At 29.8% G+C, this 72089-nt stretch overlaps 6 protein-coding genes and 1 pseudogene across 9 annotated transcripts in view; 5 read left to right on the plus strand and 2 right to left on the minus strand.

Moving 5' to 3' along the window:
* Window positions 1–1268, plus strand: part of LOC114195400 (ABC transporter G family member 31) — an 11271-nt gene extending 10003 nt beyond the window's left edge. Inside the window, exons 21-24 of the mRNA XM_028085856.2 lie at window positions 1–42; window positions 119–206; window positions 492–658; window positions 895–1268. The exon at window positions 1–42 is cut by the window's left edge and continues 130 nt beyond it. Coding sequence (XP_027941657.1) covers window positions 1–42; window positions 119–206; window positions 492–658; window positions 895–1176 — 579 coding nt within the window. The 3' untranslated portion in view covers window positions 1177–1268. The remainder of the gene's footprint in view (window positions 43–118; window positions 207–491; window positions 659–894) is intronic.
* A 2831-nt stretch (window positions 1269–4099) lies between these two features.
* Window positions 4100–7123, minus strand: LOC114194041 (vacuolar cation/proton exchanger 3-like). The gene is made up of 11 exons (XM_028084074.2): window positions 6816–7123; window positions 6295–6362; window positions 6178–6206; window positions 5839–6035; window positions 5542–5757; window positions 5274–5387; window positions 5037–5153; window positions 4897–4950; window positions 4675–4791; window positions 4451–4544; window positions 4100–4362 (listed from the first exon to the last, which is right to left on the minus strand). Exons 1-11 carry the CDS (start codon window positions 7068–7070, stop codon window positions 4304–4306), a joined length of 1320 nt encoding a protein of 439 aa, XP_027939875.2. The 5' UTR covers window positions 7071–7123; the 3' UTR covers window positions 4100–4303.
* Window positions 7124–11437: 4314 nt separating this feature from the next.
* On the plus strand, window positions 11438–15710 carry MIK (pfkB-like carbohydrate kinase family protein). 2 transcript variants are annotated; one of them, XM_028084616.2, is made up of 2 exons: window positions 11438–12840; window positions 12962–14622. In XM_028084616.2, exons 1-2 carry the CDS (start codon window positions 11992–11994, stop codon window positions 13034–13036), a joined length of 924 nt encoding a protein of 307 aa, XP_027940417.1. In that variant the 5' UTR covers window positions 11438–11991; the 3' UTR covers window positions 13037–14622. The 2 variants fall into 2 exon arrangements, with proteins under 2 accessions (XP_027940417.1, XP_027940416.1); XM_028084615.2 differs by lacking the exon at window positions 12962–14622 and adding an exon at window positions 15275–15710 and having other exon boundaries at window positions 11452–12840.
* Window positions 15711–16782: 1072 nt separating this feature from the next.
* Window positions 16783–21518, plus strand: LOC114193212 (elongator complex protein). 2 transcript variants are annotated; one of them, XM_028082932.2, is made up of 9 exons: window positions 16783–17159; window positions 17238–17330; window positions 17476–17642; window positions 17801–17847; window positions 18733–18802; window positions 19005–19228; window positions 19320–19409; window positions 20838–20913; window positions 21000–21518. In XM_028082932.2, exons 1-9 carry the CDS (start codon window positions 16993–16995, stop codon window positions 21182–21184), a joined length of 1119 nt encoding a protein of 372 aa, XP_027938733.1. In that variant the 5' UTR covers window positions 16783–16992; the 3' UTR covers window positions 21185–21518. The 2 variants fall into 2 exon arrangements, with proteins under 2 accessions (XP_027938733.1, XP_027938734.1); XM_028082933.2 differs by having other exon boundaries at window positions 16783–17097.
* A 1608-nt stretch (window positions 21519–23126) lies between these two features.
* Window positions 23127–24570, plus strand: LOC114193255 (uncharacterized). Of its 2 annotated transcripts, XM_028082982.2 has the most exons (3): window positions 23127–23792; window positions 24132–24185; window positions 24254–24570. In XM_028082982.2, the coding sequence occupies exons 1-2, from the start codon at window positions 23341–23343 to the stop codon at window positions 24178–24180; spliced, it is 501 nt and encodes a 166-aa protein (XP_027938783.1). In that variant the 5' UTR covers window positions 23127–23340; the 3' UTR covers window positions 24181–24185; window positions 24254–24570. The 2 variants fall into 2 exon arrangements, with proteins under 2 accessions (XP_027938783.1, XP_027938782.1); XM_028082981.2 differs by having other exon boundaries at window positions 24132–24368.
* Window positions 24571–36725: 12155 nt separating this feature from the next.
* LOC114195066 (pectinesterase pseudogene) lies at window positions 36726–37572 on the minus strand (annotated as a pseudogene).
* Window positions 37573–44652: 7080 nt separating this feature from the next.
* LOC114193964 (phosphoinositide phospholipase C 2-like) lies at window positions 44653–56005 on the plus strand. The gene is made up of 9 exons (XM_028083975.2): window positions 44653–45084; window positions 45300–45496; window positions 51787–51922; window positions 52024–52230; window positions 52643–52830; window positions 53852–53969; window positions 54524–54667; window positions 54765–54851; window positions 55333–56005. Exons 1-9 carry the CDS (start codon window positions 44752–44754, stop codon window positions 55636–55638), a joined length of 1716 nt encoding a protein of 571 aa, XP_027939776.1. The 5' UTR covers window positions 44653–44751; the 3' UTR covers window positions 55639–56005.
* Window positions 56006–72089: the final 16084 nt, after the last annotated feature.

A 72089-nucleotide genomic window follows, 5' to 3' on the forward strand; every position in this document is an offset into this window, starting at 1 on the left:
GCTGCTGGTATGTACTCCCCAATAGCTTATGCAGCAGCCCAGGTAAGTCTTATATACATTGAAAATTAAAGCCTTCTTTAGATGATTGCTCCTACTAATTGCTTAATACCATTGACAGGGGCTAATAGAGGTACCATACATCGCTGTTCAGACGATAGTATTCGGTATAATCACATATTTCATGATCAATTTTGAAAGGACACCTGGTAATATTTCAGCTTTACTTTTGTAGATATTTATTGCTTTATATAACTTGGAATCGACTTGCAATTTACTGACACAAAAAGGAACCACCACCCAAAATCAATTTTAGTGCGCTGAAATTTGTGACTTAATTGTTTACCTTCAAGTCATAATACATAGTTCTTTTGGTATGCTGGTTGGCAATCATAGATTGATTATTGAAAAAAAAAAAATGTTCCATTCATAAATTATGAATAAATGTGAATATGATCTGTCATTAAGTGGATAATTTCTTTTATTTGTTGCAGCAAAGTTTTTTCTCTATCTGGTGTTCATGTTCCTAACGTTCACCTACTTCACCTTTTACGGCATGATGGCCGTTGGTCTTACACCTTCCCAGCATCTAGCAGCTGTTATTTCTTCAGCATTTTACTCCCTGTGGAATCTTCTTTCAGGTTTTCTCATCCCAAAATCGGTGAGTAATTTCATACTTGCAGAACATTTAACTAGTTTCGGTTATATCTGCCCCGGCCCCTCCCAGAATTATGTAGTTGGGTTCTGTTACTGCATTAATTGGTAAATGTTTGTGTATGTATGTTCTGTTCTTGGGAGAAATTGATTTTCAGAAAGAAATAGAGAAATGAATCTCTGGCGTCTCTTTTAATCATGAAAATAAAGTTGTGGTTTATATGTTGGATTGTAATGTCTCAGAGTATTCCCGGGTGGTGGATTTGGTTCTATTATATCTGCCCGATTGCATGGACGTTACGTGGTGTTATAACGTCTCAGCTTGGTGATGTGGAAACCATTATAGTGGGACCTGGATTCCAGGGCAGCGTGAAAGAGTATTTAGCTGTTACTCTTGGATATGACTCTGAAATCAACGGATTTTCAGCGGTGGGCCTTTCAGTGATTGTGCTCCTTGGATTTATCCTTCTCTTCTTTGGTTCTTTCGCTATATCAGTCAAAGTCTTGAATTTCCAAAAGAGATAAGTGTATAGTTAGAAAATATGAGAGAATTTATTAAACAGCTCTTTCATATCACAATAATTCTGACACTGTTTATCAATAAAATGTCGGATGACTTTTCTCTATTTTCTTTTGCTAATTTCCAGATTAATTCCAATTCTGAAGCTATATTTATTTTAAATTTTCAGATGTAGGGTTGTTTCGATAGGAAGAACAGAAGGATGTAAGAAATTAGATTGATAAAACTATAAAAATAAAAAAAAATAAAAAAACATATGCCCGTGTTTATCAAAGTTACGTAACGTCGGATAGATTACAGAAAAAGAAACAGAAGAGAAGACCTTGACAAGATACAGAAAAATTAGACTAAGCGTACATACCAGAAAGAAAAATGGAGGGTTGGTATGAGTAAAGAGATAAAGGTATTATGGAGAGATGATGTTGAAGGCATCGAGAAGTGATAGTCAGGTTCAGGAGAGTTGAATGTCAAATTTTATGAAGATAAAGAAACGATGGTTCATAAAGCGTAAAAACTACAAGGATGGTGTCAATATTTTGCTTTCAAGGTCTGTCCAAGAGTCATCTTATGTTTCCTAAGTCTTATTGGTCATCTTATGTTTTTTTTATGAGATGGATGTCATAATATGGAAATGTAATTTTTGGGAAGCTATTTGAGTTGTCTTTTTTATCGAAAAATCAAGGAAAAAGATAAGTTAAGAATATCTATCGATGACCATCAAGAAGACGAGAAAAAAACATTAATCGACCTGGAAGCTTAATGAATGGTAATTGCTCATCATGTGAACATCAAAGCTGTTAGATATTTGTGGTTAAATTCAAATTTAAATTCAAATCTTGTAACCATTTGGGGAGGGGTTAGAAAATACATAAAGATTTATGATTTATTTTGTATTTTACAATGGTGACAAACTGTGAAACAAATTATATATTTTAAATTAATGTTGACCGTTGCAATTTGAATTACCATTTTCATCTATTTTTCTTATAAATTTCTTTAATTTTTTTAATAATTTATTTTTTGCAAGTTATTTTAATATTTTATTTTGAATTTTGTCATTTTTACTTTCATTTTATTCATTCCATCTTTATCTTAAAAAAATCCAAAAAACAAACAAAAAAAATCGACTGGTTATGCATGAGATTTTGTGAAAGTCCACATAAGCAAATGATTGAATTTATTAAGCGTGTAGATAAAATTGGTGCACAAAATTGATAATTTGTTCATCATATTGGTGTTTTGCATCAATATCGAAACATAAACGATACTCCAATTAAGATTGAAAAACAAAGTGTTCCTGTGACAAAGATCTCACATAAGAGAGATTTAGTTATTGAAAGGAGTAAGAAATCAATAAAACTAAATGCTTTAGAAACAAATGTACAAAAGTATTGTCTTGATGTGAACCACAATTAAATAGGGGATCTTGGGTGCTTTTACTAGTTAAGAATAATTAATACGCATTAAATTTTACAAAAATTCATAGTTATTTGTGATATTAAATAAAATGTGACCTAATATTTATTAATGTTATTTTACTCTATTTAAAGGACAAGAATGTTCATTCGTATTGTACATATTTAATATTTTATTTAATGCACATTAATAAAAAGTTAAAAAATAATAATATACTAGTGTTAAATATATTTTTAGTCATTAAACTTTGATGTGAAATTGAAATTTGTTTGTCTCAAACTTTAAAAATTAAAAAATGAATAGATATAATCATTCTAACCCAATTGCACTTCATTAAAAAGAATTCATTTTTAAAGTTTAAGGACCAAATATTAAATAAATTTTCTTTTAAAGTTTGAAGACCAAATATTAAAATTTGAGATAAAAATGAATTGCAAGTGTAATACTTAGGGACTACAAACATTTATGATCCTTTTATATCCATATTAATATAGGAAGATTTGGTAAATTGTATATTATATAGTAAATTGCATAATATATATATATATATATATATATATATATATAAAATATTTTTTTCAGTTTTTTGTATAATTTTTTATTAATAATATAAAATATAGTGAGTTCTTAATATAGTTTTGTATACATTTTATTTTAACTAATTAAAATTATATTTTATAATAAGACCTCCTTCTAGAAGGTAGGTTGGTGGATGAAAATCAAATTAACTAAAAGAGAAATAGATTTGGGAATTTCCAGATATTTTAAATCCTCATTAGTTAAATTGGATTCTGAATTTTATAAAATTTGGATTGAAAAAAAATCTAAGCCATAGTTCTGTAAGGAACCAGAGCAGTTTCAATGAAACAATTGGATTTTCTTTATCGTTACTAGTTAAAAGAATACTTTGATATATTACTTAAAGAACCAATTAAAATATACTTAAGACAATTAATAATAAATTTATAATAAATACTACAATTACGTTATTCAAAATTAATAGAACTTAGTGTATTTACTAAGAAGTGAATATATTCTAGATGAACTAAAATAAAAATTGTATGGTTGTCTATTTATAAAGTATTATATATGGTAGAAAATAAAAATAATATATATATATATATATATATATATAAACTAAAATAGATCACAATAATGTGTTGGAGGATTGAAATAAATTATTTTAAAAAAGTTGGATTAAAGGTAAAACTTTATTAAACTACAAATAATAAAAGTATTTAATAATAATAATTTATAATTTATTTAATACCGGGACTTTCCTGATTGGAAAATGACACGTGATTCTAAATTTAATTTATCTAAAAAAAAATTAAAAAGATCAGTTTAGAAAATTTTGACATTTTATTACCAAATGCAACTTTAGTAAGAAGTACTTTTACATTGTGTGCAAAAGGAAAAGAAATTGTTATTTACTGGTATATGGAAGATAATGATGATGATGATATTATCTGTAAAGGGTAAGAAGAGAATGCGGAAAATTCAAACAAAGGATTTCAAACCCACAATGTGAATGTGAAGTCTTATTATGAAGAAAGAATTATTGTATAAAGCATTGAAATTAGTCTCTACTTTTATAGTTTACGAAGTTCCTCATCAAAGCCTCAGTTATCAATGAATACAAATATCCACCTTTGCAGTTCATCCCAGACAAGGTTTAGTCAAATTTTTTATCTTAGAATGTTGAAGCAAAATCATTCAACTGTTGATGCCTTCAAACCATGCTTTAGCTCCAAAGTTGCCCATAGAATTTTGGTCTGTAACATATTATTACAACCATGTTAATTCAGGAATCAACTTCATTTTAAACTCTTTAAACATATAAATATATATTTCTACACTTACCTGTTAGAGGAGTTTTGAGAACAAAAAAACATGCAGCAATGACAATGTAACACAGAGTAAGAACCACTCCTTTCATGTAGTGTGAAGTTCCATCCTATGAACACAAATCATATTATTGAAAGAATTGCAAAATATATTTTTAGTCTCCAAACTTACAAAAATTGAAATTCGTCCCTCTCTTAAACTTTAATGTATTTTACTTCTCAAATTTTGAAAATGTATACCTGTAAAGTGAAGGCTGTAACTATGATTGTAAAAGCAAGACATCCAGTTTCAAGAAGACTGAAGTCCAAATCCATTGTTATACCCATTATCCATGCAACAACCACACTTAATGGAACCTGAAATTCATTAGTCATTACATCATCAAATTTTTGTTGGTAATTATGATCTTAGCCTCTGTTCTAAGCATGATCATTATTACCATAATACTTATTCAGCCTTACCACAAACATAGAAATTTGAGTTGCAGATCCCATAGCCACCCCCAAAGATATGTCCTGCATAATATTATTCACCACATACTACCATTCATTCAACTTTAAACTAAACTTAAGTTCATGCCTTATAAATTCACAAACCGTACCAACTTGTTCTTGTAAGCAAATATGATTGAACCAGCATGTTCTGCAGCGTTTCCAACAATTGGTAGCAAAATTATACTAATGAAGCTTACAGAAATCCCCCAAGAATCTGAAGCAGCCTACAGAAAACAAATTATAACCGTTAATCTTACTTATGCTTTGCTCATACCTTAAAAAAATCATGGTTATCAGAACAATTAGACTTAATTATATATATAGATATACAAATAGATACATACCTCGATTGTTCCTACTACATATTCAGAAAGCAAGGATATGACCAATGTCATACCCACCAACCACGTAAATGCACTCCAAAATCCTATCACTGCCTTCTCTTCATCTTCCTCCTCCTGTCCAACAAACAAACCCTTTACCTAAGCATGCTCAAAAGTTCAAAATTTTAAAGAATCTGATAAAATTAACTATATACATTGAATTCACAGAGATGATGTATGAAAATATAAATTGTGTATACATGGTATAAGGCAAATTATAAATAATCACCTCTTGTGCATCAAACAATTTTCTGTGAGTTTTTAACTGGAAGAAGATGTAAGCAAGATATGCTAGAAGCATAACAACACTGCTTGCTCTGGACATCTGAAGAATGTTAGTGGCTATGGAATGATGAGCACCTCCTAAGGAGTATCTGAACAGCAATGGCAGCAAATGACATAGCAACCCCAGCAACAGAACCAGTGAGTTTACATCAGCTTGTTTCTGTTCATCAATACAAATTAGTTAAGAACACAAATTCAGATGAAGAATAAAAACGGTAGATTAAGAAGTGATGAATAATACTCTGTCATATCTTTGCTCTCTCTTGAGATTGGCTAAACCACCACAGAGGAGTGAGCTTCCAAGAACCAAGAGAAGGTTTGAGAGAATGGAACCAAGCAAGGATAACTTCACAACATTTACTTTGTTCTGATGAAGTGCTAATAATGCTATGATCATCTCAGTTGCATTGCCACAGGTTGCATTCAGAAGCCCTCCAACTGAATTAACATCCACCAACCAAAACCAAATTTGTCACTTAATTTCCTTTACCACACAATAATATGCAAAGTAGATATCTCAGTGTGCATATATAGCTAATTTTCTTGTATTTGTAGTACTTAAGAGTTTGAATTATGGTACCTGTTGGACCAGTATAATATGCAATTTGCCTGATAAAAATCAAGAAAAGAAAAGGTTAGAAACTGCATAAAAAAAGTGCAGGGGTACTGTTGAGTTAAAAGTGAAGCTCAAACTTACTCAGTCAGAAAGCTGACACGTTCAGCTAAAGGAGCAAGTCCAAGAAGGCTGAAAGCAAAAATCCAAGGCTACGTGGAAAAAAGGATAATTAGATTTTCTGACGAATAATGCAGATTTAATTATATGGTATCTCATACGATGAACCCTTTTTATAAATTACTTAATTTATAACAGGTAACAACTTAATTTTGTAAATTACAAATTATGGTACACGTGACTTTTGCAAATATTTGAATATTTAAAATATATACTAATTTTATTATTTTAATTATAATTTTTTTTTCGTATTTTTTTTATTAATATAGTCATTGGTATATGCTTTCAGAATTATTTTAAATTTCCTTAATTTAAAGACTAATAAATATGTAAAAAACGACTAGGAGAAATAAGAGATATTTAAACACATTACAAATTTAGTTAAATGAAGATGTATTAGCAGAACTACATATACATATAACTGTGCAAAATGAGTAAAAAATAATAAGAAAAGAAAAATATAGTTTGCATGAATGAGCACTCACCCTTCCAAAGCCATAAAAAGTGGCAACAACAGCCAAAGGAACTGCTGGAAAAAGCACAGCAAGCTTAGTACCAAGAAACACCGCTTGCAAATTGGTCATAAAATTCCTAAGCATTTCTGAACCACCATTGTTATTGCTTCCCACCACCACAACTTCTTCTGACTTCTTTCTCACCATTGCTGTCTTCTCATTGTTCTTCTCCAAATCTTCATCTTCCATGCTTCCTGATGTTGTGCCCTCCGAGTATCTGCTCATGTGCCTAAATTTCACAAATTAAGCTTGTTACACTTATTTTCTCTATTGGGATATGAAGTGTGAGTTAGCTTAAATATGTAGGACAACAAGGTTGTTACTGAATTTAATTGAATGTGTTGTGGAGTACGTACGATGATTCGGTTGTGTTAACTGTAGAGGGAAAATGTTTTGGTGCTTTCATTGTATACACATAACCAAGGTGCAATGGTGTCTTTCCAGTGTCTGTAGCCATGAAGTGCAATGAAGCTTCTCGGAATTTTCGCCACGTATAGATGATGAATGTGTTCAGTTTTGGAATAATTGGTCCAGTCACTCAAATTTAATGTTTAGAGAATAATTTTTTTTTTAACTTTGAAAAGTAAACTTTTTTTTTTTAATTTAAAAGTTTAAAACTAGGTTTATCTTAAGTTTAAAAGAGTAAAGTAAAAAACATATTTAATTCTTACTTTTAAAAACATATAAAAGCGATAGTATAAGATAAAGTGGTGAAAAGAAAGAAAAAGTATCAAAATTATTTACTTTGGAGAGAGGAAAAATGCCTTGTATATAGTTATGAAGCATAGAACATTAATGATGCAACATGAATCTTCCTATGTTTAGTACACAGTATTTCAGTTTTGTTTGTATAGTTTGTCATTTATATTTTGCTATTATATAGTTTGTCATTTTGCATTACATTGCTTAACCTTGCACTGGACAATGGAAAATTCTTAGTGTGAGAAAAGTTGGTTACTTTTTTTTTTTTTATTGGAATCGACTTGTTTTGCGGGAATTCAAATATATATATATATATATATATATATATATATATATATATATATATATATATATATATATGTAACTCTAAAACATTAGCAAAGTAACGATTCTTTTAATATATGAAATTTCTAACAATTTTTTTTATTATTTTTACAACTATGTGTAATTTTAGGTTAATCTCAAGGACATATACAACCTAGGTGTTGTTGATCATATGGTGAACGAAATGGGAAGATGTCATTCTTCTCTTTTACAAATATAGATTTTGAACTAAAATTGAATTGATAGGAATGTTAACCATGCATCTTTTTATCTTCTTATAATTAGATTAAATTGATTTATTAATTATCATCAATTTTATAGTTTTATCTCTTCTAACACTGTTGTTCTTGACTTTGAAGTAAAATGGGTAACTTTCAATTAATTTGAACTAATTATATAAAGTGTTTAAAATGGGGTATTAATGAATAAATCTTTGGCACTTTATTTTTAATTTTTTTTATATCAACTGAAATTTTTTAGAAATATTAATTTTGATGAGTTTGGGCTTTAAGTCAAGAAAGAAGTCCTTAAATAAGGAGTGACATCCAAAAACTTGTAATTGTGAACCTAATTTTAGTTTAGTATATATCTATCTATATATATATATATATATATATATATATATATATATATATATATATATAGGAAAATAAAAGTTAAAATTATATTTTTATGTTGAGCATAATTTTAACTATTTAGTATTCATCATTAAAAATATAATATTGTTTTCCTAAACTATTTTCTCTAAACCTTATATGACTTCACACAAGAATATGGAGTTGATCCTCATCATTTTTTCAACTACATAGCACCAGTGAGAAAGTGAGAGAGTAAAAATCATTTTAATCAATCAAAATTTTTTATATAGTAGGTTCATTTCTCCTTTATATATTTCTTTTATAGTCTTTTCCGAGTTTAGGTTGAAGTTTTTGATTCTCATAAGTTTTGTGAGTTATGAAAATGAAACATTTGATTTTGATTATTTGATTCCAAAAAGCTTGTTTCTGAAAATTTCATTCCAAAATATGCTTGTTTCGGAAATTTTCCGAAATATATAATTCAGAAATTACTTCTACAAAAGGTAATGTGCGAAGAAATTGTGGGAGGGCAGGAAGTAAAAGCCACAGTGGCCAAGACAAAACCGAACCCAATTTAAGTTTGGGCCTCTAAAATGAAACCCAAAAAGGCTTTTGGTAAGTTTATGTGGGCTGATCTGAAATGTATTTTTATTATACCAAGTTAAAATATATTGAATTAAACTAAAATTCTATTATTCGTTAAACATAGTTAGTCTAGTCAGATTTATTTTGTCAAATGTTATATTTTAGTTTTTAAATGAAAAATAAAAATTACAATCATACATACGCACATTTCCTCAAAAGAAAAATATGGAATTAAAATCTCAGAAAAAAAATTAATTTTCGATAAAATAAGAAAAGAACTAAAATGCAATTTAAACCCAAAATTCACCTGCGCACTCTATATTATACTTTAACAGAATTAAAATAAAACAAACAGATAAATATTATTTTATATTAGCGTAGACACAGTCGTAATAGTGCTTGTATATGTATTTTTTAAATATGCGTGATACTATATTAGTGGGTGATGATATTGTAATGTTATTAATTTAATTTATAAAATAAAATTATATTTATTAAAAATAAAGTGAAATATATCAGAAAAGATGAGAAAATAACTATTGATAAATAGAAAAAAGAAAAAAAGCAGAGTAGATTTTATAAAAAGCTTTTAAAATAATGGTCAATTTTTAAAAATTTAAAAAATATTATATTTTAAAATATAAAATTAGAATCTTAAAATGGACACAAAAGAAGAAATTCTCTTTATATATTGCTATAGATTCCTTAAATGAATTAAATTCCTCACAAGCACTCTATATTATATTCTTTAGATAAACTAAATTAAATGAACACACAATTTAATTATATAAATTAAAATTAACTCATTGTAAAATTTACATGAATTGAATTAAAAGTTAATTTATATACCAATAATATTTTCAAGAAAATAGGTTTTGTTAAAGCTTTAAACAAATTAAATAGTATTTAATTAAAATATAATTTAAAAATCATAATATTTTTAAGATAATAGTACACTAATTTAGAAATAGTTAATGTAGTTTTATTTTACTTAAAAAAAGAAAAGTAAGTCTACTTTAATTATAATAGTATATTGATTCGGGTGTAGGGACCAAGAATCTACTAAAAGTCTTTTCGATCTTACTCCTTCTTTCGAAATGTCCTCTCCTCACTACTGCAATAACTTCTTCTCCAAGAAATCTACTCCTTTGCTCGATCAGCTGGACTGACGATCGGGGTACCTGTCTAAAAGGCTTCGATGTTTAAGTCAGTGAAAAGACCGATCGGTGTATCAGTGTAACTGCCGTAATAAATGCGAATTAAAAATTCTCACCAACCTACCTTTGGGCCTTATTTATAGTTTTCGGTGTGGGCCTGTGATTAGGGTTCCTTAATCACGGCCAAATGATCCTCTAATCAAGATTACTGACTTGTTTAACGTTAATTAATCCGATTGACTGGTGTTGTTTGGCCGTGTGACCGGTGGCCGCTTGACTGGGCTGGTTATATCCTGATTTTAACAAGTGAATAATTCGTTTATAACTGATCGACCGATGATCATATATAAAACGCTACGCGAATCTTAGGAGATTGACCGACCGATCGACCCGGTGACTGGTTAAATGATTGTCCTTTATTAAGTTAAGGCGCTGTTCATGTAGGACCGAATGACCGATGTTCCGTTGTGGAATAAAGCGTGATTAATATGCAGGCCGATCGATCGGTTGGTCTCTGAGAATGTTACTCGTTTGTGATATCGATGGACCGATGACCCTTAACATGGTTCGTTTGTGAGACGGATCGACCGATGGTTCCTTACGATGTAATACGTGATTCATTTGTGAAACCGATTGACCGATGGTCCTATACAGTTTATCCGTGAGGCCGTTCGACCGGTGGATGACCGATGCTCCTTTATAGTTCATCCGCGTGACCGTTCGCCCGGTGGATAAGTTTTATACACAAACCTTCCCAACCTTATTCGATGGACTGGGCATGGCCGATGGACCGATAAGACATACGGTACATATATCTATCCTTTAAAATAGAATATTATAAGTTATTGCAGAAGATAAATTTCCTTTATTTTAAAATGGGTAATGTCTTAACAAAACAAAATTACATTAAGTGACATGCCAGATTTCAATGAAAACTCAGTTTCTTATTCCAATCTCTCTTAGAAAACAATTAATATTTTTTCAATAACTAGTAGAAAAGCACATAATTTGATTAAAAAAAAATCCGCAATCATTAAATCTTTATTTTATTCCTTAATCTATGGGAAAAAAACTTAAATTTAACTTTTTTGAAATAGAGAAAGAACATGTGCACACACGTCAACATCAATTGGTCACACACATGTGGACTCTGGTTGAACTTTGTTTATGGAACTTAGTTGTTATCATTACCAATTTGTATTGGTTCTTTTTCTATGGTTGTCAAATACTTTAGAAAGTGGTGCATTCCCATTCGTTTTTGGTCTAAAATGACATTTGCTTTCATTAGCATTAGGATGATCAACTTCTGGTTTTCGTAACTAAAAGGTGGAAGGGTTGGTCCAATTGGTGCTTATCTTCATAGCCATGTCTATGGAGGTTTGTTACAGTATTCATAAAACGTAAATGCAGTGTTTTTATTTTGGTTTTTTTCTCATTCGATGAAGAAAACAACATAAAACCGTGTCTGCTTAGGTTTTAGCCAAGAACATAGTTCCCAAAATTGACGTGGAATTCAAATTTTGAAACAGTCCAAAAAGAGAAAGAAAAACCGAACAATTACAATATCCATTGAGAATGATTTGGTGCTTGGTGTCGGCGGTGGAGTCACCATAGCGTGACACCAAAATCTGATTTTGGCGCGCGCCCACCACTTCCTTTCGCATCTCCACTGTTCATAACAAAACTTTTCATCATCATCTTCTTCTTTCTTCTGATTGCTGTGGAATTGGCATGAACGATCACAACCCATAAAAAAAAACCCCTTCATTTCCGTCCCATGATCGACCTCCAACATTCCTCATGGTCACGGACTCCAAAGCCACTCCCCGCCGCGGCCTCCTCGTCGGCAACTACTGCCACGACGTCCTCCACCGCGACGGCCGCGTCTCCGCCGAGACCCTGGGCGGGGCTGCCTCCTTCATCTCCGTCATCCTCGACGCCCTCTCTCTCCCCTTCCACACCGTTTCAAAGGTGGGCCCGGAATTTGCCTACGCCGCCGCTACATCCTTGCACCCACCATTAACGATCCCCACATCGCGAACCACCCTCTTCCACGCCCACTTCGGTTCGGGAAACCCGGACCGTCTCCTGAACCGCGTAATTTCCTGCGACCCCATCCGACCGGACGACCTCCCGGTCCAGATCCGGTTCGCGTTCGGCCTGGCAGTCGGGGTCGGCGGGGAGATTCTGCCGGAGACTCTTGAGAAGATGCTCGAGATCTGCGACATCGTGTTCGTCGACATTCAGGGTTTGATTCGCAGGTTCGGTCCCTCCGACGGTCGCGTTAGCCACGTGACGCTCAGCGAGAGCGGGTTCCTCCACCTCTTGCCGCGCGTTGCGTTTCTCAAGGCCTCCGCCGACGAGGCCTCGTTCATCGACGTGGAGGAGGCGAGAAGGTGCTGCTGCGTTGTCGTCACGCACGGGAAGGATGGGTGCGAGGTTTTTTCTGAAAAAGATGCGATTCGGGCCGCGCCGTTCAAGGCTTATCAGGTTGATCCCACCGGCGCCGGCGATTGTTTTCTCGGTGGCTTTGCTGCTGGGATTGTGAGGGGATTGAGCGTGCCTGATGCAGCCCTGTTGGGGAACTTCTTTGGGTCTTTGGCCGTGGCCCAAGTGGGACCCCTTAAGCTTGACTCCACCTTGGTACAGGTTTGTTTCTCACAATTTTTTGTCATCAATTGGTTTAGTGGCTAGTTTAGTAGAATTGATTAAGAAATACAGAAAGGCAATGGGTTAATGAAAATGTTAACCTTTCTTAATTTGGCCCCAGTTGAAGGCACAACCTTGCAAGGCAACTTTCAAGGAGATGAACATAGATTTGAAAGGTCAGAGTGTGGGTTTCTGAATTGGACATGAATTGACAGGAGGTGTGTTGGAAGTGAGAATGTAGTTGATTAGTTTGAGATTTCTGTTGAGCTTTACCTTGTATCAGATCCAGACCTTTCCAAACCCCAAATCGCTAGTTTCTTGTCTAGAATAGAATAGAATAGATATTTAGATTTATATTTGTGGCTCTGAGAAAATTTTAGGAGTGCTATGATATAGAATTTAGGTTGGAAAGATGAAAGAAACAGAAAGGAACAGCAAGGGAAAGAGGAGGGGAAGAGAGAACAAAACAGACTTGGGAGGTTTAAGGGAGAGAGGAGAGAACTGAGAGGTCAAAGAATATGTGCACTGCACTTCTATCATTAACATTCACTAACATCCTCGTCTTATTAATATTTACATATCATGGTAGATGTTTTTTATGAACAAAATAGATAGTTAGATTTATATTTGAGGCCTGATAAAACTTTAGGAGTGCTACATGTTATTTTTCTGTGTACACCTTGTTACTCATGATTTGTATGGAAGCTGGCTATTCTTATCAGTGGAATTTCCATTTAAAAATATTGTCAGTTTGTTTCATGGCAATCTATATATAGTTGTCAATGTTACTTCAACATGCAGACTGTTACAGTTTGTAGGAAACTTTGGATGTGCTTTCTGTTTACTTATTATAGAATGATTTTGCTCGCTATGCCATGTCAGAGTTGCCTACTTATCAGTGTTGCCTTTTGTTTTCCTTGGTATTATTCTACAAGGAATGAAACATTTTGTTCATCATGGGCAATTTATAATTAGACAAAGGCTATTTGATTATCAGAATGTTTGGATCCCTGTTACTCACAAACATACGTGCATCCATTCTAAAGCATTGTATGGTTGCTTCTATGTCTTTCAAATAATATGGCATGTAAACGTAAATATGCATATGTTGGAGATGTTCTTCCTAACACGTGATGTGTATAATTCTAATGCACACGTAGAGCCAAAAAGGTAATACTAGAAAGAGGGCCGAGTCCAAACTCCAAAATGCTAAGTCATTTCTGGATGGACAGGTCAAGCTAAGCCCACTAGCATACACTCCTTCACTCTTGGATATGGTCAAAAATTTAATATGGTGTAAAGCAAACTAAAAAAGAGTCGATTGGCTAAAAAAGGTTAGGCCAAACATAAAACAGGTTAAAAAATAATAGATAAATGAAATCAATTCAATCAGTTTACATATTCTAAACATGGTCCTGCGAATGACTAAAAAAGACGAGCAATTTGAGGCTTTTGAGTTTGCATACAAGGTAAAAAGAAAGTCCTCTAATCCTCCGTGATTATGCCATTTTTGTGTTTCAAATTTTGATGATTACAATTTTATGTTGTGTGTTTTCTAAAGGTATTACATTCAAGTATGGCAGGTCTGATATCTCGTTATCCTTTATTACAGAAAAATATTTCAGATAGTATCCTCGGGAGACAAAAATGTTTTGGGAGTGTTTATGATCCTTTTTATTAAAACTGGAAACCAAAACACCTAATAAAACTCATCCTGCTGCTTGGAAAGGTTAGACATGTGTAAGTAATTCATGTGCTCCAATTTCCATTATGGCACAAGAATGATCTATGGAAGACCATATTCACTTAAGAACTTAATTGCTATTTTGTTGTCTGTCTGTTTACTCTCTAGTGGTTGAATTCCTTTAATTGTAAGCACCTGTTTGAGTTATTTCTTTTCTATGGATACCATTGTCTTAGTCGACCCTAAGAAAGAAAACACAAATCAAATCTAGTGAATATCATAGAAGAACTGAATGGAGATTGGGAAAAATGACTTAATGACTTGGCAAGATCAAAGAAAGTGTCTGCAATCTGCAGCAATAAGAATAAACCCTCAAGTTGGTATATTTTACCAATGTCCAGGGAATAATTTGATAGATTTTTAATTACTTATCACGATTTAATACTTGGAGAATTACTTAAATCTCTTACTTTAGGAACCGTTTAGGAGAGACAATAATATTTCAAGGGTGGAATTAAGAGTCTATTGACAGCAGTAAATAGAAGTTAATGATCATAAGCATATGCCTGAGAACATTTGGTTTGTAGCAGGTTACTTGTATTTGCCCCTCAATTAGTGTTGTATTATTGTTCTTCTGTATTGTGAGGAGTGGATGGATACTTGAAACTTGAGGGTGTTTTGTTTATTTATTCATCAGCTAATGTTAGCAATGTAAAAAACAAAGGTAATGGTGTATAATACAAATTTCAGATGATTAAGGATGAGATGCAAAAAAGGAAGGTGCAGGATATTCCCTGCTTAGAAAGTAGAGATGCTTGGAAGGAGCATGAGCAAGACCAGTTCCATGCATCTCTTGTTGCTGTCAAAGACATAATTATGTGTCAGAGTGAAGAATCTGGACAAGTTCTACTAACCTCTCATAAAGTGTTGGAGCAAACTAATGTGAAGGCTGTTGATGGAAAACCTTAATATGGTATGAATGGAGTTCCATATCTCAATTCAATTCTCCACTTCCCTTCATTCTGTCTCTCAAATAGCTTAGAGATAGCTTCTCTTCCAGAAATCTTTCATTTTATGGTGCCTTTTGTACACCAAGTCTCACCTACAACCTAATTTGTAGTTTTATTTATACTAAATTTTACTAATAAATTATTCTTATAAAAGCAAGAAATTTAAATTCCATTGATATTTGTGCCCTTTTCTTCTTATATGTTTCTCTTCCATGGAAAGAGAGAATAAAGTGACACTGTGATTTGTGTCTGAACTATGATCTGTAGTATAAAGTGACACTATGTTCAGAATATTTCACAAATTTTATTCAACACATCCTTATCCTCAGTGCTGTGTTTGATTGGGGTGTTGGGAGAGTAGACTTGCGTTGATTTGCAGGTAAATATGAAGTTGTTTGACTGATCTTACATTGTTTGACATTGTCACCTCCATGTTGTTTATATTGAAACTCTGAAACGGGAAATTCCAACAACACTAGGACCTTTCTTTTATTAAACAAGTGGTTGATTTTCTTTGAAAATCATAAAAAAATTGTTGAATTTACAAATTATTTAATGCCTCTCTTGTGCTGTTTATGAATTTTGAAACTTAGTCAACAATGCATCTAACTAAAACGATGATTAAAAGAAAAATTAGAGTAAGATGACTTTAATTTGAGTAATATGACCGTTACGAAGTCTTAAAACCTACTTATCTTTATAAAAAATGACATCATTTTATTTTATAAATTAAATATTAAAACAAAAATTAAATCAACTGTATGAAAACACAGGTAAAAATAATTCATGTTTTATAAATATTATTCAAGTTGATATTGTTTTGGTAGAGACTGCAAAATCAAACAACTAAATTATTACATTAGAAATTCAATTAAAAAAATATAAATATTTGAAATTTTTAATAAAAGAAAAGTATTTGAAAGTAAATAAATTAAATATATAATTAAGTTTTCATTTTTACTTTTATGTGAAGACACACATACACAATGATATTGTAAAACAAGTGTTTCATCTCCTTAATTAAAGATAGAATATAATGATAGAGTCTCGTTTGAAAGTATAATTTACAAAGTTTAAGAGAAACTTAATTTAGAATATTCAAATTTACTACATTTCAAATTAATTAAACCTAGTAATAAATTTACAAGATGTAATTCTGCATTTATAGTGTGAAAAATTATAATTAAACTTAATTTTAATAAAATTAATTCAACCACATTCTAAAAGAGAATACCAAAACAGCGTCCAGTTTTAACGCCTTCCGCATCCCGTTTAACAAGCAAAGGAAAATCAATCGGGACAGGTGGAACCCTTTGCGTTTTTCTTTTCCCGTTATTTTCTAAATCTGTTCACAGCGGTTGCGCCGCCGTGCCGCCTCTCACTGTGAACTATACATATTCCGTCTCACAGTTGTTTCTGCCGCGCCGCCGTGAGTAACAGTTGTTCCGTACCACAGAGATGGCAGATTCGATTTGTAGAACACTGAGGGATGGAGCGTTAGAGGGAGAGCTTGCACCCACACTCACAATCAAAGACTCTCTCGCTTCGCCTTTTGGCTTCCATGTATTCTCTCACATTCTCCTTCAACTCTCGTCACACGTCATCGCTAAAAAATCCCAGTCACAGTCAGTTTACTATCCCCAATTTTTCTTTATCTCGTACTTCGTATTTTTAACCTCAAAGCTTGGTATTCTCTTGTATAGGGGCATAGTAATTGTTGCACTTTCTCGGAGTCCATCGTCTTACGCTGCTTTGTTAAATATGAATGGAGTGGATGTTGCTTCTTCTAACAAATGGTAAATGTTTTGAACTTAATGTTTAAAATCTCTCTTTGTTGTTTTAACTGCATTTCTTGCGTCTTACCATATTTATTTTTTAATTTCATTTCAATCATGTATAAATTTCGATTTGTTGAATTCAAAATGAAATGTTGTTTTGCAGGATTCACATTTTGGATTGTTATACAGACCCTCTTGGTTGGAAGGATAAGACAAGGAAATCTGTAAATGCTACAGATTGTTCTCCCCAAATTTCGGTTGCTACTAGTTCTTTTAAAACCGTGAAGGCTGTGGACAAGTTGTTTTCGGTAATCACTGAACTGGGTAGAGGTATTGAAGATAAATTGTTATGTAGCTAAAGTTAGCTTATATTTGTCTTGTTTAATTTTCTAAGTAAACGTTTGTGTATCAGTTGATGGATTTCATGCTTACTGTTTTTCAAAAAGTTATTTTTCTTTTGAATATTTTTTTGAATCATATACCTGCAGGATTGGTTGGAGAAAATAAAGCTCGCTTCTGTGTTGCCATAGATTCGGTACGTATTCATTATGTGAATGTCAAAATAAGATAAAAGATATACAAAGCTAATACCATGCCACAACTTTAAATGAAGTTGAATTTAGTTTTTATGGTGGGAATGACTATTCTTTGTGCCTCAAGGTTGGACATTTTACATGAATAAGTACCAAAATACTGTATGATTGAAACTTAGTAGAATTCTTTTCTGTTTTCATTTTCCCACTAATGGAAATAAATAACCCTGGATCAAGCACACCTATACTAATGGCCATAAGAACATTTTATCTATGATTACTATACCAATTTGAATAATAGGTTTTCTCATTTCACTGAATGGAGTCTGTGGGCTTACGTTCTAAGATTTGTACTGCTTCAATAATTATTAATTCAGCTAATAGGGACTTGTTAACTTTGGCCACATCAAAGGGTGACACAGACTTCAGAGCTCTTGGATATTTTAATATTCTATGCAGTTCATTTGCATGGTAATCTTAACTACCAGATGATTTGAATTGTAAAGTTCACAGGAAAGATAAAAGGGCTTGCGGAAAACAGGAAAATCATGGATGGAATGGATCAATTTATCTTGTTTAACCTTTTAATTTTTCTTGGAAATAATTGTACTGTTAAGCAGTTATAAAGCTATTGTGTTACAACTTTTTTTCCCAGTAGTCTGTATCTAATTATCTAACCTGTTTGTATATGTAAGTTTCTTGTGCAATAAGATTTTACAATGACTTCCAATTAAACTTTAATATGACAATATGAAAAAGAGAAAGTACTTCCTGCTCAAGGATTCTATGTGGAATATTCTATTTAAGACTTTGTGGTTTGTTGCTTTCTGTTGTATTATTAGTTTGTGTACTTGTAATCCTAATGAATTCTTGATTGATATAATCAGTTAAGTGAACTGTTGAGGCATGCATCTTTGCAGTCAGTTGCAGGACTTCTTAGCGATCTGCGTAGCCATGGTATTCCATCTTGAACTATTTTAGTGAAGTTCCTTTGATTGTATTGTGTAATGAGGTGTTATTTAATTGAGTAAATTATTAAGAGTATCTGAACAAGTGGGATAATTTGATTATTTCATCAACTAAAATTTATGGCGTGGATTGACTTGATAGATACATCAATGATTTCTTCCTTGCATTGGTTTCTGTTCTATTGTTGCAGATCAAATTTCGAATATTTTTGGATTATTGCATTCTGACCTTCATGAGGAGAGGGCTGTGGCTGTTCTCGAGTACATGTCCTCCATGGTGGCCAGTGTGGACCCATATCATCATTCTGCAGATGGTCAGAAAGGATGTTTAAGCGATTCCTTTTCTCAGCAAAACTTTACCAAGGGAAAGTTTAATGTCAGGTCCAAACGTAGAAATGGACGAGTTAGAGTAACGGTGATCTCTTTCTTCCTATTTGTAAGCTTATCTGGAATGACAAATCTAAAGGTTTGATGCACTGATATAATATCTCTCTAATTTTATACAGTGTGAAGAATTTAAAGTTGAGTCTGGAGGAATCGGCTTTGCGTCTGTTTCATCAGTAGATGGAACTGCCGTCGCAGGCCTACTGCCAAAGGTTAGTCTATTGTTTCCTGTAGATGGAAGTGGTACTGTTATGTTATGTCCATGTCACTAGAAGCAAAAGCCAAAGTACTAACTACTTGTTTGTAATTAGGTATTTTAACGTTGAAAGCGAATAATCTATAAAAGAGATCTTTCGTTTTTTTGAATTCCTTCTTCACCCAAGGTTTTTCTGCTTCTGTTGAATGGAGTGCATAGCATTCACAAGGCCTTTCCTGAACATAATCGTAGTTAAATTAGGTGTAAATGTCCAAATTCATTTCTAAAAGTGTATGATGGTGTCAGTTTAGTTAATGACTACTACTATTATATAGTCATTCATAAATTAGTTTACTAGTTATTTGATCAAATACATACATATACAGATTTTTTTAGTTACATGCACAATTTGCAACTTTAAAATCTGCTATAAGATTTTTAAATTTGAACTTTAGTTGAACAAAATATAGTCATTTTATAAGCATAGCAAAAAATGTGTCATTACTTCATATATTTATTTGATTAATGGAATCAAAATAACGACAATGTGAAAGAATAGCTCAAACTAAAGCATTAAGCCTTGAAACTAGGACTCAACACATTTTGAGGTTAGTATTAAATTTGAAATGATGTACTTGATATAAAGACAGATGAGGGTAAGTCAACGTGGACCATAAATTGTGCGAAAACAAGGTAAAAGAAAATATCAGTAATAAGAAGTGAAAACGGTCGAGGATGGTGATATTTGTGCTTGTCATTTATGCGTAACATAGGACTTAATTAAAATTTTGAGAATACTTTTCAGGGATAAAATGAAATTTAGTGGTTAAGTTCAAGGACTGAATTGAAAATGACGTCATATTCTTGAAAAATTAAAAAGTTAAAAACAACTTTCAATTTGTACTATCTTGTGTCATCTTTTTGTATAATTTCAATTATCAAGTAAACAGACACGTGTCACAGGCATAGACGTTAACTTTAATGGAAGGACTAAATTGAGAGTCTTTTATCACATTCGGAACTTTTTGATAATTATGCTGCTTTTAGGAATGAATTTAGTAAGCAACCCTAAAATTTAGATGCTATGAGAGATGAATCAAGCATAGTGTCCAAGTTCTAATTACTTCCCAATGTGCTGAGTCGGTTCTCCACTTAGGGCTTCTAACGTTACATGTTATGAAAGTGTTTTATATTTAATTTGCAATGGGCACAAACTGTCTTTGGAAACATCTCATGTGCTGAAGAAATGCATATACATGCTAAGGACTTAGTTTGTACACCTACTCAAAACAGAGGATATTGGCATATACATAACTAAAATCGGGACAAACCTATTTGGAAAATACCAGAACAGACAAAGTGACAAGTGCGTTGTGATATGAAGTTGCTTCCTTTTTGTTGACAATAAATAAATAATAACAAGAATCTTGATGTGTTTTAATAGGTACAATTCAATCTCCAGCTGTCAGAGAAGGAGCGAGTTGATAGGTCAAATGTTGTGCTTCCTTTTGAACACCAGGGTATGAAATTGATCTGTATTTGTTAATTTTTATACATGGTTTCGGTTATACATAAATTCTTATACTTAAGCTCTTTATTATTGAAGGAAACGGTAAACCAATACAAATTTATGATGGTAGAAGATCCCTTGAAGAGAGCAACAGTGAGGCAAATCCCATTTCAAGTGGTAAAAAGGAGGATTCTGCCATGGGTGAGATTATATATTTTCGTGATTCAGATGACGAGATGCCAGATTCTGATGAGGACCCGGATGATGACCTAGATATATAAATACACTCTTTCGGTAACTTGTGTATCTCCCTAGTTGACTTGAAGGATAGATTAGGTCTTGAAGGATAGATTAGGTTTGATGACAACAAAATCTAAAGGAAATGCCAATACTGTTTAGTTGAAGAGAATTAAATGCTAAGTGTATTATGTGCCAACGTGTTGTACAGCCAACTGGAACTTGACCAAGAACCTTTTGGATATAACTTAATTAGTGTTTTTCAGAACTTCTCTCCTGCAAGTGTTGTTGAGCTTTTCTCAGCAGAGAAGTTCTTAAAGAAACTTTTCTGGCTTTGTATCTATCCAAAGAGACTCTTAGTGTTGATGATTTTGGAAACTTTTCTGCCTATCGCCTTTGCCCCGTCTTTACAAACCTCATTCTTGCTTCAACTGGCAATGAAAAGTCATCCTCTATAAATTCACCATAGTAATTGGAACCATTGCCTGAACTACATACTTAAAATAGGTTTTTCAGACCTTTCAGGTTTTGTCCAAATATACTGAAAGCATATTTAATTTATTTTTATTTTCCTTTCCTCTCTTGCCTTCTGGTTGAGATTTACATTAACTATGTGTTTGATGAGACCAATAAGTGCTAATAGTCTATTTGAATAATTTGTAGATAAATTATTCTTTATAAAAGGTTAGTTAGTTGGATTGAAAAATATACATTAGTATTAATTAAAGTATTTTTTTTATGCACTTTAAATTAAAAGAGATTTAACATTACCTGTGAATAAGCCGATAAATTAGTGGAGAAAAAGAAATACGAACGATTTTTTTTTCACTGCTTCCACTTCTTTTTACATATATTGTTTAAAATGGTTACAGGATATATATATATATATATATATATATATATATATTATAATTTTTTTAAATTATTATTTGATTTTTATTATACTTTTCATTTATTATTAATGATTTTTTCTGTCATTTTTTATTATTGTTTATTTTTCTCTTAATTTCATGATAAATATGTAAAATAACTAAAATTTATATGTAGGATTTTCTTAACAAAATAATAATTAATTTTAAACTTTAAATCGATAAATAAAATACGTTTTTATCTGATATCACTTAAAAAAAGATGTAGGCAATTTATGATTAGACAAGTATATTAAAATACAACAAAGCAGCTTGATTTATCTTACCATCAAATTTCATGTGTAAGAACCAATTATAGGTATGCAAACAACTCTACGAGAAATCATTTCTAAAAAAGGATAAAAGATTTTGATTGATACTCTTTACTAGCATCCCTGTAACATACTTAGATTTTTTTATACTTGAATCTTAAAAAAATATCAATTAACTCAAAATATTAAAAAGAAAGTGTAAAACTATTTTAGAAAAATAAATCTTATAAAATGAAGTTTTAGTAAATAAATAGTCAAACTCTATCTCATTTAAAACACTTATCCTCTTATACCAAATTACTCAATACCTACACATTACATTTTGTATCGATAAAAGAATTCAAAACCGTGCCTCAAAATAGAAAAAAAAGAAGAGGATATTGTTCCAAAACTACATTATTTACTTAATTTTAATAGTTAAAGTAATAAAACGAAACTTCGTTCTTTGAAAACTAGAAAACAAAATATATTAAAAAAAATCCTAGAAACATATTTTAACCTATATTTTAATTGCATATAAAAAACTATTCCAATAATTACATATACCTAAAGGCTAAAGTCCTCTTACTATTCTCAAAAAAAAGTCCAGTAACTACGCTTTTACACTTTCTGGTGCCGTCAGCTCCAAGATATTTATTTTTCTGCATATTTTATTAATATTCACAACGCGGGAGGATATTTCCTTATTCATTTATTTATCATCGTATTCAAAACCCAATAAGATATTTATCTGCTTTCATCACCGTCTGTCATCTTATTCGCTCACAGACTTCAATTGTCACTTGCCAGCTCCCCAACAGCGCCAAATCACCCGACTCTCATTAGACTGTCACAATCAAATATCACCTACACAATTCACAAGGCTAACCGCCATAGTTGGGTCAATGCCCCGTGCCTCCAACTTCTCGCTGCCGCAAGAAACGTCATAACAATCTTCATTCCAACACTTTTCTCGAAAACTGGGACTCTCGTGCGAACAACGAAATGTTCGATCGTACTTGAAATTAGGATACGGCGGAGATGGACGAAACCGCCGAGACGACGAAGCCTGATTGGCTCAACAACCGAGCGAAGGTTGCCGGAGAGAGAACCGATGACTTCGGCGACGAGGATGAGGACGAGGAATGCGACGGCGATGACGAGGCTTGGAACATGCTCACTCGGAGCTTCCGGCAGGCGCAGACGGTGCTGGACGAAAACCGTGCGTTGATCAAGGAGGTGAACAGCAACCACGAGTCGAAGATTCCTGACAACATGGTGAAGAATGTTAGCCTCATGACTCAGATCCACGGCAACATCTCCAAGGTTCGCTCTATCTACTCCGATTTATCTGTGAATTTCTCCAACATTGTTCGACAGCGCCGCGTCGCCGCCGTGAACCACAGCAATCGAGATGGCGACCGCGAAGAGGATGGAGATGAGGCGGAGAACTCGGAGGATGATTCAGCGGAGCACGTGACAGAGAAATCGGAGTAATTCTTTGTTACCTTATATATGTTATATGATTGTTTTCGCATTGTGCAATGAGTCCTAGGGTAGGGTGATGCTATATGATTGTTATTGAGCTACTAGCTCACTGTCTCGAGTCTTTGTTATCATGTGAGGTAGTTTGTGAAATTTGAAATGGAGTGATTCGGTTAGTGTTAGTATGAGTTTTACAGTGATTCTATTTGGAGAAAAGAAAATGGGCCGAGTTTGATCTTTTTCTAGGTTTGTTTGTGGAGGAGGTGGTGGTGACTTGAATGTTGAGAAATCTATGTGTGTGCTCATTCCTGGTTGTGTCTTTCTTTGTTGGTTTTCTTTGTTGTAAGGATGCTTGATGGATCAATGGATAGAATAGAACTTCATCCACCCGCATAAATGAGGTATTTATGTCAATGTTTGATTTTGCTTTTTCCATGGCTGCTTTGATTTTTTATTCTTTTGTTTCAAGGAGGCCCTACGGAATTGAGTAGCAGGGAAGGGGAAAGGGGACAGGATTGAACATGTGTTTCACCATGATAAAGATTACAACGGCCAGTAATGTCAGCTACTAGCTCATTGTTTCATCTCTTTGTTATTGTTATTATTATTCTTTATTATGTTGATGATGCATAGATAGCTCTTGAGGTTACTGGTTGGTTATATCGATGAGTTCAGGAATTCGCCATCAAATACGAAAGAAGAGCTTCAATGCGAGCAAAAGTAGTTGTTTATGGGGATTTCTGTGAACTGAATAGTGGCCTTTGATTTAAATTATCTGTTTCTGAACTATAACTCTAAAACACTTTCTTACTTTCACACTTAACCATCGTGAACACTTATTTTCCTCTTAAAAAAATTCATATTTTTTACTAATTTTATTTAATTTTTTTTAAATTATTATAAATATTATAAAAGAATTTAAAAAAATTTCTGTCAATATTTTTAAAAAAAATATTATATAAAACACTTTTCAAAATAAATTTTATAAAAAATACTTATAAATTTCTTTTAAATTTTTTCTTTTAAAAGTAAAAGTTTTTTCAATAACTAAATTATATATATATATATATATATATATATATATGTAAATTATATGTGGAGACACTTTTTTAGTGTTCAGGAATACTTTTTCAAATATATTCCTAATAATTTTTTTGTTTCTCGCGTAATTCTCATGTCGATTTTTTTAGAGAAATGATAGGTTGATACCTATATTTGATCATTTTTTTTATTATCTTAAAATTAATTTGTAACTCAAGACAAATTAACTTGTAACATATGAAAATGATAAAAAAAGTAGTCAAATGTAGGTGTAAATCTGTCATTTCTCATTTTTCTACCTTTAGCTGTTACACATGTTTTTTTTCCAATGGATATAGATGCTGCTAAGTTTGACACAAATACTTCTATGATATTCAAATAAATTAATATTTTATTTAAATAATAATATTTTGTTAAGAAAAGCTAATGTGAAATGATAGTTATTTGTAAACATAGGTGTCAAACTAAATTTTCCCACAATTACAAGAAAGATAATTGTTTTGAAAAGAATATTATTATGAAAATAATACAACTATAACAAATTTTCATTATCATTCTTTCAATATAACTAATATAAGCAAATTACAATAAATGGTTTATATTAATTAAACCATTAATTTGATGAATGGTTTATAGAGTCCGTTTTAGTGCTGCGTCTTAGTACCAAGTGGTATTTGTATCTACCTTTCATCAAGTTTAAATAATATTTGAAATTTAATTGTAACGATCTAATCATACTGTTATAAATATCAATAATAGGTAGTTATATAATTATATCTTCATAACATAATGTAAAGTAATTTAAATATATTGTAAACATCATTATGAGTAAACCTGATAATCTTTGGGGATAAGTCCTCTTTTACTGCCTGATTTTTATAAAATAGAATACCTCATAAGAAAATGGTTAAACCTTTTTATAAGTTGTGTAGATGTTATCAACCTAATATTAAATATCTAAGAGTGTGGGGGGTGTCTAGCTAAAGTAATATTAAAGTAATATTACCTGATCCTAAAAAGGAAAATAAGCTCTAAAATTTCTGAGTGTATGTTCTTAGGCTATGTTGAACATAGTGTTTGTTGTATATATGTTTCTTGTTCTTAAAAGTGATGTGATTGAACATAATACTATTGTGGAGACAAAATGTTGAGTTTTTTGAACATGTATTTCCTTGAAAGGTTAGTGATACATCTGAACATCCTATAAATAATAATAATGATGCTATGTGTGAGGGTTTAAGAAGAAGTAAAAGACAGAGGAAAGAAACTTCTTTTGGAAATGACTTCTATACCTATCTAGTTGAAAATGATCCAACAAGTTTTTTAGAGACTATTAGTGCTCCTTATGCAAAACAATGGGATAAGGCTATTAGAACTGAAATTGAATCAATTGAGAAAAATAATAGTTGGACCTTAGTAAATTTGCCTAAAGAAGCAAAACTGAATGGTTGTAAGTGGATCTTTAAGAAAAAGTATCACCCTGATAGATCCATAAATAAATATAAGGCAAGATTAGTAGCAAAAGGTTTTACTCAGAAATCCAACATAGATTACTTTGATACATTTGTCCCTGTGATTAGGATTTTCTTTATTCGAGTTTTGTTAGCTCTAGCACCTACCCATAAGCTTGTGATACACCAATTGGATGTTAAGACTACTCTTCTGAATAGTGAATTAGAGGAGGAAATATATATGACTCAATGTGAAGGATGTGTTGTCCCTGGTCAAGAAAATAGGTGTGCAAACTTTTAAAATTTTTGTATGGGTTAAAACAAGCACCAAAACAGTGGCATAAAAAATTTGATAATGTGTTACTTTGTGATGATTTTTCACCTAATGATGCTGATAAATATGTGTACTCTAAATTTGAAAATTGATATATATATATATTCTAAATATTTGAAGATATAAATTAACATAATAATTTTGTATTTTTATCGTGAAGTTTTAGTTACTTTTTTTAAAATCAAATAAAGAATATATTAAAATTATAGTTTTCTCCACTAAAATTAAATATTAATTTATTAACTATTTTGTAATTTTAATTTATTTTATTAGGAATGAAATGTTACTTTGTTTTATTGTTTTTTAATTATTCAATATTTTAGATTTAATTATAATTAATACAAAAAAATAACATTAGTGATCAGATTGTCAATTTGAATCTTGTAACTGAAATTTTGTCAATCCTACACAATATAATTCATAATTTTAAAAAACTTATTAAATTTATTTTATTTTTTTAAATTAATAAATTATTTGATGAAGTTATATACAATCATTGATTTATATTTAGCAAAATGTTAAGGAAATCCAGTCCAATTTATATATTCACTCTTGATTAGGAATGACAAATTGGGTATAGGGATGACAACCGGGGGATCCGTGATAGATTTCTTTATTCCATATCCATTACTAACATAAAAATTCATTTTCATCTCCTAATAAAAAAATCATTGTCATCCTCATGTCAAAAATAATAGGTATCAAACTTTTGTCTTGTTATCATCTTATTAAATAACGGATGTATACTCATACATACATGTTTTTTTACTATTTCAATATTAATTAATAAATTTATATAAATTAATAAAAATTATACGAAGAAAACATAATGTTATAAAATATTTAATTTAAAAAGAGATATTCTTCTTTCTTCAACAATAAATATTTAGAAAAATATTATATATACATTTCATAATAGAGTACCAAATAAAGTTTTATGAGAATTAGAACATTTATTTAACTTGCAAACATTGATTAATTTAAAAAGTAATTTTAAAGAAATTATAAAAGAAAAATATATATTCAAATTAAAAGATATTATTTCCATTTTTTAAAATTCTAATGAAATCTCTTCTTTTACACACTAATCAAAATTGTAATACACCACTTAAACAAAATCAAATAAATAAAAAAATTAAAATAATAATAATTTAATATATTTTAGATGGTGATAAAAAAATCATGACAACCACATTAAATTATTATATTATAATAAATAAATTTTTTTTATATAATTGTAGTGATAAAATTACACATATGATAAAATTACACATATAATACTGAGTTAGAAAATAAAAATAAATATATAGAAAATATCAAAAAAGATTTATATATGATAAAAATAAACAACAAAAAGAAATAGTAAGAAAGAGACGAATTCGGACAATACTCACAAAAACGAGTTTGTTTGTCTTTCCTAACTTTATATGGTGTGAAAGATTTGAAGGGTTTCGGTATTCCATCTTCATTCTTAAAGTCAAAATTCATCCATTTGACATATTAATATCCCACCAATATAAAAATATTGTTTTGTGTCATTTTTATTAGATAACGCGTATATTTATGTTCATTCTCAGTTTTTTATTCTTTTAATTTCATTTTGTTAGTTTTTTCAAAAAAGAAAATCATTAAAAAGATAAATATGATATTTTAAAATATTCAATATCAAAAGACTTTATTAAATGTCAAACATTTATAAAAAAATGATAATTATATAAATTTTAAATCAAATTACCAAATAATAATTAGATAAATATTACATTTAGTTAAAACATGGTATTACATTTTTCTTATATACCTATTTCAGGTGATAATTTTAATCAGCCAAATATAATTTAATATGATAATACGCTTGCTTTAGTAAGAAATGAATTTTCTAATATTAAATGCCATAATAGCTGTATTTTAATCACACTCCTTTGTACATAACTAAGAAGCCACTTCAGTTGATGGAGAACCTATTGAATCAAGTGGTGACATTGCACTCCTTTAACCTGATCCTGAATCAGAAATCAAATCAAGAAAAAAAAAAGAGATCTAAAATTATAAACCAAGTTTCATGGGCTAACTTTTGACAGCAAAAAGAGAAATGATTTTAATTTGTAAAATGTAATGGCTCATATAAGAAACTGATATCATGGTATGAAAGTATAAAGGAATATGCAAGGAAAACTACAAAACAATAACGTAAAAGCTTGAACAGAAAATTCTAAAAAATGGGTTTAAACCATAAAAAAGTGGGTAGAAAAGAGGGACAAAACTGTAAATTGTAAATTGTTTAAAAGTAGAGATTGCATGAATGGAAACGAAAAATAGAAAGCAAAAATTAAGATTCACAACTCAACAGAACAAATGAATAAAGTGGCAAATTGAATTGCATTGAAGATTGAAATGCACAATTGCTTTGAGATGTTGATGCTTAAGCTTTTAACTTGTAGACTTCATCAAATCTTTAAATTTTTATCTCATGATTGCTGAAAAAACACAACTAAAATTCAAGTTAGTCAAGTTTAAAAAAATTTAATCAAAATTAGAATAAAAAAACACTATGTTAGACTAGTCTAAGGAACTCAAAACGCATTAAACTAAAATATCACCCAAGAACACCCTTTTAACTAGTTTTTATTAAAACTAAGATTTTTAAAAGAAAATACTAAAACATTCTAAAAACAGAAAATAAAGAAAAGAAAACCCAAAAGGAAGAGCTCTAAAACACCAAAATAGTGTCTAATTTGACATTTTACACCCCACTAATATTTTTGTGAGATATTAAGTCATTTTCAAATTCTTGATTTTCCCATAAATATTGATCACAGAATATACAAAAATCTGAAGTAGGGTGGAAAACTAAATTTGTGTGGAAAACTAACACATTGCAATGAAATTTATTATTTATTTATTTTAATCATAATTAAATTTTAAAAGTCAAATCATTCATAGTTATTATATTCAACATTAATAACCAATTTGTCAATTTGAACAATTTATTAATTATTCAATTTTTAAAATTTAAATATAATTAATACAAATAAATAACATTAATGATCAGCTTGTCAAGTTGGATGTTGTTGTAATTGAAATTGCGTCCATCCTTCACCTTATAGTTCATAATTACATTAAAGTAGTAAATTATGAGGTGAATATAATAGAGTTAAAAATGATAATAAAGATTTAAAATTATCATGACTTTTTCTTATAAATGCCTCATATTTTAATAATATAATTTAATCAGAAATATGACCATTTAAATCATAAACTTTATAAACATACTAATAATAATGCTATCACTCAAACTTTGAGAGAAAAATATATAAACCATCCTAAATCAACTATTTAATCATATAAACAAATATAAGTTTTAGCTTAATATGTTAAATAATATATAGACATATATTTAGTTAACTATTTTAACTTTTTTTTATTGAAAATAATACATTCTAAATATTTGAAGATATAAATTAAGATAAAAGTTTTCTATTTTTTTTCTCGTAGTTTTATTTACTTTTTTAAAAACTCAAATAAAGAATATATTAAAATTATAATTTTCTGTACTAAAACTAAATATTAGTTTATTACGTTATGGTTCTCAGTTGATATAAAAATAACATGGTATCACTTTTTCTGTTCTCGAAACACAAATTTCCTCTAACATACATAACCTTTTGTGATTTATTTGAGGGAGGTTTGATTAAAGTTAAAAATTATAAGAAATTATAAAAGAATATATTGTGGACTTTAAGGGAACATACCAGAAAGGGAAAGCTTCTTTAGATCATATAAGAAATAAATTTTAATTTTTTCAATTCTATTCAATAATTAAATTAAATCCATTAAAAGAAATATAACTTAGATTGAAATTTAAGTTCTCAATAAATAATTAGATTATCTACACATTTTAGTTAAGTACATATACAATTTTAAATAAAATTGAGAGAAGCGAAGTAAAGACTATTGCTATTTCTTATTATTTCTTTCTAATAGATTAACCGATTAATTTGAAAAATACACATCTCTTTAAGAACGAAAATATCTAATTTTCTCATCAAAACATATTTTGTTTAATTACTAATTTACCACTCATAAAACCTAACCTTAACCAAAAGAATATTAACTAAGTCAAAAATCAACCTAGAGATACAAAATAATTTGCACCTTCGCACTTCAACTTTTCTCCTAAATGCAAAAATGAAAAGTGTTTGGTGAAATGCCTAAGTGAAAACTTGGTTTTGACCAAATGTTTGATGAAATGTTTGAATGAGCTAAACTATTATTTATGCAATGGAAAAGACCTAGACAAGTTTATATATATATATAACTAAGTAAAAGGAATGGTTGAACTGCCCTAAAAACTCTAAATGCTCAAAATCACATGTCAAACTCAACTAGACAGCAAATGCACCAAAACTGGTTTTGACAACTTTGTAGAAAATGAATTTCAGGCAAATTTGTGGGTCCAGATGCAATGATAAAGGTCTGGAAATGTTTCTATATACATGAACATGGAAATGAAATGCCTAAACATGATCAAATGTGCTGGAATCACAAAATCACCAATCAAACCACACTTTGGCAGCACTAGTAAAAAAATATTTTTAATAGGAAAATGGTCAAATCAATATAAAAATGATGATGGAATGCTATAATATGACGAATGAACTTGTAAAGCTATCAAGAAACATGAATGAAAGATTTTCCATACCTTAAATCGTCCTAAAATGGATCCTAAATGCAAGACATACAAGTGTTTGATGAAATGCCTCAGAGAAAACTTAGTTTTGACCAAATGTTTGATGAAATGTTTGAATGAGCTAAACTATTATCTATGCAATGAAAAAGACCTAGACAAGTTTATATATGTTTAACTAAGTAACATGAATGGTTAAACTACACTAAAAACTCCAAATGCTCAAAATCATATGTCAAACTAAAATAGATAGCAAATGCACCAAAACTTGTTTTGACAACTTTTCAGAAAATGAATTTCAGGCAGATTTTTGGATATAGATGCAATGATAAGCGTTTGTACATGTTTCTATATACATGAACATGGAAATGAAATGCCTAAACATGATCAAATGTCCTGGAATCACAAAATAAACCATCAAGCCAAACTTGGGAGCACTAGTCAAGACAAAGTTTTAATAGGAAAAATTCTCAAATCAATATGCAAATGATGATGAAATGCTATAATATGATAAATTCACCCGTAAAGCTATCGAGGAAAATGAATGAAAGATTTTCCAGACCTTAAATCGTCATAAAATGGACCCTAAATGCAAAAATGAAAAGTGTTTAATGAAATGCTTAAGTGAAAACTTAGTTTTGACCAAGTGTTTGATGAAATGCTTGAATGAGATAAATTATTATTTATGCAATGGAAAAGACTTAGACAAGTTAACATATGTAAACATAAGTCAAATGAATGGTTAAATTGCAATAAAAACTCCAAATGCTCAAAATCATATGTCAAACTAAATAAGATAACAAATGCACCAAAACTATTTTTGAATTTGGAAATGAATTTCATGCAGATTTATGGGTCTAGATGCAATGATAAGGTATGGACATGTTTCTATAACATGAGCCTATAAATGGTATGCCTAAACATGATCAAATGTGCTTGAATCACAAAGTCACCCATTAAACCAAACCTGGCAACACTAGTCAAAACAGAGTTTTGACAACACGTGTCCAGTTTCTTTGCTATGGATGAACTGCTATTTTTAGCATTTCAACAAGTATATTATGATGCAAATGAAATGTAGAAATAAAGAAATGAACAAAATATATAAGAAATTATAAAATGGCCAATGAACCTAAATGATGAAAGCTAATTTCTATCAATGGTTGAATTGGTTAACATAAAGATGAAAAATGTTTCTTGTGCACTGTAAATATTAGAAACAATTCTTAATATGCTAAGGTATGTAGTGTGGATGATCAGAACTATCCAGAAAACACCAAAACTAAAAATCACTCATTAAAGCAACTTGGCAGCAAGAAAAACTATGCTAGTTTCATGCAGAATTTAGTAAAATGGGCTTGAAATGCAGTTGTGCATAAATGCATGATTTCATCATCTAAACATGAGTAATATGATGCTAATGGACTACCAAAACACAGAATTTACCAAAAGGACTAATAGCACAAACCCACTCCATCTTTTAATGGAAGTTCTCTTAACTTAAGGAACTAATCTTTCCACATCTGTTTTTCTTAAGGTTGCTAAGAATATCCAAATCCAAATTTTAGTATTAAGTGTAGCTTACTCAATATATAAATTACTTCTTCATTGAATTTACCAAAGGGATTAAAGCAACTTGGCAGCAAGAAATATTATGCTATTTCATACATAATTTAGAAAAATGGGTGTGAACATGAAGTTGTGTATCAATGCGTGGTTTTATCATCTAAACATGAGTCATAAGATGTTAATGGACTACCAAAACATAGAATTTACCAAAAGGATTAATAACACAAACTCACTCCATCTTCTAATGGAAGTTCTCTTAACTTAAGGAACTTATCTTTCCACTTATGTTTTTCTTAAGGTTGCTAAAAAAGTTCAAATGAAAATTTTAGTATTACGTATAGCTTACTCATAATATACATTAATTCTTCATATTATGTTTGTTAGTTTGATCATTTTATACTTCCTATTTACATGAGTTTGCTTTCATGTAGATTTATTCAAAGCATCACACTCTACACTCTCTGCATTCTACACTCTGCATTCTGCATTCTGCTTTCAATATTCTACATTCTACTAAGCCCAACTATGAAGAACTTGGTGGCATTATTGATGTTGGTCACCTTAGTCATTGCCAATGCAAGGAATCCACCAAAGTCGCAACAGGGGATGTTGCAGGATGTGCATGGCCTGGCATGCAAGAATGATGACATGCTTGAAGCTTCAGACATTTTGCTGCAGGACCTGCAAGAGCTGGTATGTCTGAATTTTGATATGGTTGTTGCTTTAGATAATAGTGGTAATTTCACTACTGTCTCTTAAGCCATAACAATTGCTCTAGTGTTAAGTTCCAGCAGATTTGTTTTTTTTTTCATACTGGGCAAACCACTTTTCATAATTATGAGAATAAGCATTTTTTTTAAAAAATTATGAATTTGGGCAAAACGTGTTGGGAGTTCATGTTTTCTCATGAAGAAATCGTGAGGGGGTGTGTGTTTTTGGGTCAGAGTTGGTCAAAGAGAGAGATTGTGTAGGAGCCAAACATTTTCTAATTTAGAAAACATGAAGGGGGGGTGTGTGTTTTTCGGTCAGAGTTGGTCAAAGAGATAAATTGTGTAGGGGCTAAACGTTGTCTAATTTAGAAAACATGAGGGGGGTAGGCGTTTTCTACTAGAAAACGTAGGGGGTAGGACGTTTCCTACTAGAAAAAACAGGGGGTAGGATGTTTTCTAATTGAAAATGTGTAGGGGTAACACGTTTTTAGGTGTTTAATTTTTTTTTCTATTCGCAGCCCCAACCCTTTATTTCGATTCTGGATACTCATATGTTTTTGGTCGCTACGAACCACATATTGTTGCTTTTGATCTTCTTCGCAGGTTAGTTAAGGCCACGCCTTGCTCCAAGCAACAATATGTGGTTCGTAGCGACCAAAAGCATATGAGTATCCGGAATCGAAATAAAGGGTTGGGGTGCGAATAGAAAAAAATTTTAAACATCTAAAAACGTGTTACCCCTACACATTTTCAATTAGAAAACGTCCTACCACCTACGTTTTCTAGTAGAAACCGCCTACCCCCCACGTTTTCTAAATTAGAAAATGTTTGGCCCCCACACGATTTCTATCTTTGACCAACTTTGACCAAAAAACGTATACTCCCCTCACAATTTCTTCATGAGAAAACATGCACCCCTAGAATGTTTTGCCTAAATTTCTTAATTTTTTTTAAAAAAATGCTTATTCTTGTAATTATGAAAAGTGGTTTACCCAGTACATAAAAAAGACCCAGCAGATTTACTATAAAGATCAAAGTTGAACTATATCAGGAGAATGTGGTAGTTCCTTCTAACAAGACCAACCTTTTTTTGGTTAGGGATGGAAGAGGCATCACTATCATTACCGCAGCTAAAAACGCACATGAAGGTCTTGAGGCCTTGGGCACTGCACTGTAGGTAAGTTTATCTATGTCTACACTTACAAGTTACGGGAATATATGACTTTTGAAGGAATGCAAAGACAAAACCAATTATGATTTATTTTATTAAGTCATCATATATATATATATATATATATATATATATATATATATATATATACATACATACATACATCATCAGAGAATTTACAAGTCAAGTTTATAAGGGAATCCAGTAGAATTGAGCCACTGGGAGCCATTAATAAAGTTTCTGGGAGTAAAAGGCTCGACCTCAACAAGATCCGTGATGACCTTGAATCCCTCCCATGTGACTCTTTTGGAGGTATCAGCACCAGCTCCAAATTTTTTATACTCCCTGTAGACTAGAGTGTTAAGACCAATAGTAGTGCCTTCCCACTCTAACCACCTAGCTGGCTAAATTATATCCGTCATAAAACTTTCCATGATGACAGTTCTTGAATAATTCTTCCAAGGCCTCCCTAGATATGTTTAGAAGTTTTGTTTCACGACTTCAAACACGAGAGTGGCACCAATCCTGTAGTTTTGGATTATAATGCCACCTAAGGGTGTCGCAAATTGTCTTCCTTGGACAGTTATAACGTTCTGTTGGCCCGTGAGAGGATTTCTCAATTGGATGTTGTTATGACTTTGGCAAGTGTACCAAGTCGCGCAAGTAGTAACCGGTAAGACCGGGATATCGTTTCCCAAGAGACTCGTGTATACTAAATAATTGTGTAATTAGTGATTAATTTAAACTAATGAATATATTCATGATTTGGGTTTTTATATGCAAGAAAGTAAATATTTCATAAACAATTAAAATTGAACTTGGATATTTGAAGACTCTAGAAAATGGTAAAGGCTAGAAATGCAATGGATTGATATTGTTGGAGTTAGACTTCACCTACTTCACTCTCATGTATATTAAGCAATAAAACTCTTCTCCATTAATTACTAATGTCAACCCACAAGTTTACTCAAACTCTAATCCCTTAGTTGAATGAGCCTAGGTTTCCTTATTTAGAGTCAATTCCTTGAATCCCTAAATAAACAAACCCGCTTTACAAATTAGGGTTTAAGACAACTAATGGGTCAAGTTCCATTCCTAGATACAAGTTCCATTAGGTATCTTGTTCCAATTCAAGGTTTCAAGAGATATTTTCCAATACCTAATGACCCAAATATCATGCAATGAATGGGTAAAACAAAGCAAGCTTTAAATGCATAAACAAAGATACTAGAAATCAATGGAAGAAGCATATATATATATATATATATATTCAAACCATTCGAAAATACATAAGAGTTCAGTGGCTACATCTAACCCCAACAAAAATGGGTTTAGCTCTCCATTGTCATGGAGAGCTCAAGCTTACAAAATGGAAAATGGAAGAGAAAGAGATACAAAGAGGAAGATGGAGTTGTTCCCACAAGCCCTAACACTCCTCCAAGCTCTCCAAATCACGTTGCTCGAGCTCCAAAATGTCCAAGATCGGTTTCCCCTCGCGAAAACAGAAGAAAAAGAGCCAACTTGCCACATCAGCGAAAATGGGCGCCTGGCGGAAGGGTCTCACCGCCAGGCGCTAGCCATCAAACAGTGGGCAAATTCCTCATCTACCGCCCGGCGGTGGCCAGGTGCCGCCAGGCGGTGACCAGCAGTGGCGCCTGGTTGGCGCTTGTCTGGCGCTTGGCGCTGGCGGCCTGTTGCACCTGGCGCTGTATTTTTGTCACCGGGCGCTTCCTGTTGATATTTTTGCTCTTCTCCTTGTTATTCCGGGTCACTCATTTATTTGGACTTTTGGAGCAAAGCTTCCAATCTACAAAAAGGATACAAAAAAAATGGGGATTAGTGGTATATTTGGATCAATGCAACTCACAATGTATTTATTTACAAAAGTAAGGTAAAATTGAGGATTAAGTAGGTTAAAAGCTTTGGAAGAGATGATTTTGCTAATGAAATATAGCTTGGATAATGGTAAAAATTAACATTATCAGATGTCACAATTCTGTAACACCAATTGTGTTGTATTCCCAAAGATGAAATCCATTGTGCCTTCAATTAGACATTTCACAAAGAAATGATAACCCTGCATGACGTAGAAAGTGTCTTGATTTCCAAGTATCTCACAGTTGTAAAATGTTGAGTTACTCCCTGTTACTGCTAGGGCCACCACTTGTTCGTTTGAAGGTCCTACTGAGTTCTGAAAGATGATGTTAGTCGCCAGGAAAGATGTACTTTGAACAACTGTATCACCAAAACAAGAGGTTAACTTTAAAATTGTTTATTTTTTTTTCTACAAACATACTTAACCATGCAAAGTCACAATTAAATAAATTTTAAAAAATGATACCATTACTTTCAAAAGTCATATATTCCCGTAACTTGTAAGTGTAGACATAGATAAATTTACCTATAGTGGTAGTGCCCAAGGCCTCAAGACCTTCATGTGCGTTTTTAGTTGCAGTAATGATGGTGATGCCTCTTTCATCTCCAACCAAAAAAAGGTTGGTCTTGTTAGAAGGAACTACCACATTCTGCTGATATATTCTAACTTTGATCTTTATAGTAAATCTGCTGGAACTTAACACCGGAGTAACTGCTATGGCTTCAGAAACAATAGTGAAATTACAACTACTGTCTGAAGCAACAACCATATCAAAATTTAGACCTACCAGCTCTTGCAGGTCCTGCAACATGTTTGAAGCTTCAAGCATGTCATCATTCTTGCATGCCAGGCCATGCACATCCTGCAACATCCCTTGTTGCGACTTTGGTGGATTCCTTGCATTGGCAATGACTAAGGTGACCAACATCAACAATGACACCAAGTTCTTCATAGTTGGGCTTAGTAGAATGTAGAATATTGAAAGCAGAATGCAGAATGCAGAGTGTAGAATGCAAAGAGTGTAGAGTGTGATGCTTTGAATAAATTTACATGAAAGCAAACTCATATAAATAGGAAGTATAAAATGATCAAACTAACAAACAAAATATGAAGGATTGAGTAAGCTATACGTAATACTAAAATTTTCATTTGGACTTTTTTAGCAACCTTAAGAAAAACATAAGTGAAAAGATAAGTTCCTTAAGTTAAGAGAACTTCCATTAGAAGATGGAGTGAGTTTGTGTTATTAATCCTTTTGGTAAATTCTATGTTTTGGTAGTCCATTAACATCTTATGACTTATGGTTAGATGATAAAACCATGCATTGATACACAAATTCATGTTCACACCCATTTTACTAAATTATGCATGAAATAGCATAATTTTTCTTGCTGCCAAGTTGCTTTAATCCTTTTGGTAAATTCGATGAAGAATTAATTTATATATTGAGTAAGCTACACTTAATACTAAAATTTGGATTTGGATATCCTTAGCAACCTTAAGAAAAACAGATGTGGAAAGATTAGTTCCTTAAGTTAAGAGAACTTCCATTAAAAGATGGAGTGTGTTTGTGCTATTAATCCTTTTGGTAGTCCATTAGCATCATATTACTCATGTTTAGATGATGAAATCATGCATTTATGCACAAATGCATTTCAAGCCCATTTTACTAAATTCTGCATGAAACTAACATACTTTTTCTTGTTACCAAGTTGCTTTAATGAGTGATTTTTAGTTTTGGTGTTTTCTGGACAGATCATCCACACTGCATACCTTAGCATATTAAGAATTGTTCCTAATATTTACAGTGCACAAGAAACATTTTTCATCTTTATGTTAACCAATTCAACCATTGATAGAAATTAGCTTTCATCATTTAGGTTCATTTGGCCATTTTCTAATTTCTTACATATTTTGTTCTTTTCTTTGTTTCTACATTTCATTTGCATCATAATATACTTGTTCAAATGCTAAAATAGCAGTTCATCCATAACAAAGAAACTGAACATGAAATCTGAACCAGTTTTAACATGCTGTTAAAACTCTGTTTTGACTAGTGCTACCAGGTTTGGTTTGATGGGTGATTTTGTGATTCAAGCACATTTTATCATGTTTAGGCATACCATTTAAATGCTAATGTATATAGAAACATGTCCAGACCCTTATCATTGCATCTAGACCCATAAATCTGCATGAATTCACTTTCTAAAAAGTTGTCAAAACTAGTTTTGGTGCATTTGTTATCTTGTTGAGTTTGACATATGATTTTGAGCATTTGGAGTTTTTATTGCAGTTTAACCATTCATTTTACTTATTTTTACATATGTAAACTTGTCTAAGTTTTTTCCATTGCATAAATAATAGTTTATCTCATTCAAGAATTTCATGAAACAATTGGTCAAAACTAAGTTTTCACTTAAGCATTTCATCAAACACTTTTCATTTTTGCATTTAGGGGCCATTTTAGGACGATTTAAGGTCTGGAAAATCTTTCATTCAGTTTTCTCGATAGGTTTACAGGTGAATTTATCATATTATAGCATTTCATCATCATTTGTATATTGATTTGAGAATTTTCCTATTAAAACTCTATCTTGTCTAGTGCTACCAAGTTTGGCTTGATGGTTGATTTTGTGATTCCAACCATCATGTTTAGACCTTCCATTTCCATGATCATGTATATAGAAACAAGTCCAGACCCTTAGCATTGCATCTAGACCCAAAAATCGGCCTGAAATTCATTTTTTAAAAAGTTGTCAAAACCAGTTTTGGTGCATTTGCTGTCTAGTTTAGTTTGACATATGATTTTGAGCATTTGCAGTTTTTAGTGTAGTTTAAACATTCATTTTACTTATTTGTACATATATAAACTTGTCTGTGTCTTTTGATTTGCAAAAATAATAGTTTATCTCATTCAAGCATTTCATCAAACACTTAGTCAAAACTAAGTTTTCACTAACGCACTTCATTAAACACTTTTCTATTTTGCATTTAGGAGCCATTTTAGGACGATTTAAGGTCTAGAACATCTTTCATTCATTTTTCCTGATAGCTTTACATGTTCATTCATCACATTATAGCATTGCATCATCATTTGCATATTGATTTGAGAATTTTCCTATTAAAACTATGTTTTGACCAGTGCTACCAAGTTTGGTTTGATGGGTGATTTTGTGATTCCAGCACATTTGATCATGTTTAGAACTTCCATTTCCATGCCCATGTATATAGAAACATGTCCAGACCCTTATCATTTCATCTAGACCCAAAAATATGCATGAAATTCATTTTCTATAAAGCTGTCAAAACCAATTTTAGTGCATTTGCTGTTTAGTTTAGTTTGACATATGATTTTGAGCATTTGGAGGTTTTAGTGTAGTTTAATCATACATTTTACTTGGTTCCACATATATAAACTTGTCTATGTCTTTTTCATTGCATAAATAATAGTTTAGTTCACTCAAACATTTCATCAAACACTTGGTAAAAACTATGTTTTCTGAGGCATTTCATCAAACACTTGTATGTTTTGCATTTAGGATCCATTTTAAGATGATTTAAGGTCTGGAAAATCTTTCATTCATGTTTCTTGATAGCTTTACAGGTTCATTCATCATATTATAGCATTCCATCATCATTTTTATATTGATTTTAGCATTTTCCTATTAAAAATATTTTTTTACTAGTGCAGCCAAGTGTGATTTGATTGGTGATTTTGTGATTCCAGCACATCTGATCATGTTTAGGCATTTCATATCCATGTTCATGTATATAGAAACATGTCCAAACCCTTATCATTGCATCTAGACCCAAAAAACTGCATAAAATTCATTTTCTAAAAAGCTGTCAAAATTAGTTTCGGTGCATTTGTTGTCTAGTTTAGTTTGACATATGATTTTGAGCATTTGGAGTTTTTAGTGCAGTTTAACCATTTATTTTACTTAGTTCTACATATGTAAACTTGTCTAAGTCTTTTCCATTGCATAAATAATAGTTTAGCTCATTCAAGCATTTCATCAAACACTTGATGAAAACTAAGTTGTCATTTAGGCATTTCACCAAACACTTTTCATTTTTGCATTTAGGTGAAAAGTTGAAGTGTGAAGGTGCAAATTATTTTGTATCTCCGCAGTTGATTTTTGACTTAGTTAATATTCTTTTGGTTAAGGTTGGGTTTTATGAGTTGTAATTAGTAATTAAACAAAATATGTTTTGATGACAAAAATTATATATTTTCGTTCCTAAAGAGACGTGTGCTTTTCAAATTAATCAGTTAACCTATTACAAAGAAATAGCAAGAAATAGAAATAGCCTTTGCTTCACTTCTCTCAATTTTATTTAAAGCTCCATATGTACTTAACTAAAAGGTGTAGATGCTTTAATTATTTATTGAGAACTTAAATTTCAGTCTAAGTTATATTTCAGTCTAAGTTATAGAATTGAAAAAAATTTAATTTTAATTTTAGTAGAGAAAATTATAATTTTAATATATTCTTTATTTGAGTTTTTTAAAAAAGTAAAAAAATATAAAACTTTTATCTTAATTTATATCTTGAAATATTTAGAATATATTATTTTCAATAAAAAAAGTTAAAATAGTTAACTAAAATATATGTCTATATACTATTTTACATATTAAGCTAAAATTCATATTTGTTTATATGATTAAATTGTTGATTTAGGATGGTTTATATATTTTTCTCTCAAAGTTTGATTTATAGCATTATTATTAGTATGTAGTTTATAAAGTTTATGATTTAATGGTCATATTTATAATTAATTTATATTATTAAAATATGAGGCATTTATAAAAAAAAAATTCATGATAATTTAAAATCTTTATTATCATTTTTAACACCATTATATTCACCTCATAAGTTACTACTTTAATTTAATTTGAAAAGAAAAAAAAAAATGAAGCTGGATAAGTTTTTTAAAATTATGAACTATATGATTTGTATGGTGAAGGATGGACCCAATTTCAATTACAACATCCAACTTGACAAGCTGATCATTAATGTTATTTGTTTGTATTAATTATATTTAAATTTTAAAAATTGAATATGAATAAATTGTTCAAATAGACAAATAGGTCATTAATGTTAAATATAATAATTATGAATTATTTGAATTTTAAAATTTAATTATGATTAAAATAATAAATAAATAATAAATTTCATTGCAATGTATAATCTAAAATATATTTTTGAATTTTGAAATAATTTAAATATTTATTAATTATATCCATAAATGTGAAAGAGTTATTTCATGCAGGAAGAAAATTGTATTCTGAATTAGGTCAACAGATAATTAGGGTATGTAAGAATTCATTAGCAAAACAATTGGTAGATTATATTATAGTTATTGTGGAATTTCGTTTGACTCATGAAGAAAAATATTTTAAATGGTTTTTATAAAGTATAATGACATATAATTTGACAAATTTTTTAAAATAATTTAAACACGAAAAACATATTTAATTATCATTTTATTATTATTATTAATAAGTTTGTTTTATGTATAAAAAAATGATACGTTAACGCTTGATATATATGTATAATTATTTTAAAATAATGTGCAAATAAATAATATGTACTGTATAAGTTTAAGGAGCTATTTTTCAATTATATTTTACAAATTTAATTTAATATGCAGTTTATCTTACTTTGAATGATCATTTAACTTTTCATTTCAAACAAATATAACCAATATAAGGTAACAAAAGTAACATTTTTTAATTTTGGAAAACAAAAAGGATAATAAATTTTATATTGAAAACGTCTAAACCAAAACTTACTTATTTCTTTAGGAACTAATTAAAAAAAAACTTACAATTAATATCAATCTAATTACCAGATAAATTATCTCAATTCTAAAATATATTCTAGAAAATGTATATTTAATTATGATATGTTATCAGAAAATTTGAGAGGTACCTATCAAAAAAAAAAAAAAAGAAACAAAGTAAGATAAACTGCATATTATATTAAATTAGATGAAGATCTAATGATAAGAGGAAGAACAAAGGAAAGGAAGATATATGTTAAGTTTTGTCAGTGATTTACTCATGCACAGTTTTGAATTTGTCTTGAAACAAAAGAGTGACATTCTCATCAAGGTTAAGTAGCACAAATTTATAGTGGAAAAGCGGATCGAGCAAAAGGTAAAATGACTCAAAACAAATAGAGGATTGAAATTTTGCAGTAAAGAGTTCAATGAGTTTTTGTACAAACGAAGGATTAAACAAACATAAGTTTAGTGTATGGAATTTTGTGATTCAGATTTTACTAGTGCTCACAATAATAAGAGGTCCTTAAGGTTATGTTTTCATTCTTAGGTGTTGTGTTATTAATTCGCATGTAACTTTACAATATTGCATTGTCAACTACACTAACAGAGTATATGGCAACCACATAAGCGATGAATGAAGTTTTATAATTTAAAGGTATTGTAAGTGATTTTGGTGTAAGTCAAAAGTACATTACGTGTTTCATAATAAATAGATAGATAAATATTCGAATTATAAGATTATATTTATAATGCATACATAGATACACAACATGTTAGGAATATTTAGAGGGTAGAATATTCTCACAATTCAATGTGATCCAGTACAATTTAAATAAACTGGGTTAATTTTTTTTAATATGGGATAAAATTCAACCCAACTCGGTCTTCAAGGATTGGATGATGAGTTGGATATATTAAACGTAAAACTGAATCCAATTCAAACTGGCCAAAGTTATAAAATAATAGTAACATTAATAGTACTACTAATACTAATGTATTTATTTTATTAATCCCTAATCAGTAATTTGTTCCATATATATAAGTTTTTCATTTGTTCTATATTTTTTTCTGTTTCAAGTTCCAATTTTTGTTAAATTGAGTTAATGTAGTCTCTTATAGTAAATTGACATTAACAACTTTTGGAAGATTTAATTAGTAATTTGATTCCTATATTTAAGCCTTAGAATCAATGAGGTCTCTATATTTTTTTTTACTCAATTGAGTTATTATATTTGTTTTTTATCAAATAGAGACAACCTGATATCTTCCGTGAGATCAACGTTAACATCATTAGAATGTGATCACGTGTAAGTCCAAAACCATCTTCTCCCTCTCCAACTCTTTTTTCTCCGACAAACACAATTCCACAACATCACCTACTTCAAATCTAAGATCACATATCCTAGATATTCATTTTTATCTATTACATCATCATAGATAAACACATGAACGTTATCTCTTTTGGGTTTGTTTCCAATATCCATCAAGGGTGATACCAATAGAAAATAGATCGCATCATCTCTATTTAAAAAATATAAGATCAAAATGAGAATATTTTACATATCACATCAAGGAGAGTTAACTATAAATTATGATTGCATAGTACTATATAATTGAATGAAAAATTTTACTTTTTCAACTTATATTTTACAAGATCAAATTAGATTTAAAGTTAATGTATTATAATATGTTTTAGTGAATATTTTTGTTAGATTTATTATGTTAATCACAGTGGAATCATTCATAGCTTTAATTAATCTCTCATTTTTGTGTAATCCTAACTTGAAACGAGGTTATATATCGGAGGTCTAATTATATTGTTATGGGGGGATTCAGACCTGATTTTATAATATTAGGTTAAATTTAAATTATATTTTTTTGATTGAATCCACTTTTTTATTAACTTTTTTTAAGAATAACTTAATTTAATATTTGATCATTAAAAATCAGTTATTCGATGTTCCAGAAAAAATGCTACTTCTCACTACATCATTTTGATTTATGTAATAGATATCTTTACCCACACATCCCTGTGAATATTCCTAACGTTTGATAAGTCTATTGAGAGCTACGAGAGATGTTTTATTATTGAAAATGTATAGTAAAAGAAAGCACAAAGCATAAAATAAAGCAATCTCTTTCTTCTTTACAGAGATAAAGTTAACAAAAACAATCTATTTAAAGTGTTTTGTACATGTTCCTTATGAACATTGTATGAGTATAAATTCAAACTTAGACTCCAAGCCATTCCCAGTGATTTTCAAAAGCTGATACACCTTTCTCTTTTCTGTCCATTAATCTCTGTGTGTCTCCCTCTCATTTGACATTATCCAAAACAACAATGGCTTCCACAACTAGACACCCTTCTCATAGAACCTCTAAACAGCACTTCAAAGTGTGTTTCTGTTTCAGGAGAATGTTTAGGCTCAAAGTCGTTGTACCCCCTGACGAAATCAACACTGTTTTTGAAGAGTATTCACATGATGGCATCATGACCATGGATGATATGTGCGATTTCTTAGTTGAATTTCAAGGAGAAAATGAAGGTGTCACCACACATGCTCAAACCATTTTTGACAGTCTCAAACATCTCAACATATTTCAAAGGAGAGGCTTTCATATTGATGCCTTCTTCCGTTATCTCTTGAGTGACCTCAATGGCCCCCTTGCAGAGGTAATATACATTTGTTTCATCACTGACAGAAAAAATTTTACATCAACTAGAAATCAACTAGAAATAAGATCAGATTTTAAACATATAAGGATATGCAAATCTCAATACGATATCAGAGTCATCTCAGACCTACCTATCGTAGCAATATTTGTTGTTTATTCTAACAATTTATAATTTGAAGCTTTCTGATATTGTGGTGTATTTTTGATCTGCAGGTGTATCATGACATGACTGCTCCTTTGGCTCATTATTTCTTATACACAGGCCACAACTCATACTTAACTGGAAATCAAGTTAGCAGTGCTAGCAGTACTTCTGCGATAATAAACGCATTGAAGAAAGGAGTGAGAGTAATTGAGCTAGATTTATGGCCAAATTCCAGAGGAGACGATGTGTTAGTTCATCATGGAGGGTACGAATTTACATAGTTTTCAGTAGTATAATTGGTGGATATATCTGCTTAATTTTTCTGTCATAACAAATTAACATGTACACAAGTAGATGAAGTAGATATGTTCAAATCATGAAGTAGACAAATGTTGATAGTTTTTTTATAATTAGATGCTCACATATAAATATAGTTAATGAAAATCTTAAAGAGAAAACATATTAGTATTATAAAATAAACACCTTAATAGTGTCAATAAAAAGCTTGTGTTAACTTAAAACACTCAACACTAAAAACGATTTTAGTGTTAGGTTAATCTTATAAATTTGTTTAGGCGAGTTTTCCATAAATACTTCTAAAAAAAATTAAAAAAAAAAACATTGTAAGTTTAAATTAGTTTATACACGAATTTAAAATAATTTTTTTAAAAATTATGAGAAACCTTACAAGAAAGCTTCAAATATATGAAAAAGCTCAATTTACTTTTCTTTTTATGTTTGGTATTTATTTATTAGCGGCTGGTGTTAAATAGTGGTGATTTATAGTCATTTGTTAATATGAAAAATATGCGAAATTAAATAAAGTAAACGCTCTGATATTCGCATTTCACATAGTTGATGCTAGATTAATTTTAAAACATTAATCAATAGATGTGAGGCATGACTATGCTACATTTATTTATTCAAAAAATAAACTTATTTTTATTTGTTATAGTATATATACATGAATAGTTTATAAAAAAAAACTGCAAAGTAAATATCATTAATAGTATATTACATAAGTAAAATAACCATGATATGTACAAATTTAAATTTAAATAGAAGATATAAAATGCTAAACAAAACAAAAGTATTTTTAATCATTAAGCATATTGTGATAGCTTAACTCTATAAATTATATATAAATTTTTATGTCATAACTTGTGTTTCCCTGTAGTAGTGAGAGTGAGACTTTAAGAGGATATCTCTGAATATATGCTTACAAAATGTAGTACAATGGTTTGGGGTTGCTTCAAACAAAGGTACTATTCTATTTCATTATTAATGAAGAATACGAAGGAACAAACACATATATAGATGAACACAAATGAAGAAGAACTTATCAAAGCATGAAACATGAAAATTTTCAAACATCTCTATAATATTTCTTTCATCTAACATTGATCCTCCATTATTTGCCTCCAACGAAGCAGAATCACCAATCGAATTTGATAGTATCAATTTCATAGCAGTAGTGAAAATTTATCTCAAATGAAAACCTGATGTGGCATTCTCAGTCCAACGAAAATGATCATAATTCAAATATGCTTGAATGTATAGAAAGACCCATTTATCGGAGAAGATCAATCATTAATTTAATACTTGGAGAGATCCAAAAAGCATGCAACAGCAATTAAACTAATAGTGATAGATCTTCATCAATAATTTCGGAGGGTCAAAATTATTGGGTTGGAATAAACATAAATGTGTTAGCCATCGGATTTTGTCTGTTTTTAAAAGTGGTCAAGAGTTTTGTTGTTAATGGTCATTAGTATGTTACACTTAGTAGTTAGTAACGCTCGAAGAAAAAAAATCAAATGAGTTTATAAATTATATTATTGATTGAAAGGATCACAAGAACAATAGAAGTGAATTAGATTTTCACAAAATAAATTTGTTGACTACAAATTGTCATCCAAGTCGGAGAGTTTGAGTGTCTGAATAATGTTCTTTGATAAGTTTGAGTAAGATAGTCAATCTTACAAACAGTAAGACCCTACTCAAGTTGACAAAAACTATAAACTATAACAATTGGTTGCTCTAAATAAAGGTTCTTCTTGGTGTCCAAGATAATTGGGAAGTGGTTGACGATGGTTTTGTAGAACCAGAAAGCGTTGCTAGTTTTACCGATGCCTAGAAATAATGTGTTGAAAGTAACGCACACAAAGGGCAAGACAACCTTGTACATATTGTACCAAGTTCTTGATGAGACAAACTTTGAAGAAATTGAAAGTGCAAAATCTTCAAAAGAAGCATGGTACATTCTGGAGAAAGCGTATAAAGGGGATAACAGAGTGGAGCATGCTCGACTTCAAACACTCAGGGGCGAGCTGGAGTGCATGTAGATGAAGGAGACTGAAGGAGACTGAAGGAGTGTCCAAGTACATAACTCGGGAAGAAACCATGGTGAACCAGCTCAACAAAAATGGAGAAACACTGCCCGCTACCTGAGTTGTGGAGAAAATGTTAAGGTTGTTGACCGGTGACTTTGAGAATGTGGTGTGCACAATTGAGGAGTCCAAGGACTTGTCAACGATCTCAGTTGAAGAGCTCGTCAGTGAGCAATGAAAAAAGAAGAAGAAGGCGAAGCCATTTGATCAAGTACTCCAAATAAAGGCATCAAGTAAAGATGAGAAGGTCCGGAACATTCAAGGTAGAGGGCAAGACCTATAAGGTAAAAGTAATGGCCAAGGGGTGAAAGTCCTGGTCAAGATGAAGAAAAAGAGCAATCTAACCGAGAAAATTAGCGTGGAGAGGAGGTTAGTCATGCAACTCAAATCTTAAGCGCTTTAACTGTGGCAAATATGGTCATTTTGCAAAGCAGTACTACTCGAACCAATGTTTCAATTACGGTAAGGTCGAGCGCAAGGCAAGAGATTGTCAATCTGAAAACAAGAGGGAAAAGACGACCAACCTTCTCACAAAAGATGTTGAAAAGGAAGATGTTTTGTTGACGAAGACATGAAGCTTAGGTGTTGAGCACATGCAACTAAACAACTTGGCAAGACATCCATGCAACTCAGATATATCGATGGGACATCTAGACAACTTGCATAGCTTGGTGGGGCATCTAGATAGCTTAGATTATTCGATTTATTGATCGTTCATCAAATCATCTATGGCGGATAATGATGTTGCCAACTGTGGCATAGATGATCAGTCTGGTGAGGAATCGACGACGAAGATCGTGATGTTGCAAAGCGAGTGCGATGAATTAGTGAACGAGAATGTTGAGAGGAAGGAGGAGATCAAGAGGTTGACGACGGAACTCAACAGTTTACTAAGCGATGATGTGGTGAATAGTAAGAAGAACAAGAAGATGCAAATAGAGGTCGTGTAATTGCGTGAGGCGACAAAGGCGACTGAGGTTATTGCGATGAGGGTGATAGTCTTGGAAATGGACGTGACAAGGCTATATAGCACGATATGATATCAAGAATCGATTGTTTCATCGTGCAACACATGAAAAGAGTGTGAGTGAAGCTCGAGGAGTAACAAGTGAGGCAATCAAGAATGTTGGTGAAAGTGATACAAGAGGAGGAGATTCATCACATGTGAAGCTTAATTGTGTGCTTCAAGAAAGAGTGACAAGTATCAGCATGGAGAATAAGATCTAGAGAAGAGAAATGGAGAAGATTATTGCTAAGAAAAAATCTAAGTTGGTCTCATCAAGTTGTGGGAGCAACAACCGTGACAGAAGAAGGTGATGGAGAATTAAATGTGTGGAAATAGAAACAAAAACGATGGTGTTGTGGTAAGAAGGATGTGTAGGGAGTGTAAGGACAATTACTATAAGGAATAAGAAACATGTAAAAAAAGGGTTGAAATTGCAGTGGTCGATGGTGGTAGTAGGGTCTACAAAAGTTGTTGTTGTAGCGGTTGCCATGATCTATGTTGCTATGGGAAGCAAAGGTAATTTCACATGGTCAGATAGTGACCAATTAATGAGTGGAAAAGGAGTTAGTGCACGTGAAAAACTTGGATAAATATAGAAGAGCCATTTAAGTTTATAGGAAACTTTTGTTCAATTTGAATAAACTTAAATGTGTTAGTCATTGGAGTTTTATGGCCAGTTAATGTATTAGTTGTTGGAAAAGCCCATAGGAAAAAAACATTAGACTTGAAAATGTTTGGTTATTGTTGAGAGATAAGCCAAAATGACCCTCAACATTTGTGGATAATTCTTTAAAAAGATCCAAGGTTTATTCTTCAATTGTATATATACATCATCTTCTAACCTATAGACATCAATTGAAGTTGATGAATGTGGCACATCTTCACCATCATCTCTCACCTATAAAACAAAAAAGGTCCTAAAATAATATGCCTATCATGCATAAAAAGTACAAAGAAGGGGAAAACATCAAATTTGATGAATTTATGAGTTAAAGAAGTTATAAAAAAATGTGTTAGGAATATGATATCCCCATAAAAGACATGTCTAACATACCTGAGAAGCAATGTCAAGACCATGAAAAATATTTTGACTATATTAGGTAGAAACGTAGATGCATTTAAATGTAATAGTTGTTGCAAAAACTATTCATTATAAAACTAACCATCATAAAAAATAGTCTTTATAAAATTATCCGCATCTTCATGTAACATTTCACAATATTATTCTTTCAATTCCATTTTCCATACAATGAATTTTGGAAACATCTATTTATACACAAAAAAGAACTCAAATAAAATTAATCAAAATGGTGGCTAGGTTGATACTTAAGTACCAACAAGTCAACAATATTGATAGTGACAAACCAAGAAGAAAGGTGGTACATTGAAATTGTGAGCAAGGTCATGATCAATTATTTAGTGATTATTTTTTCAAGAATCTTGTGCACAAAAAAATCAATTTCGAAGAAGGTTTAATATGCAAAGATATGTCTTTCTAAGAATTAATCATAAAGAGTCTTCTCAATTACAATGACTACCTCATAACGGATCCAATGCAAAGAACATGTTTATTGTCTTTGTAGAAGTGCATTGTTGTTTTTAGAATATTGACTTATGGATCACCCTCTAATAATGTATATATCATATGAATATATTGGAATTGGTGAAAGCACTCCAATGTAATGTTACAACTATTTGTATCAAGCTTTTTGTAGTATTTTAATATTAGTACTTAGGGAGACCTAACAACACAGACTTTGATTGAGTATGACAAATGGGAGTAAGACATAGTTTTCTAAATATGTCAGAGTAAATTGATTGCATGCACTAAAAATAAAATAAAAAATTTGCATGAAAAGGTCAATTTTATCAAAGTGATTATCATGTTAACCCTAGGGTGGACAAAAAAATCAATTTTCTTGATCCAATTCAGTTTTGCTCTGACCCAATCCATTTAATATCCATTGTATTAAATTCAATCAATTGAAAATCCATTTTATATCCATTTAATTTTTTTTATATAAAAAATGGATTCTGAAATTTAAACTTGATCCAAATATTTGGATCTGGATTTTAAAAAAATTCAAATTAGTTTTGCTGAAAAAATGAATTTGGATCAAAAATTTGATCTAATTATTTAGATCTAAAATGGATATGGATTGGATCATTAAAAATCTAATCCATGATCACCCTTACTTAATCCAATAATCAAATTTAAAATATATTTAAAAGAAAAAATAATAAAAATCAATTTTATGAAGCATATTATATTTCTCAAAGTTATTTAATTTTTATTCTTATCGATTTAAATGTTATGTAATTAATATATATCGCATTTGAAGTAAAATATTAGTATATATAATCAATGAATTAATTAATATTTTTACAAAAAAACTTAAATTTAACAAAATAAGTTAATTTGTTTCACACAAAAAATTAATTAACTATTTATTAATAAATATTATTATGTTTCATAATCAAATCTAAATAAAAAATTTATAAAATAATAAGTTGGTTGAAATTATTTAATTTTTTTTTTTACACATAAAGAGAAATTTGAGTGTGATGTTAGAATTTTTTGCTAGGTAGACTAAGAAGATTTGTCACTTTTGAGATATGAATTTAATTATATAAGAGACTATGAGACATTTTTAACTCAAAATTATAAAATTTAGTTATTGTAGGTCATATTTCTTATATATTAGTAAATTTTCTCAATTTTTCAACGCATTACATGTTTTGAAATAAGAATTTAATTATAATTACATTGACATTGACCATCAAACCATTAACCTAACCATAGGAAGTAGAGAGTCAACAATTTTAGTAAACCTCACGACCATACAAATATTGTTTACCATAAAAACATTTGCATTAACACATTTGAAATATCTTTACATGTTCACACATTTATTCAGTGCATGTTTTGATAGTGATTTGGACAAATAATCTCCGACAACTCCCTTTGTAGCAAAAACACAAGAAAACTAAAGTAGTATAGTAAACAAATTTCTTCCTTTAGACTGATTAACTTCACTAAACCAAATGTTTTTGTCCTACCTATGTATATATGTATATGTCTAGACTTTGTTTCACGTGCATTTGCAACTTTTAACGTTGTTATATATGAAACTAATTGATTTTCTTTAAAAAGTGTAGGACTCTTACTTCCTCAGTTAAACTTAGACCTTGCCTTATTGCCATTAAGGACTATGCATTTTTGGCCTCTCCATATCCCGTTGTTATAACTTTTGAAGACCATATCACACCATCTCTTCAAGACAAAGTGGCAAAGGTTCTTCTAACTCATGTTACATCAAATATAGGTTAGGCTTCACTATCATGGTTTGAAAACCTAATAACATTTTTAGTGGAATTGAACATATTTGAATACAGATGCTCGTTGACACATTTGGAGATTTGTTATTTTATCCTGAAAATTCACACCAAATGAGGGAATTTCCTTCTCCAGAAAGATTGAAGAAAAAAATTCTAATCTCAACTAAACCACCTGACTCTTATGAAAGTCAGGACAAAAGGACACTAGAGGAAGCACCACAGAGGCTTGAGGAATATCATGACAAATCTAGAGTCAATTACAAGGTGAGAAATTTTTTAATAAATTTTTTTAAACAAATTGGAGTTAAATATGATAAATAGTTTTGGCTTAGGCTATGCTAAGAAAAGAATTTGTCAAATTTAAAAGTATAAAAGAGCCATAATAGATGTTAATATATAGATAATGTTATATTATGAAATATAACATAATATAACAAGGTGAGAATTTATTTAATAAATTTTTTAAACAAATTGGAGTTAAATATGATAAATAGTTTTGGCTTAGGCTATGCTAAGAAAAGAATTTGTCAAATTTAAAAGTATAAAAAAGTCATAATAGATGTTAATATATAGATAATGTTATATTATGAAATATAATAACAAAAAATTGAATCAAATATGTGGTAGTTATAATCTTGTTGTAATCAGATTTCTTACGTTGCATTGTTGATGCTAGGATGACTCAGATGACTCAGATGATGAGGATGATACTCCTGCATATAGGGATTTGATTTCTATTCGTGCAGGGAAGCCTAAAGGTAAGTTAAAAAATTGTCTAATTAATCATAACCAAGTCAGACGCTTAAGCTTGAGCGAGCAAGAGCTTGAAGATATTGCCAAAAATCATGGAACTGACATTATCAGGTGAACAATTTTTTCTTTTTGAAATGAAAAACTAATAATAGTATAAATAATTAAAATTTTAATAATTAATGTTAGAGATCAATTTTTAAACTCTAATTCACATATCAATTATAAATTCCTATTAACAATAAAGACTATTTTAAATATCAATAATTTTTCATCCATAAATTATTATCTAACTTAGTCGATATAATAACTAATTATTTTTTTATTCTAAATTACATTACAACAAAAATAATTTTAGGCAATGGTGAAAAATCAAGGCCTAAAATCAAAAAAATCTTTGTCTAAATTTTAAGCAACAAATTGACAACAAAAATCCAGTTCTAGTCTAGGTGGCCATAGCTATATTATAGGTAACGGATTTTCTTTTTTTTAAATCATAGCTTAAAACATGACAATAAGCAACAATAATTGTTGCCTAACATGATAATAGGCAACAAAAAGAAATGTTGGCCAAAATATGACAATAGATACCAATTATTTAATAATTTTCTTGCAACTCCTCCTGTACAAAGAACTAAAATAATAGAAAGTGGAATTAAAATATAAAACGTTTCCTAAGTTCTTCCCTATATTGAAAACATAACTTAAGAACCACTTGCCTAACTTTATTATAACATATTAAACCTCCTCATAGTAATTCTATAAATTCTATAAAGCCTTCTGAAATCAAAACATATGGCTTATGTTTATACCATTTATACTATAAAGTAGAAAATGATTGTAATATTGATCCCATACCAGAAATTATCCGTTTTTTTTACCGCTTTTTAACATAAAAATTGTATTAAAGGTGGTAAATTAACTTCAACATCTTCTTAACCTAAGATCATACATGTCTTTTTTTTTTTAAGAAAAGTTTTGTGAACCACTTTCAACTAAATAAGTCTATAAAAGGTTTTATTTGTCGCTCTTAAAGAGAATTTTTCATGATAACGCCTTATATCTTTGAAAGAACTGTATTTTCTTTTACCATAGTATTCATTAATACAACTATTGATATTGTTGTATCATATAGATTCACCCAAAGAAATTTGCTTAGAATATATCCAAAGGGAACTCGTCTCGATTCGTCTAATTACGATCCCATGATTGGATGGATGCATGGAGCTCAAATGGTAGCGTTTAATATGCAGGTTAGACTTTCATTTTTCTTAACCTTAATAAAAAAAAAAAACATTTTTTAAAACATTTTAAAAAAACAAAGTATTTGACAATTGAGAATGGAAAAGTTTGTGGCGTGGTTTAAAGGAGATAAGTCCAAAATGGCATTAGATAGAAAGTAGTACACTTCATATTCTTGTATATTCTTGTTGTGTATGTATATACGTATTTATGTATCATATTTTTTTACAGTGACATAAATTACCCTTAGGTTTATACATTTTTCATATGGATTACAGGCATTTAAAGATTATGGTTCTAATTATATATGACTTTAATTTTGTATATATAAATCATTTGACACCACTTTTAATCCAAAATCTTAAAAAAATGGGTTCATGAACCTTTCATTTTATGAGTGTTTAACTTTGTCTATTCTATTTAATATATAATTTTGACTCACATTTAGACTATTTTCAGTAATTACAATGTTAAGAAAGTGGGTTTCCACTTTCCATTACTTAGAATTATGAACTGAAATAATAGGGTTTGAGATTATGTTGCAAATTGTTTTGTTTTGTTTAAGGGAGGAGGACACTATCTTAGGTACATGGAAGGAATGTTCAGAGCCAATGGTGGTTGTGGTTACGTTAAAAAACCAAACATATTATTGAATGTCAACGATATTTTTGATCCAAAAGCACTTCGGCCAGTCAAAACAACTCTTCAGGTAAAGAATAAAACTGGGGGTGCAGGAAGTAAAAATCTGTGTTTTTTCTTATGTTGTTTTTGAAATGGGTTTTATCCTATTAAATTTGACAAAGCAGGTTTTGGTATACATGGGTGATGGGTGGCGTTCAGATTTCAGCCCAACGCATTTTGACTTTTATTCTCCTCCTGACTTCCGTGTACAGGTAATACTTTTCATCAACTAAGATGCTCCGACATTCTCATAAATGGTGTGTTTCGTGTCCGATATGTATTGTGTTTCGTGTCCGATATGTATTGAACATTGACATTTGTATTATACTTGTTGGACATATTATGTTAAATTTAAAAGATTTTTTTGTATCTTTAACATGATTTTGATGATTAAAATAAGGAATAAATCTTATACTATCACTATTTTTTGCATATTGAATATTAGATAGATAAATTAAATTTATTTTTGTGTTAGTTGACAACGTGTTAATTGACAGTTTCAAACCTAACATATGTATACATGTCGTGTTGCGTATCCTATATTTCTTCAATTTAATTGTATCTTCATGTTCGTGTCCATGTCCATGTTTGTATTTTATTTGTACCCATATCCGTATCCAGGCAACATATAGTTCATCAACAAAATTAATATTTGAAATTGGTATTGAAGATTAATGGTATATGTATGTGCAGATTGGTATTCATGGTGTTCCAGCTGATAGAGATACGAAATACACAAGAACAATTGAAGATGATTGGGTACCAGTGTGGAACGAGGAGTTCAGTTTCCCATTGAGAGTTCCTGAATTGGCTCTTCTATACATCAAAGTTGTGGAACGTGATTTTTCTGGAAGCGGTGACTTTGGCGGACAAACATGTTTACCTGTCTCTCAACTCCGACAAGGCATTCGTGCGGTTCGTTTGCGCAACCGCAAGGGCGAACTTTACAAGTCTGTCAGGCTTCTCATCCAATTTCACTTTCTTCATAACACCCTATAGACTTCACTCATTATTTCTATTATTATTACAATTATTATTGTTATATTGCTTTCTTGGACTTCCAATGGAATTATTGGTTCATAATATTTCATGGGTGATTCATGAAATGCAAACAATAACATTAACAAATTCCAATATGAGATGTCATCATTATAGGTTATTTAAATCCCAACATTGAAGGATATTATTAGTAGAACTTGCAAGCTAGAAAGATGGCATGAAATAAATATTGTGGGACATACCTTAGAAAGGTCTTTGAATTTGAAGTCCTATGTGTATTCTTGCTTTTCTTTTCGTACATGGTGAAATGTGTAAAGAATCTAAATGTTTATCATTCAAACATGTTATAAAGGCTAAAGCCATTTCATTTGGTCTTTCTTTCCACAAAGCAATTATTCATTGTCAACCCAATGAATTTATTTTGCTTTTAAATTAAATATTTAGTAAGTTTCATCTTAAATTTCAGTTTATCTTCAACCATGAAGTTAGTTTAAAAATTCCAAAAAGTTTGAAATAAATTCTATCATTTTATGTTTTTGAGAAAACGAAAAAGAAAAATCGTGTTTCCAAAGTGTAAATTGTTTCACATAAAAATAGTTACGTGGTCAAGTGATACTCCAAAAGTACAGCTTTTTCTATCCTGATTTATGAACATAAAAAATCTATATTTCTTCCAAATTTCCTAGTAAAAAGTATGACTTCTATCTTTTTAAATTAAAGTAATAAATTTGCATTTTAAAGTGTAATTTCATTTTGAATTGCTTATCTTCTAAACATGTCAGACATGTGTTAGAATTACATAGCATTAATAGCTTAGATTAAATTTGGTTCCATATGCCAAAATTATTCTTGCATTAAATTGTAGAACAAATAACATTATAAATTTTCCCATAATTGATAGAAAAGAGTGTGCGTCTCTCTCTATCTTGTTTTTCTCAAAAGTTTTTTATTATTTAAAAAAAAAATCAAAAGAGAAAAAATGTTTTTTTTAAAACAAAAAGCGGTTAGAAGCACAGTTCAACCTTACTTTTATGTTTTCTTTTTTCTCTTACAAAAATGCATAAGGGTGTGAATAAGCCTACACCCGCAGAAAATCGACACGCATTCATCCTAGAATTGATGGATAAAACTAAATTGACCGGGTTCGGATTCAAATTCTTTTTCGATAAAAAAAGTCAAGTTTGAAGATGGTACTGCAATCTCTCCTCTGTATTCCGTTCTATCATTTTCATATTTCTTTATTATTAAGTTAATTTATTGCACTAATAAAAATTATTACTATAAAAATAAATATAAATAAATAAAAATCTTATTAATAAATATAGTGTATAGGAATGTCAACATACTCGTGGGTATTCGCAGATAAAATCCGTAACGGATAAGAGATAGATATTGTAAATGGATACCCGCGAGTAACGGGTAACAATATTTTTTATACCTGCATATTAATAGGACGAGTATGGGTATTATAGTATCCGTACATGTGGATACACATACTCATTATACTCTAATTTAAATTAAAAAATTAAAAACACTTGATTAAAACATTAACACTATTTAAATGGATTTTTTGTACTTTGTTTGAAATTTATGAATATTATGCATTGTATTTTTATTTAAATTTATGGTTAAACTATGTTGCTAAATATTAAATATTTTTTTGTAAATACTCACAGGTACTAGTAGATTATAACAAAATATGCGAGTACTCACATACCGGATACTCACACATATATGAGTACGAGTATGGTAGAGCTACTACCGTACCTTACTCGTCCTGTTCCATTGATATTCCTACTCATGTCATGTTTTTGTCATTAATTAAGGTTTAATTAAGTTTAACTTTCTTATAAATTTATATATTCTTTATTAATTTTTGTAATTTATTAAATACTTATAATATTTATTTTTCAATTAAATCCTTATCATTTTAATTAATGAAAACGATAAATAAATTTTATTGTTTTCATTAAAAATAAATAAAAACAAACTAAATAAGGTCCTATGAAAAGTGGCAACGAGGACCATATCCCTTTGTCATTGTAAGTTATGTGAAAGTTATCATGGAGCAAGTTAGCTCATTATCTAACAAGTTTTTTAATAAAAACAATAAAAATTATTTTCATTTTACATTAGATATAATATCATTTTTATGTTAATCACACGACCTCACATTTATTAACATGTAAAAACAAGACAAAATACAAAATTTACACTCATGTTACTCAATTAAACATAAAAGTAAACGATAGAGATCAATTAAAAATATATATAATTTTTAAGTTAATATACTAAGAAAATTTAATCCAAATTCAATTAAAAATGCCTCAATTTATTAGAGACCTTAAACTTAATTAAGTTTTAATTAAATGTATTTTATACACTTAATTAAGTTTCAACTCTCTCGTAAGTTTTGATACTTTTTATTGAATTTTGATTATTTTTTCTTGTTTTATTGAGTACTCAACTTTTTTTTCAATTAAATCTTTATCATTTAATTTATTTTTCTTTAACTTTTATCATGCTTACTTTTATTAACATGTTAGAAATCTGAGATTTTATGGTTAATACAAAAAAAATATTATAATTAATGTAAAGTTACAAGTCACTTTTATTATTCTTACTAAAATGATAAATGACTTTTATTATTCTCATCACAATATTATTTTATATTAATTATAAAATTTTACATTTTTATATATTAAGAGAAGTAAAAAAAAGCAGAATAAAATAATAGTCGATTTAAACTTTGGTTCAATTTAAAAATACAAACTCAATTAAAAATATTTAAAATTGTAAAACATAAAACTTAATTAAATTTATTTTATATTAAATTATTTATTATAAGAGTAATCAAGTCAACTATACTACCGTATTCAAATCAATTATTCAATTTTTCAATGGTAGACTTTATTGATATGCAATATATATATATATATATATATATATATATATATATATATATATATATATATATATATATATTCTTTTAATCTTAATATATTTTGTCATTGTCTTTCCAATACTCAAATTTATCGTGCTTGAATTAAAATATAATTAATAATTTGATATAAAAGTTATTTAAGATGCACATGTAAATTAAAATTATAAATTATTTTAAACTAATAAAATTTGTAATATTCTTCATCGTTTCTTCGTCTTTTTATGTTAGTTCAGCTCTCTGAAACAAAATATAAAAGAATTTCAACTATTTTTTGTGCAAGATAACTCAATATATCCATATTTTGCAAAGGAGGAGAATAATATTTCTATACATTCTCCTTTACGTTAAAGGTTGAAGGGGCAATGGCAATCAATAAATTTGAATTGCTTAGAAAGTAGAACATCATAAAAGTACAAAGGGTCATGATCGTAATGTCACTTATATATTTATAATTTAAATGGTACTAAAAGAAAGCATACAAAGCTTAGTTTGTTTTCTCAATTAAATTGACTTACTTTCTTTATTTAATTATGAATATTTATTTGCTCATTACAGTTTAAAATGTCAATGTATTATGAAATTTTATTTTGTCATATGAATAATTTGATCTTAAATTGGAACACCTTCTTCCTATTATGATCTTTCTCTATCACATCGGACTTCTAAAACAATTTTGCATATCTTCATTTCATCAATCATGACCATAATTCAAATCATATCCTGGATTTCAATTCATGCAATTACAATTAAAATCAAAAATTACAAATAAATTATTACCTTCTGTTATCTTAAGAAAGATTCATTTTTCTCGATTAGATTTTATATGTATTTATAAATTTAACCTCTTGCACGTAAAAATATTGCAATGATATCAATTTCTTTAAAAAAAATTTCACACTAATTAAAAGTCTAATTTGTTAATATTGGCGATGAAGAGTGAGAAATTGAATTTAAAAAATGATGAATTTTACAATTCATTAGCAATAGTAGGTACAAAGTAGCTTGAAAAAGATCCATTAGCAATAGTAGGAGATAATTACGAATGAATTTGCATGAAGAAACCAAAGGAGAAGGTGCCAAGTGCAGATCACACCAATGAGAAGGATAAAACAAAATGATAAGGAAGTTGACAAACTACATTTGAAATTGATGGTTATTGCCAATCCACGCAATTATTATATAAGAATTTTACTTTTTCCTAAGTAAGATGGGAACACTTTTAAGAGAAAATAAAAAGTAAAATTGTTATAATTTATTAATAAATTAATAATTGATATTTAAATAATTTTACAATTTATTATTTTTAACATGTATACATAGTACATATTTAACTTTTTAAACGAAACAAACATGTAAAATACGTATGCTTCGTTACTTTAAGGATATTACAGATATGGGCTTATTTTATTCAAATGATTCAAAATCAAATTCTATACAAATGCAGGTTATTTATCATATCCTTGTAATGCTCAATCACAGACAGGATATTTATTCACATGTGGTGGTACAACAATTTCATGGCAGTATGTGAAACAAACCATAACAAGTACACCATCAGATCATGCAGAATTTTTAGCATTACATGAGGCAAGTCGTGAATGTGTTTGATTAAGGTCTATAATTCAATATGTGCGAAAAACTTGTGGTCTATCGCCACGAAAAATAGAATCAACAACCATATAAGAAAGATAATAGTGCATCTATTTCTCAATTGAAAGAATAATATATTAAAGGTGACAAAACAAAACATATTCTTCTAAAATCCTTTTTCACTCATGAGCTTCAAAGGAATGTTGATATAGAGATCCAAAATATTCGTTCATATGAAAATCTAATAGATTTATTTACAAAGTCTTTGTCAAGGAAAACCTCTGAACAATTGGTTCACAAGATTGGACTTCATCTTAGTATGTAAGTTTACACGAGGGAGATATATAGAAGATGTGATGAATAATATTATATCGAAGAATAAATAATGATGTACTTTTTTTCCTTTACTAGTTGTCTATCCTTAAGAATTTTTATAGTAAGGAGTTTTTAATGAGACACATCTTTTGATCAATAACACCCAAGGGTGCGAGTGTTACGAAATTGTTGGATGTCCATTGACTTGCTAACATTTACTCATGATTGATTACTATTGATGTTATTTAAATTGTTTGTATTAACTATATAAGAATCTTCTTATTATCAATAACATGGTACACATAAGTTGTTCTCCATTCTCTCTTCTCTCTTTTCTCTTTCTCTAATATCATCTTATTTCATGGAACTCAATAATTGAAAAGTGAAATTATTTGAATTAAAAAAATATTTATTTATTATAATTTTTTTATTGTAATTGTTTTTATTATAATGAAAAATATGTAATTATTAATAAAAGATTAAAAACATAATTAATTATGTACTTTATTTTTGTATAAATATTTTTCTTTTATACGAAAAAAAAGTACGAACTCTCTATTTTATATTTTGTTATGATTATTTATGCTTTTAATTTTTTTCTTTCGGTCCTTCTTTTTCCATCTTCAGAAATAAATAAATAAAGTTACGGTAAATGTAATATTGGCTTTATAACAAAATAAAATTAATTAATATTTTTCCTTTCTGAGGGAATATTGACTTTTTTTTTCTGATTTCTTTTCAAATTAACTATTTTCCTTGTACATCATTAATTGAAAAATACAAATATTTTAGTAAAATTATTTCAAAAGATGGTATAATTGTTGTATTTTTCATGTGATATATGATATAATTGATAATTTTTATTAGAGGTTGATAAATTGAATTAAAAATGGAGATGAAAGTGTAATGATTAAAAATGAGATGAGTTGTTATGAATGTTATATTTAGTAGAATGTAAAAATAACTATTTTTAATAAGAAAATAGATGTTACAAGATCTGCATTAAATGAGGAATTTGATAAAAGATTTATTTTGATTTTACTAATATCATATTCAAGTATCGAGTATTTATTAAGGTTTCTATGACTTAGTTTGTAGTGTGAAAAAAAAAATGTGATAAATTATAAAGATCTTATTCTATCATATGAGGAATACTTAGTTTTAAAGATGTATTTTTGTGTAAAGAAGGTAGTATGACAAATGAAAAAAAAAAATCTTTGAATTTAATTTAATACAAGTCTTTCAAAATAGAGTCAAGTATATGTGATAATGTGATGTCAAAATATCATTATTGTGTAAATAATTGATGACATAAGAGGTAATCAATTTAGATTTAAAGATGGATTTGGGAGAGTGAACTTAAGAGAAAAAGAGGTAAAGGTGAAATGGTTTAGATTAAGGGAGAGATGGTGTGATTTAAGTGAATTTGAGATGAAATTACAGATGATGTGATGAGTTTGATAAATTAAAAAAATGTTTTCATAAATAAAATTATTAGGTTACCATTTTACACTTACTATTATTATTATTATTATTACAATTTATTATGTTGTATCAACTTAATTATGTTGTATGAGATGATTAAGACTAAATGAATGATTTTATGATGTGTTTGTTGGATAATATCCCTTAGATTGAGTGGATAATATGTGACACTGTGTCGTTGTATGCATAACTACATTTTCAATTGTATTATAAATTTCAAAGGAATACTTACTTCCCTTGTATTATTATGATTATAGTGTTTTACATAATAACACGGTATATTTCAGATGGAAGTTTTCGACATTGATAACCTAAGTAGAGTTAGAAGAAAAAAATTAGATTATATAAATATAAAATTCCCCGTAATACAAAAGAAAAATACTTATATTTTGAAAAATTCATACTAAAAAAAAATGTATACTATTTCTATTTTATTTTCCTTGGTTTCCTTTTCTTCACGAGTACAAATCTATTCTTTTTATTCAAAAATAAAACACTGACAAATAGTAAAAAAAATGAAACGAGAAACTAAAACTAAATATTCACTAAAAATAAAAGTGATTTAGGAAATCACATGAGATTTATTAAAGTTATTTACTTAATATATATTTGAAAAATATTAATACTAGTTTATTGCAATATTTTTGAAAGATAAAAATATATTTTACACGAATAAAATTGTAATTTTAAATCTATTTAAAAAAAAATGGTCTGTGGATGTTTAAAAATCCCAGCCCAACGCACAGCATAGATACATAATATATAGATATACTTTTAAACATAAAATAATGGTCCCAGACAACCTGTGCTCATTTTCTTTGTTTTCATGACATCTTTTCGCACCATTTAAAGGTTTTTCTGATGTTCACAATGGAAGTCACATCACTCGCATCAAACCAAATCCATATCTTATCGTTAAACTCATCGACACTCCATTTCTGGCAAAGACTAATAACTAAAACCTCTCTACTTATGTGGATGGATCACACAAGTGCAAAATTCAACAAGATAAAAATAAAAATAAAATTGTATGTGTTGTAATAATTAAAATATATTACACTGAATAAACAAATATTTTTCATGCGTGTAAGTGCTCCAGAGAACATCCTTCCTTTAACAATGATTTCATGGTTGAAATAAGAATTTGGGTCTTATATTAATCTTCGGTCCTACATAAAGAATATTGTTTAAGTAAGAAAAATGTTATTTAAGAATTTTTTTTAATATATCTTTTATTTTCCTTTTTTTAAATTTATTTTTACTGTATATACATTTGTTTATTCGTAATTCTTGTATTTATACGAGATTGTCAAAAAAGAAGCTGAAAGATATTACTTACAAGATAATGTATAAAATTAATTGTCGATCAAGTTTTTCCATCATATATATTTGAAATGAAGAATCTTTCGTACTCAATAATATGTAGGTGATTATCTTATTATAAATATATTTACATGAGATATATACAAAAGATTAAGATTATACTATTGTCATACATACAGAATATATATGCCAGATGTAATGATATAATGAAAACTTAACATGATGTTATCATCTAATTTAGACCCTAATTTATAAATTATAAAATTATAATTATAATTTTTTTAAATAATAGATACTATTTTGGATATTAATAGTTTTTAGTTAATAAAATAATAGGATTTAATATATTTTTAGTTTTTGAACATTGCAATTCATTTTTATCTGAAAATTTGATATTTTTGCTCGTCAAACTTCAAAAATTAATAGATAGTTATTTTAACTTCATTACGTTAATTTCTTATTACGTGTCAATACATTTCCTACTAGCATTTGAGTTGTTTATATGTTTGATATGTTTTCCCTTTAATGTCAACTTGAAAACATGTTTGACACGTAAAAAAACTTTAACGTAATTGAGTTAAAAAGATTATATTCATTTATTTTTAACTTTCAAGGACCAAAAATGTATCAAAGTTTTGTGAGAACCACATTTTTTTCATAAAAACCTAATTTAAGATGAATTCTACTGCAACCACATACTTTCCATACTTCACCAATGAAACCCTAACTCCTTTCTCACCACTACAAAACTCTTTGATCTCATGCAATGGAAGCTCACGAGTAGCAAGTGGAGGCCACATTTGTTGGGTTTCGTTTCGTCCTTAGATGACATCATTGTGAAATCTACTCTTGAGAAGGCTTTTCGGAGCCTTTCCGATGTATCCAAAGTCGTTGTTAAACTCACTGTCTCCAAAGGCATTGGTTCTGTCGTGCAACCTCTACCATTTAGAGCGACTAGAGATGTCGTCGCACCTTTCAGAGTGGTTGTCATGACCACGAACCGCTGTAGTTGACAATTTTATGTCTTATATAATCGATGTGATCTCTTTTTCCTCTCCCTGACATTGTGTCATCGTCTTTAGTGAATCAAAATCGAACAAAAACAACCCATGGAAAAACAAGTGCTTGCAGCCCGTGGTGGCAAAGGACATCCCGTGGAACACTGTGTTTTTTGTGATTTGCGCGTCAGAGTTGTTGTGGGACATTGCAGAGAAGTCGAGCATGTCGTTGCGGATGTGGAGTTTGAAGTTTTTGGATGAAAGGCTTGGTTCACTCACTCTCTCTCTCTCTCTCTCTCTTTGCGTGTCGATTGAGTTTTGAGTGAGATTATAGTGAAAGTTTTGAAGTAAGGGAAGCTAGTCATTTATAAATATTATTGATGTTTCTGCATGTTTTTTTTTTTAATATTAAATTTGTTAAGTGGATTGAGAACACCAATAAAGAATGAGACCAATTACATGGGGATTTATTTTATAACTATTGTTGAACTTCATAGTGTGATTTTTCTTAAACGAGTTATGTGAAATTAATGATGAAACCTTATTGTTGAATGTGATTGTATCAAGAATATATTGAATTTAAATTGTACTATGAATGATGATAGAAAGGTATTGAGAGGATGGTTTATGTTGGGTTTACATATCCTGCTATTTGAGTTATTGGTTGGTTTAAAGTTGGTTTGAATGATGATAAAAAGGTATTGAGAGGGTGAGTTATGTTGGGTTTACATATCTTATGATTTGAGTTATTGGTTAGTTTGAATTAGTCTGATTGGTATAATTGAATTTGATTGTGAATCATGAGAATGTGTTTTGAAGTGATAAGAACTTTTAGCATGGTTTGGATAGCTTATAGTAGCAATGTGAAAGATAACATTGTGTTAAGATTTATTTGACTTGTGTAATTGAGTTAGAATCAAATGAGGTATTGAATTGATGCTTTGAATTATGTTTAGCAATGCTATGGATTGATCATACAAGCTTTGTGACCATTAGAATTAAGACTTTGACCGGTTAGAAGTATATTTTCGTATTGCATCATCTATATCGCTGGATGCTAAATAACCATTGTCGAGCGTCACCATGAAAATTGTTAAAGAGAGTGTTCCAGGGGTCTCACCATCAAGCAACGTTTAGGTACCATTGGGCACTGTCGGGACAATGAACCCCTAACTTTGTGGAACTAGGCAATGGTTATTTGGCATTAGGGCACTAGTTATGTGAAAAATTTTCTCACTATAAGTGATTTATAATTTACTATATAATTATTCTTTTCATACCACAAATTGTAATGATGATTGCATAGAGTTATGTTAGTTAATGTAGGAATGTTTGTGAAAAATTAATGGTGTGATATTTGTAGTCAAATTAATTATTTTTAAAGGGAGATGCTAATTTAGAGTGAATTAAAATGTATTGAAAAGGACTCAACTAGTGTCTAACTCACAAAGAGTACGTACTACATTTAGGTGTTGTGAGTCAAAGGATGCTCCACATAACAGACGATATGATTAGGGATGACACAAATACCAACGACCACGGATATCCACGACGGATAGTTAGTACCCGCGAGTATTTATTATCCACAAGTAACGGGTATTTTAGTACCCGCTTACAAAACGGGTCGAGTGATGGTATCATACTACTCGTACCCGCAAGTATCCGTTACCTGCAAAAAATTAAAATTAAAATTAAAATTATGTTTTATTAAGTTAAATTTAATTATAATTAAAATTAAATTTATATTTTATTAGGTTAAATTTAATTAAAAAATTAAAATTTATATTATATTATATTATATTTTACTTTTTTATATTTTATTTAAATTATATTTAAAAAACTTATAAAATATATATCCTTTTTAAATATTCGTAGGTATGCGAGTATCCACGGGTACCTGTGGATTTTAACAAAATTTACAGATATTTTTTAAATGGATAAATGGACCGATAACGTGTAGATTTTTTTTTTTGTAGCTCGGGTTGTGGGTAGGCATTATTTGTGCCCGACCCGACCCATTGTCATCCCTAGATATGATATGATAGGTGTCATACTTTGAGAGCTAGTGGGTTAACCTCGTCATGACTTGGTTCAGGTTCTGATTGATTGAATATCAATGGACAATGGATAATTTGGTAGCAAACATGACAAGAGCATAATTTCACGAGTCCATTAAATATATTAATCTTCCAAAAATAAAGTCTAGATTTAGTGTGCTGTTTGAGATCCTTTGAGTTGCATGATGTTGAAGCCTTGTGGGTTGATACCTAGTAATTATTTTTTTATGAATGTGTTAATATGTTTTTATATAACATTATCATATGTTTTTATATATTACCATACATCTTTTATATATATATATATATATATATATATATATATATATATTACAGTTTTCTTCATTTAAAATACATTAGTTTATCCTTACAATTGTTTTGATTATTGTTTTGTTTATGGTTTGGTCCACATGCGATGATGATTGTATTCTTTATACCTAAGCAAATAAAGGTGTAGGTAATAGTACAAAGTAACAAGTCTTGAGTGGGCGGAACTTGGTGATTTCTAGAGTTGGAGAATTTTCTCTATAGGTTTATTATAATGTATATTTTGTTGTCTTCCTGGATTATATTTCATAGAATGTCTAAACTTTTTGTAATAAGATACATGAAGGATCGTAAATATACTCTATATTTATGTGGTTGATTATATTTTATATTAGTTAGGGAATATTTCACTTATCAGGAAAATCTAACTAAAGTGGGCTGTTACAACTTTTACACAAGAACGAATATCAATTTCACCTTAGAATTTAGATACTAAAAATATATTTAACCAAAAATAATATATAAATTAGTTAATAATAAAAAATTATTTCTATCTCTAAATTTAATTGTTATTTAATGATTATTTTTGTGAAATCCCCTTTTTATTTGAAGGCTTAAATAGTCATTTAGTTCTAGTTTTGGTCGACTTTTTTCACTTTAGTCCTACTTTTGAAATTGTTTTCAATTTGGTCCTACTTTTTGTTATATTTTTTCAATCAAGTCCTTTTTGCTAACATCGTTAAAATAGTTAACGGATGTGAACAGTAACCACCACGTGTCATTTTGTGATTTTTTAAAATTTTTTAAAATTTTTTTAAAATTTTTTTAAAATTTTTTTTAATTTTTTTTTAATTTTCTTTAAAATTTTTAATTTTTTTTTAATTTTAAAAAAAATGTACACATGTCAAGCCCATATCATGTCACGTGTCAATTTTGTGATTTTTAATTTTTTTTTAATTTTTTTTTTAATTTTTTTAATTCTTTTTTTAAATTTAAATTTTTAAATTTTAGAAAAAATCCACGTGTCAAGCTAATATCATGTCACGTGTCAGAGTCATTTTTTATATTCAATTTGGTCCCAATATTCGTTAATTGTTTTCAATTTGGTCCTAATTTTTTTTAAAATTTAACATTTTTGTTCCTCTCCAAATTGAGACAAAATTTAATTTGTATATATTAAAATGCATATTTTTGAATATAAAAATTGGATTTTTACACGTGGCATGATATTAGCTTGACATGTGGATTTTTTTAATTAAAAAAATTAAATTAAAAAAAAATAAAAAAATCAATAATGACACATGGCATAATATGAGCATGACACGTGTACATTTTAAAAAAAAAATCACAAAATCACAAAATGACACGTGGCAGTTACTGTTCACATTCGTTAACGATTTTGACGAAGTTAACGAAAAGGAGTTGATTAAAAAAATATAACGAAAAGTATGACCAAATTGAAAACAATTTCAAAAGTAGAACCAAAGTGAAAAAAGTCGACCAAAATTAGGACCAAATGACTATTTAAGCCTTATTTGAATTATGTTTTAAGAGAGGGTTTGGGCCTGGCCTCTTAGAGGGTCCAGAGTCAGCCCATTATGGGGACCCCCAAGACCCCCTCACAACCCTTACTCCTCATTCTGCTTCATTTTACAGAAAACAAAATCCTCCCCTTCCTCAAACCTTTGAGCAGCAGCTCTACTATGGCACAAATTTTTGCCTCCTCAAGTTAGCGAATCTTCTTGGTTCGGAGCTACTTGAACTCGTATCTCCAGGTAAGTAGACCCCAACCTTCTTATTCCAGTTGTCTTGTTGTGGCTCTACCTAGGGTTCGTCCTAATAACCCTCTTGTGTTTTCGTGTGCTAATACTTTCAGCTCCTTAATCTTTTTCTGGAGCTGTGGTGCTCTCCTTGGGGTCCTGTTTCGTTTGGCTAAGCTTGAGTAAGGTAAGGGAAGCTAGGGTTTCATTTTTTTTAAGTAGTTTTGCCTGTTCCTGTTTCGTTTGGCTAAGTTTGATTGGTGTTTTGTGGAATATGAGTCAAGATCAGGGAAAACATTAATTTTTTGTGTATTTCCAAGTTAAGGGTTCAAATATTCATGAAACTGTGATATTTAACGTTATTTCTCGTATTCTAGAAGCGTCGGGTGGTCGTTGGGCGAGTGACTTGGTCGCTGGGCGATTGTGTCTTTTTTTTATATGTGCAGTTTTAGTAAAATTGACTTTTCTGACTCATTAACCGTTGGATTGAGCTCAAATTTGGACATTTGGTTCATAACATACTATTTTTGTGGTTTGACCGGTTGGATCGTCGATTAGATGTTTGTAGCTTGAGAAATGTGTCACACATTACTATAGTAATTTTGGTTTTGTTATAATAAATTTACTTAGAAATTTTGGTCTAAGAATTATGGTTGTGTGTTGTGCTTGATTATATGGAATTGCAGGTACTTAAATGTTGGCACTCATTTATTTGGGATGAATACTATTTTGTGATATATGTATGTTATGGTATGCATTTATAAAGTATGAGATTAAATGAAATCTTGTTATGTTGAGTATGAAATGGAAAACATGACTTGTTTGAGTGGTGGTGGTTTGGCATGAGAATTGAATGCTTGATATGGCATGTGGATTTTGTTGGTAAAAGAGTTTCAAGGGAAATTCTTGGTGATGGTGGTTAGTGTATACCGATATGTCTAGATAAATGAAGGTATCCTGAACTTTAAAAATTATTCACGCTCACATAGAGTAGAATAATTTATGTGGTGAGAGTGACAGGAGATCCTAGTCTTGGGACATATTGGGCCCAAGACATTAGACGATTAACCCTGTGTGTGGTTGGGTGATAACCCCTTGCGTTTAGACTCTGTAGAGTTTAGAAGCCAACACAGGCGCATACTTCCTTTAGAATTCTATATCAAGAGTATGATCCGGATATTGAGTCATAGAGTCTTGAAATTGTTTGCTTTCACATGATTTAGGTGGCTATTTCTTTGTTTGTGCATAATATGATTTGACTATTGATTTGCTCTATAACATGATTAAAACAATTTTTGCTCTAGCTTACCCTTTCTCTTGGTGTGTGTTTCTTTGCTTGGTTTTCCTTTTTGCAATGATCACCAATACTATTGGTGTGAGCAGATGTGGAAACCCCTAGAGGTTCTCAGGGTGGTGACGATGCTGTTGTGTAGAGTGGTTCCCATGGTCTGGGTTGTGGCTTGTAGTTGAGCCCTTTTGAAGAACTCTTGTGTTAAATTTTAAATTCCTTGCTTTATGAGCAATCTTTTGTAAAACAATAGTACTCTTGTGTCCTGTTTTTAATTGGCATCGTGGTGTGCCTAAACTTTCTCCTCAGTATGCTTTTGGATAACTGTACCAGTGGATCCTCCATACTTTATCTCTGATACTCTGTTTTATATTATAATTATGTGTTGTTTAATTTCAGTATATTTATTCTATTTAAAAAGATGTCACAATTTTTACCGTAAATATCCTAATATTTTATATATACACACTTAACACTTAAAAATTACATTTAAAAAGTGTAAAAAGTCCATATAGTTTGTTTCTACCATAGTGTAAAACATTAAGCTAAGAAAAGTGAAATTAAATTACAAGCTTTTTAAGAAGCTTTATCAACACCAGTTTCTTGTGTCTAATTTATCTTATCCCAAAATTCTCTCAAGTCCAACATGCTTAATCTTGAAGTTACCGAGTAAGAGACCATCAAAAAGTAAATTACCTTATTTGTATATAATACTAATAACTTTTATTAAATTATTTTTCTTATTTTAAATTTTGTTCATTTGTAAACTATATAAAATTAACTATTTAATTATGTTATTTTTTTATTAATTTGACCATTATTTCTTACTAAGAAATCACTAAATTCCCTTTACACGACAAAGAGTGTTTTATTTAAGTCTAATTATTTTCTAAAAAGAAAACAAATATGTTATTACATCACATTTAATAGTGTTATATCACTTTAAAGTTAAAATTTAAAACAATTTATGTATACTTTTCCTTTTTATTTTAGTTTATTGAATAATTTTGATAGAATCGTTTGAAATAATTAGAGATGATAGTGGAATCAAGTGTCAGAAAATGAGTCTGGCATAATAGTGCATAAAATAGAAAGGTATGACACTTGTCGACTTCGCGATTGACTTAAAAAAGAAGTTTGTGACTTTTTGGTTTTCGTCAGAACCTTTCATGGTTTTCATATAATTATATTCTGTTATTTATATACACGTTTATTTATTAGAAAATTTAGAAATAAAAGAATAAAAAGAAGTCTGTGTTTGAAAGTACTTACAAGTATTAAATATTGCACAGTATATATATAAAGCATGTGTTATTCTAAGAAAAGCACAAAGTAAAACAAGATAAAATGAAATTCTGATTACTTTAATACCTAAGTTAATAGTTTGCAAATAAATTTGAATAATTTTCAACACTTAAAGGAATATTAGGTATAATTTTTAAGACTATTTGAGAATATTTTTAACTTTAGAAATGACAGAGGAGAAGAATAATGCTTCACACATGACAACTATGACAATTTTGGTTAATCTTTTTGGATTTCATTAATTCAACAAGGATGGTCTAACAAATTAGTGATAACATTCTTGATTTTGGAATATAAAGTCTACTTCAAAGCACCCTACAATGAATGTTTGGTGGAAGAAGGAAAGATGAATGAAAAAAAAATTAAGATTTTAAAAAAATATTTGGTTATTTAAAAAGAAAGAAAAGAAAAAAGATAAATAAAGTAACATACATATAAAAAAAATACAAATAGATATTTTTTTTGTCTTTTTTTTAAATACAACTCTTTTTCCATCTTCCTATATTATACCATTTCAAGCAAAAAAGAAAAAAAAATCATTTTATTATTTTGTATCACTTCCTGTATTTCTTCAACTTTTTCATTTCTTTTGGAACAAAAGTAAAGACAATGACAAAGAAATAGAGTTAATTCAAAAAACTGATTATTTTTATTTTATTTTTAATGTGCATTTAATCCCTCAATATATTTTTTTCAATATATTCGATATTGATTTCTCTATTTTTTTTAATGAATGAACTAGTTCTTAAATTCTATAAAATATATAAACTCGTCTCTTTTCAATTCTTGTAGAGATCATCAAAATTAGTCCCTAAACATCAAATTTAAATTAAAAAGATAATTCCGCACGATTAAAAAAAGTTAGACAACGTTATTTAAATAAATAAAAAATATGAAGGCAATTCATAAATTCGATGAGTTAAAGTTAGGTTTCAATCATGGAATAAAAACATACCTTTTTCCCCTTAATTTTTTATTATTTTCACGGTTTAAATTTCTAGCTTTAGAACAACGTAGAATTTTATTTTGAGTTTGGTTATTGATGAATGAAAATTACGACCGACTTGTGAAACCTACGCATAACTTATAAGTTAGGGTTTTGTCTGACCTGAAAACATG

This window comes from Vigna unguiculata, chromosome 8, assembly GCF_037176805.1.
Source record: "Vigna unguiculata cultivar grain cowpea cultivar isolate G323 ecotype 2 chromosome 8, ASM3717680v1, whole genome shotgun sequence".
Classification (NCBI taxonomy): domain Eukaryota; kingdom Viridiplantae; phylum Streptophyta; class Magnoliopsida; order Fabales; family Fabaceae; genus Vigna; species Vigna unguiculata.

Coding starts and splice junctions, on each gene's coding strand:
- LOC114194041 (XM_028084074.2), bottom strand. CDS start 7,070: ATGAGCAGATACTCGGAGGGCACAACATCAGGAAGCATGGAAGATGAA. Junction 5,388..5,541: donor AATTGTTTGATGCACAAGAG/GTGATTATTTAT, acceptor TTTGTTGGACAG/GAGGAGGAAGATGAAGAGAA. Junction 4,363..4,450: donor TCTCAAAACTCCTCTAACAG/GTAAGTGTAGAA, acceptor AATATGTTACAG/ACCAAAATTCTATGGGCAAC.
- MIK (XM_028084615.2), top strand. CDS start 11,992: ATGGTCACGGACTCCAAAGCCACTCCCCGCCGCGGCCTCCTCGTCGGC. Junction 12,841..15,274: donor TTGACTCCACCTTGGTACAG/GTTTGTTTCTCA, acceptor TACAAATTTCAG/ATGATTAAGGATGAGATGCA.
- LOC114193212 (XM_028082932.2), top strand. CDS start 16,993: ATGGCAGATTCGATTTGTAGAACACTGAGGGATGGAGCGTTAGAGGGA. Junction 19,229..19,319: donor ATGGACGAGTTAGAGTAACG/GTGATCTCTTTC, acceptor AATTTTATACAG/TGTGAAGAATTTAAAGTTGA. Junction 19,410..20,837: donor TCGCAGGCCTACTGCCAAAG/GTTAGTCTATTG, acceptor GTGTTTTAATAG/GTACAATTCAATCTCCAGCT.
- LOC114193255 (XM_028082982.2), top strand. CDS start 23,341: ATGGACGAAACCGCCGAGACGACGAAGCCTGATTGGCTCAACAACCGA. Junction 23,793..24,131: donor CACGTGACAGAGAAATCGGA/GTAATTCTTTGT, acceptor CTTTGTTGTAAG/GATGCTTGATGGATCAATGG.
- LOC114193964 (XM_028083975.2), top strand. CDS start 44,752: ATGGCTTCCACAACTAGACACCCTTCTCATAGAACCTCTAAACAGCAC. Junction 45,085..45,299: donor TCAATGGCCCCCTTGCAGAG/GTAATATACATT, acceptor TTTGATCTGCAG/GTGTATCATGACATGACTGC. Junction 54,852..55,332: donor CTCCTGACTTCCGTGTACAG/GTAATACTTTTC, acceptor ATGTATGTGCAG/ATTGGTATTCATGGTGTTCC.